The following is a 72089-nucleotide window of genomic DNA, read 5'->3' as shown; positions in this document are numbered from 1 at the left end:
GAAAAGTTTACAAATTTTCACTGTTGACTGTGGTGTTAGCTGTGAGCTTGTCATTTATGGCCTTTATTTTATTGAGATACATTTCTTTTTTTAAAAGATTTATTTAGTATTTGAAAGTCAGAGTTACAAAGAGAGAGGAGAGGCAGAGATCTTCCATTCACTAGTTCAACTCCCCAAATGAATGCCCAACTGATGGCAGGGCTGGGTCAGATCAAAGCCAGGAGCCAGGAGCTTCATCCAAGTCTCCAACATAGGTGCAAGCAGTTGGGCCATCCACTGCTGCTTTCCCTGGCACAGTAGCAGAGACCTGGATCAGAAGTGAAGCAGCTGGGACTTGAATCAGTGACCATGTGGGATGCTGGTGCTGTAGACAGTGGCCTAACCATCTGTACTGCAACCCTGGCCCTGTCTCTCTGTCTCTCTCTTTCTCTCTCTCTCTCTTTTAAAGATTTATTTATTTGATAGAGTTACACAGAGAGAAGAGAGGCAGAGAGAGAGAGAGAAAGAGGTCTTCCATCCAATGGTTCACTCCCCAGATGGTGAGAGAAAGAGAGAGAGAGCGAGCGAGAGGTCTTCCATCCAATGGTTCACTCCCCAGATGGCCGCAACAGTTGGAGCTTCACTAATCCAAAGCCAGGAGCCAGGAGCTTCTTCTGGGTCTCCCATGTGGGTGCAGGGGCCCAAGGACTTGGGCCATCTTCTACTGCTTTCCCAGGCCTGTCGCTCCCCCTCTTCGTGGAGGAACGACACTAAGCCCTGCCTAGGCTTCATATCCGAGTCACGGCACCATTATGTCGCTCCCCCTCTTCGTGGAGGAGCAACACAGGACCCTGCGCTGTTCTTTCGTCTGCTCGGCCCTCCCCGGGTTTGCTGCTGGTTCTTCCCGGGTTGGCTACTATCCCTTCCACCTCCGTGGAAGGGCAGTTCCCCCTGGCCGCATTCCCCACTTCCGCAGGGGAGCGGCACACCGCCGGCCGGCTTTCTCGGGGGCTGCACGGGTTCCCTTAGATGTTCCCCATAGATGTTCCCGGTGCATGCCGTCTCTCTCCTCCTTTATAGTCCTCCTCCGCCAATCCCAACTCGGCTGCCCACACGCCGAGTACGCTGCTCTCCAATCAGGAGCAAGTCCTACAGTTAATTGGTTGAACTGGAGGCAGCTGTGCGGAAGCTATTTACTTCTCTCCCAGCGCCATATTGTGGGAGAGCAGATGCATAGAATAAGTCTTAATTCGAGTAACTTAGTCTAGTCCGGATTGCTCCCCACACAGGCCATCAACAGAGAGCTGGATTGGAAGAGGAGCAGCTGGTTCTAGAACTGGCACCCATATGGGATGCTGGCGCTTTAGGCCAGGGCGTTAGTCTGCTGCACCACAGCATCAGCCCCTGGCCCTCTCTCTTGAATTTTTTAAATAATGAATCTGGGTTTGTTTTGCCAGATGCTTTTTGCTTTGCAGCTGTTATAGAATACAAAATTAAGAGAATTTATATAACCTAAGAACCAATTGTTTGAAAAAGAAATTCTAGCAGAAAAATATATAGGAGTGAATTTAATCTAGGAAGATAATTACCTGAATGCTGAATATTTTATAATGTTGATAAAAGAAATTGAATACAACAGAAATAATTGACACATTACTCACATTCCTAAATTAGAATAGTATTAGGATATTCTTACTATCCAAAGCAATATTCAGACTCAGTGCAATTGCAAAGTTTCAATGCTATTCTTTAACAAAACTTTTTAAAAGATTTATTTATTTGAAAGAATTGCAGAGAGACAGAGACAGAGAATCAAGTGTTCCATCCACTGGTTCACTCCACAGATGGCCACAAAGGCAGGGTGCTGATCCAAAGCCAAGAAACAGGATTTCTTCCAGGTCTCCAAGGACTTGGGCCATCTTCCACTGCTATCCATAGCAGAGAGCTGAATCATAAGTGTAGTAGTCGGTACTTGAACTGGCACGCTTATGGGATGCTGGTACTGCAGGTGGTGGTTTTACCCACTAAACCACAGTGCCAACCAGCCCCTCTTTAACAAAATATTTTAAAGTCCCCAGAATTGTACAGAACTATGAAGGATAATGAATAGTCAAGTCAATATTGAAGTAAAAGAAGAATGCTGGAGTGGTCACACTACTTAATATATTTTACAAAGCTATAGTAATCAAAATAGCATATCGCTGGCATTAAAGCACACACATTAAGCAATGGGGCAGAATAGAGAACAAGTCATTAACCTATAGTCAATTGACTTTTAAGGTGTCTAGAACAGATGAAGAAAAATGAGTAGTCTCTTCAATACAAGGTGTTTGGAAAAGTTAACCAATTCTTTTTGCATTTGAAAAGAAATTATCCAGATAACATCGAGAGCCTAGAGTGCTTCATGAAATTTATGGGGTAATGTGAGGGTATTTTAAGGATGAAAAGAGAGGAGGTTGTAGGCATTTCTTTAATTTATTTATTGGCTTACTTATTAATTAATGGGGGGGAGATCTTCCACCTGCTGTTTCACTTCCCCAGATGGCGGCTGCAGCCCGGGCTTGATCATGCCAAATCCAGGAGCCAGGAGCTTCTTCATGGTCTCCTGCCTGGGCGGCTGGGGCACAAGTACTTGGGTCATCTTCCACTGCTTTTGCAAGGCCTTTAGCAAAGTGTTGGATTGGAAGTGCAGCAGCCAAGACTAAAACCAGTACTCATATGGGATGCTGGAGTCATAGTTGGCAATTTTACCTGTTACACCACAACAGCAGCTGCTGTAGGTGTTTCTTTAAGAAACAACTCCCTAGTTCTGGGTTTAGCTGTAGTGATCTTCTGCATAAATAGAAGGTTACACAGCCAGTTTCTGCATAGCTTTATCTTGCAGGTGCATCACCATTCTACAGTAGTAATAAAAGCAACATGCTAAAAAGATCTCTGTGAGTGAGATCCCAGTGGAAAGAACAGGTCTTCAAAGAGGGAGGTGCCTTTCTCTGAAGGGAGGAGAGAACCTCCACTTTGACTATGACCGTGTCTAAACAAGATAAGAGTCGGAGAACTCAAGGGGCTTCCATAGCCTTGGAAACTCATGACTGGTGCATAGGGAGATTATTGATGCCATAAACAGGAGTGTCAATTGGTAAAGTCAACAACAGGAGTCACTGTGCACTTACTCCTCATGTAGGATCTCTGTCCTTAATGTGCTGTACACTGAGGCTCAATGCTATAACGAGTACTCAAACAGTATATTTCACTTTGTGTTTCTATGGGGGTGCAAACGATTGAAATCTTTACTTAATGTACACTAAACTGATCTTCTGTAAAAAAAAAAAAAAAAAAGAAATTATCAATTCCCAACTTGACTCTCACTGGGATTAAACATGACAATAGGTCTGATCTGATTTCATCATCATTTAAAAAAAATCATCTATTATTTTTCACTTTATGTTTCTGTGTGGGAACAAACTGTTGAAATCCTTACTTAAGGTATACTAAGCTGATCTTCTGTATATTAAGATAATCGAAAATGAATCTTGATGTGAATGGAAGGGGAGAGGGAGTGGGAAAGGGGAGGGTTGTGGGTGGGAGGGACGGTATGGGGGGGAAAGCCATTGTAACTCATGAGTCGTACTTTGGAAATTTATATTCATTAAATAAAAGATAAAAAAAAAAAGCAACATGCTAGTATTTCTGTACCTCAAATGAAACCAGAGAAATTAGTGATTTTTCTGCCTGAAAACTTTCAGTTTAAAACCAGGAAGAGGGCCATGCCACAGCTCAGCAGGCTAATCCTCCACCTTGCGGCGCCGGCACACCGGGTTCTAGTCCCGGTTGGGGCACCGGATTCTGTCCCGGTTGCCCCTCTTCCAGGCCAGCTCTCTGCAGTGGCCCAGGAGGGCAGTGGAGGATGGCCCAAGTGCTTGGGCCCTGCACCCCATGGGAGACCAGGAGAAGCACCTGGCTCCTGCCTTCGGATCAGCACGGTGCGCCAGCCACAGTGCGCCAGCTGCAGCGGCCATTGGAGGGCGAACCAACAGTAAAAGGAAGACCTTTCTCTCTGTCTCTCTCTCTCTCACTGTCCACTCTGCCTGTTAAAAAAAAAAACAGGAAGAGTCACTGATTAAGACTTTGTGTGCATGAGGCTTCCACTTTAATGTAGAGGATAAAGCCACCGCCTGCCTTGGCAGCATCATATGGGCATGGGTTTGAGTCCCAGATGCTCCACTTCTGATCCATCTTTGATAATGCACCTGGGAAATGAGCAGAGGATAGCCCAAGTCCTGGGCTCCTGCAACCATTTGGGAGACCTGGAAGAAGCTCTTGGCTCTTGACTTGGGTGGGCCCATCTCTGGCTGTTGCAGCAATTTGGGGAGTGAACCAGCAGATGGAAGATCTCTCTGTCTCTCCCTCTCTCTCTTTGTAAGGCCATCTTGCAAATAAATAAATAAATATTTAGCAAAAATAAACAAGACTTAGAATGAGGTCAGACATTGCATTTTAAGACATGTTGAGTTCGGAAGCAGTCCACACAGCAGACTCATAGAATGACAATCATTTTAAATAGCATATAGATGTAGCATTAGGTGTGAGAATATTAAGTATCATATCTAGTTCTCATCTCTTTTTCAAAATGGGAGGGCACTCTAGAGATTGTAGTTCTAGCAGAGCCTTTTTGTGCCAGTTACTATCCATCATTCATTAAAAATCTTTATTTCTAACTTCTTTGCTTTATCTAATTTGCTTTAGAGTTCACACCAGTGACTCACTACATCTTGACTTTTGTTTCTTCCATGTGATCAAGATCTATTTCTGAAATCACAGCTGATCAATCATGTTCCCTCTGTCTCTTGTTGCAAAGTTGTATTTGACCTGGTTTTTCATGCAGACCCATGTCAAGATAGAAACATTTGATGGGAAGAAGTCAGTGTAAATATGTTTTTAGTCACATTTGATTAACAAGGAAGATTTAGGAGTGGTCTTCAGGCTAACTTTATCTGTAGTCCATTGTTAAACTTAGATCTATCTGTTCTGTATACAGAAGACGTTGCCCCAAAGTACCTAGCCAGGATTCTTTTGCTGGGAATTGTACTTCTGTAGAAGTATGCCATTCAATAGGCCCAAAGTTCAAAATAAAAGTGTTTAACAAAACCAACAAGATGATAACAAATTGAGTTACATCTATGCATATAAGCTATACAGGTTATATGTTAAAACAATGAACAAGGTTACAAGCGAATAGCAGAATACCATAATTAACATCATATAAGTACACAGGAAATGCTTATTAACCTCAGTGAAAGTTTTCAGGCCCATGAACATGGGCTGGTATTGTGGCCCAGTGGTTCAGCTGCCATCTTTGATGCCTACATCCCATATGAGTGCCAATTTGAGTCACTTCGTATTTGGCTCCATGCTAATGGACCTGGGAAAGCAGTAGAAGATGACATAAGTGCTTGGACCCCTGTCACCCATGGGGAAGACTCAGATGAAGTTCCTGATTCCTGGCTTCAGCCTTGCCCCATTCCACATATTGCAACCACTTGTGGAGTATACCATGGATGGAAGACCTCTCTTTCTCTGTTTCTCCCTCTTTGTCTGTAATTCTGCCTTTCAAATAAATGAAAAACTAAATCTTTGAAATAAAACAAAAACAATGAACAGAGTTGTGATCTGAAAGAAGGAGTATTACAGCGTGCTAACACTTACATTAAATGTGTATAATGTCTGATCCAAAAATTCTGAAAGTTAAAAATCGAATCCAAGACAGGCTTATATTTTCTTTTTTAACAGTAATATCTGGTATTTTCAAGTTTTGGGGTTCACTAAGAAGTGACAACTCTATTCACTAATTGCTAGGCTAGGAGTTCATGATGCCAGATATTCTGTGCATAATTTTTGTGTCTGCTAATGTTTTCAAGGATATTGTGGTATGATGATAATAGATTCTTCTTTTTTTAAATTTATTCATTTTTACTTGAAAGCCAGAATTACAAGAGGCAGAGGTAAGAGAGAGAGAAAGATGTCTTCCATCTGCTTGTTCACTCTTCCAAATGGCCACAATGGCCAGAGCTGGGCTGATCTGAAGCCAGGAGCTTCTTCTGGTTCTCCCACACTGGTGCAGGGGCCCAAGGGCTTGAGCCATCTTCCATTGCTTTCCCAGGCCATAGCAGATGGCCAGATCAGAAGTGGAGCAGTCGGGACCTGAATCATTGCCCATATGGGATGCCAGCACTGCAGGTAGCGACTTTGCTTGCTATGCCACAGTGCCGGCCCTGATAATGGATTCTTACTGAGCTCATACAATAACGTTGCCACAAGAAATCAAAAAAGTTTTGCATTTTAGAGGTAAACATTTCCATCTATTTACAAAACTATACTAAAGTATAATAACCTATAGAAATTGTAGAAATCTTCCTGAATCTAGATGAAACACTGAAATGCAGAACCAAAAAAATTTAAATAAAAGCATAGAAATCCATAAATATGATTAATTCAATCTCATGTAACTAATTCTATGTATTTGAAAGACAGTTACAGAGAGAGACAGAGACACAGAGAGAGAGAGAAAGCACTTGCATTTGCTGGTTCACTCCCCAAGTGGCTGAAACAGTTGGAGCTGAGCTGATCTGAAGCTAGGATCCAGGAACTTCTCCTGGGTCTCCCATGTGGATGTAGAGGCCCAAGGACCTGAGCCATCCTCTGTTGCTTTCTCAGGAACATGAATAGGGAGCTGGATCAACAGTGGAACTCCCAGGACTCAAACTGGTGCCCACATGGAATGCTGGAGTGTCAAGCCAGGGCTTTAACCCACTGTGCCACAGCACTGGCCCCTCTACTAGCAGTTTAATGCGATTTTTAGTTTTTTTTCTTTCCCTCAGAATTCTGGAAATTAGTGTCTAAAGTAGCCTAAGATCTGTATTTAAGAATATTTTCTGTTAAACTGATTTCAAGTGTTTTTAGAGAATACAAAATTATGGATGGCACAAGTCTTTAAATATACATGGTTAAAATGAAATTGATTAATTGACATGAGCCATTTACATTCATCCCATACAGCATGTTACACAGCAACTAAAGAGGGGGCCAGCATTGTGGCATAGCATGTTAAGCTGCCACCTCTGATGCCGGCATCCCATATGGGATATACTGTGAGTCCTGGTTACTCTACTCTGATCCAGCTCCCTGCTAATGCACCTGGGAAAGCAGCAGAGGATGGCCAAGTGTTTGGGCTCCTGCACCCTTTTGGGAGATATGGGTGATCCTGTCAGACTGCCTGCCTTGCCCATGCAGGAGGTTGAAAGGGCATGGTGCACCATGCCTCCCGGGAGGGACCCCACGGCCTCCCTCCTGGCAGGCAATGGGATCCCTGGGTGCATTTCCCCCAACCACCACCAATCAGCTAAACTGCTCCTGGGTGTGGCCCAGGCCCACCTGGAAATCTACTCTTCAAGCTGAATGGAGAAGCATAGCAGTGCCAATGTCAGCTTCATCCTATAGAATTAGTATTGCCCTGAATTAGTTATGCTCCCGCTGCCTGCCCTCTCAAAAGTATACATGGTTGTTAATAAAGTAGACATGATCACTGAAGCCTGGCCCATCCTTGGCTATTGTGTCCCTTTGGGGTGTGAACCAACAGAAGATCTCTCTCCCTCTGTCTTTTCTTCTCTGGAATTCTGCCTCTCAAATAAATAGATAAATCTTTTTAAAAGGAAAGAAAGAAATGGAATGATTTTACAAACCTATTGTCTTCCTTAGTCCTCTGGGTCTCCTTTTTATCAAGATAACCATCATGACTGATAACAACACAACAGAACTATTAGATTTTAAAACTTATATAACTTTTAGGAAATTTATATATCAATGGTATATCTATATTAATATAATTTAAAACTGAGCATAATTTCATGACAGTACTTTACATACAATCTAAATTGCATAATCAAGTATTACTCTACAAGATAGGATATATCCTTTGAAACATCAAGGGTTCCTGTTGGAAATCTCAAAGTGAAAAAATTTAGAACCTTGATTCTGAGAAATCTGTTAAGGATGCCAAAGGGGCTTAAAATATTTGGTCAGCCAGCGCCACGGCTCACTAGGCTAATCCTCCGCCTAGCGGCGCCGGCACACCGGGTTCTAGTCCCGGTTGGGGCGCTGGATTCTGTCCCGGTTGCCCCTCTTCCAGGCCAGCTCTTTGCTGTGGCCAGGGAGTGCAGTGGAGGATGGCCCAAGTCCTTGGGTCCTACACCTCATGGGAGACCAGGAAAAGCACCTGGCTCCTGGCTCCTGCCATCGGATCAGCGCAGTGCACCGGCCGCAGTGCACTGGCCGCGGCGTCCATTGGAGGGTGAACCAACGGCAAAGGAAGACCTTTCTCTCTGTCTCTCTCTCTCACTATCCACTCTGTCTGTCCAAAAAAAAAAAAAAAAAAAAAAATTTGGTCAAAATAAACTCCCTATTAATTTTGAAATAGCATTCATCCACTTAGAGTGATCCAACCAGTTATAAATCAGATTTATTCTATCTGATGATTTTATAAATTTGTATAAATTATAAATCTGATGATTTTTATTTTATAAATTTGATAAATCTTCATTAGGTGATCAGTCAGATATTCTGAAATAAGTATACACACAACTCTTTTTTTTTTTAAGATGTATTAATTGAAAGAGTTACACAGAGAGAGAAGAAAAGGCAGAGAGAGAAGGCTTCCACCTGTTGGTTCACTCCCCAATTGGCCACAATGACCAGAGCTGTGCTGATCTGAATCCAGGAGCCAAAAGCTTCCTCCCACTTGGATGCAGAGGCCTAAAAACTTGGGCCATCTTCCATTGCTTTCCAAGGCCATTAGCAGGGAGCTGGATCAGAAGTGGAACAGTTGTGACTCAAATCAGCACTATATGGGATGCTGAGTCACAGATGGCAGTTGTACCTGGTACACCATAACACCATCCCTGTAGGCATTTCTTTAAATAAAGTTCCTAGTCTTGGGTTTAGCTGTAGAGATCCTCTGCATTTTTTTCAGCTGGTACTAAGCAATTCAGCTTTTATTAATTTATATCTTGCATCTTAAAAAGGAAACAAAAAATAGATGAGTTAGCAGAGCCAGGTGAGCTCCCTGCACAAATGCAGACAGAGGCAGACAGGATTCATGAAGCTGGATGAGTACAAGGAGGCAGCACCCTCTGGGAGTGGGCCTGGGCCCAGGGGTGCCTCAGGATCTGGGCCAGGGGCAGTCACTCTGATGGCTGGTATCTCAGAAACCTGGATATCCAGTCTCGGGCTCCCAAAGACATTGTTACAGGAAACTTCACATCCACCTTCAGGATGCGTCTGTATGTCTCAGTGTGAGAGACGCTCTCGAAGGGTGGATTTCTCACTAGTTTTCATATGAATGGAACAGATTTCTGTATATCTTTTCCATCTTTCTTGAACCCAGGGAAGGCCAAAAATATGTCTTTAATCAATATTCAGACCATCAACATCCCTCTTTCCTAACTCAAGTCAGTGTGAATTGTGACTCTTACTTTCTCTTAGACATAGGCATGGGTGAGGGCTTTGAGTTTAGCATTCTGTGCTAAGATACCTTGTAGCAATGCTGCTCCTTCCAAAGTTTCCTGGGGAGTTACTGCTGCATATTCAGCATGTGATTCTTGTCTGTGAAGCTGTTTCCACACATGATTGTTTCTGGTCTGTAGTTTCTAAGGCAAAGGACGTTTCTTCCAAGGGCCATCTGTATATCTATACCATTATTCACAGGCCATACAAATTATCAATGTAAGATTTAGCCTGGGGGCCAGCACTGTGGTGTAGTGGGTAAAGCTGCTGCCTAAAGTGCTAACATCCCATATGGTCACTGGTTCAAGTCTTGGCTGCTCCACTTCTGACTCAGCTCTCTGCTATGGCCTGGGAAAGCAGTAAATGATGATCCAAATCCCTGGGCCCCTACACCTGCTCAGGAGACCCAAAAGAAGCTCCTGGCTTCTGACATTGGATTGGCCCAGCTCCTACCATTGTGGCCATGTGGGGAGTAAAACAGTGGATGGAAGACCTCTCTCTCTCTCTCTCTCTCTCTCTCTCTTGCTTTCTCTCCCTCCCTCTGCCTTTCAAATAAATAAATAAATCTTTTAAAAAAAGATTTAGCCTGCTATAGGTTTATTGAATTTCAAATCCCATTTGCAGTAGCCTTAGCACTGTCAGACCAAGTGATTTCATGCGCTTTTTATGGCCTACACTATGGATGTTCCCTACTCCTGCTGAAGGGACATTTGTTAGACCCAGCCTGCTAGTACACACTTGTTGAATGTCATGATTATTCACATATATGTGTCCAGAGAGGTCTCATGGCAAGATGAGTGGACCATCTTCTACTGCTTTCCCAGGCAATAGCAGAGAGCTGAATCAGAAGTGGAGCAGCTGGGACTCAAACCTGTGCCCATATGGGATGCTGGCACTGCAGGCAGTGGCTTCACCTGCTATGCCACATTGCCAGCCCACTTTTATATAATTTCTATGATATTTATATCAATAACATATCCATATTAATATAGCAACATTTAGCATGATTTTGTATAACAGAACTTTATATAAAATCCAAAGAGACTAAGTAGCTATTACCTCTATAAGATGAGATGCATATCCTTTGACATATCCAAGGGTCCAGCTAGAAATCTCAAGGTCAAAATGCTTAGAACCTTGATCCTGAGAAATCCTATCAAGAATGCAAAAAGGGCTTCACATGTTTGGTCAAAACTTCTCTTGTCATGATCTGTATGGAATCCTCTCTGGATTTGGGGGACCAAAAATTGGGAATTTCTTACACCCAGCATGGCTCTAAGGCAATCACCATGTTGAAAAATGACTATGTTGACTCCTCAGGTACCCTAGTCTCTACTGTGGACCACGTATTGATTGTCAGAGTGCTTTGCTTGCACACTGGAGTTTCTCGTCTGATTTCACTCAGATTTAAAAGCTGTAGGAAATCATGGAAGTAGCCATTAGGAGTTTAGGTCTCCAGACATCACCAGTCACTGGGTTCCACATTCCCCTTCCTTCCCACAACTAAGTTCAGCTCAGTCAAAGAAAAAGGGTAGCTCTTTGTATTTCCTTTCTGAAAACATCAATGCTAAAAACATTTAAGTGAAATCTTCTTTAGAAATTTCAAGTTGGATGGGCCAGCGCCGTGGCTCACTTGGTTAATCCTCTGTCTGTGGTGCTGGCATCCCCTATGGGCACCAGGTTCTAGTCCCAGCTGCTCCCCTTCTAGTCTAGCTCTGCTGTGGCCCGGGAGGGCAGTGGAGGATGACCCAAGTGCTTGGGTCCCTGAACCCACATGGGAGACCAGGAAGAAACACCTGGTTCCTGGCTGCAGATTGGTGCAGCTCTGGCCATTGCGGCCAGTTGGGGAGTGAACCAACAGAAGGAAGACCTTTCTCTCTGTCTCTCTCTCTTTCTCACTGTCTATAACTCTACCTATCAAATAAAAAAGAAAAGAAATTTCAAGTTGGAGAGAACATTTACCCAAGGTCTATGATCTAGATAGCTGATTATTTTTAGCATCTTTGAGCAAGAATTGTTAATGAGCTTTTCATCTTAGATCACCAAAGTGTTCCAAGTTTCAGTGAAGCACCACAGAATTCAAAGGAAATCTCATCAATCTCTTCCTAGCAGTTTATTTCCTGACAGTCACCTCCCAATAAAAGCAGCCAAAAGAACTTCTAAGATCACAGACACACATTAATGGAGCCACATTTCCAAGTCCATGTTTATAAGTTAGCTTTTAAATGGTTGGGGATTGGGGTAGTAATCTTAAATCTCCATGCACAAGTCCACAAAACAAGACAAGCTGTGTGCCAAGAAAGAGGAGACAGAGCATGGAGCCACAGGCAGACCAGGTTTATTCAGAAGGTTGATTCACTCCAAGGTGAATGCGTGGCAGAGAGTTCCCAGCAAACACAGCAAAGAGAGAACCCCCTGTCTTACAGACTGGTGCTTTATATAGCACAAAGTGGTGGGAAGGAGCTTGGAGGTCTGAGCTAAAGCAGGGCTGCTGAGATAGAGAAGAGCTTGGGCTAGATTTAAAGGTCCTTTGAGGTCACAGGTGAGCTGGGAGGGGTTTGGGCTGAGGCTGGGCTCTGAGGCTGAGCACTGAGATAGAGGGAGACAGCTTGGGAGGAGTGGGGGAGATCTCAGGCTGAGAGCAGAGTTTTCACATAGTGTTGTGTCTAAAAGTTGAGGCAGAGCAAGGCTGGTCAAGGCAGGGGGGAGAGGCTGTATTAGCAAGACAGAGAAACAGGGGACTGCTTGTTGTGTAGGTGAGAGATCAACATGGACATAAGGGTTTTGTCCTTTCTCCATCACTGTGTATGACAAAGTCAGAATAAAGCAGACTTTGGGGGAAATTTTCTGATATAAATTCTATAATAAAATTTAGCCAATCACAATCTTTTGCAGTTCGGATAGATTTCTGTGGGTGATCCCATGGGACTGCCTGCCCTGCCCATGCAGGAGGTTGAGAGGGCATGGTGTGCTATGCCTCCCAGGAGGGACCCCACAGCCTGGCTGCTGGCAAGTGGCAGGAGCTCCAGGCCCATTTCCTCCATCCCCTCTTCCTGTTGGAAGCCTTGTGGCTGTGCTTTTGTGGTTCATAAACAGAGAGCTGATAAGCAACTCCCAGATGTGGACTGGTTGCCCAAAGGAGCCCAGGGGCCTATGTGTGCTACATGACCTATAACTCAATTAGTTAGAGGCCTTTTGGCATGTTGCCCCTTCTGCTCTATAGACTTGCTGTTGCCACCCAAGGTTTTTTCTTCCCCTCTTCCCCTATAAATTCTGAGCCTGATTGCTAAAAAACAGACAGGCTCATCAGGCCTGTCTCCAGTGTTTCTTGTGGAGAGACGCTGTTGCTCTTCCAGCCGGACAGCTGAGGGTCTCACGCAAAGAGACCACAGATGCCAGTCTTTAGATAATGGGATTCATGTTTGGCTGCCTTTCAGCTGGGAACCTGAGGAAATGTCTAGCAAGGGTGAATGCCATAGGAGTTGTCAGAGACCTGGTAGAGAAAATGATGTGCACCACCAAAGGCAAAATCCAGCTGTAATGACAGAACTCCCAATCCCCAATGTGGGGCCACACATTTAGCATCTTTCAAGTCAGCAAGGAGTACTTATATTTTGCAAGAACTCTCAGTCAAGTCTCAAGCTATATGCATGCCTCTATTTGTTTTAAGAAAATATCATTTGTTGGGCCATTTGTAGGAAAGACAAGCAGAATATTAGCGACATTTGTCCCTATATTCACAAGTTCCTACATCATTACTGGCCCCAATTCAGATTTAAGAGGAGGGCAATTGCTAACCTTGGGTGTGCATCTTGGGGGAGGGGCAAAAGAGATGTAGTATTTCCTATCTCTGCTCATTTTCTAGTCTGAAAACCTCGCTTCCCCTTCTCTAGTAGCCCCAGGTAAGAAATCAGCCTGCTTCACTTGCTCACAGGTCCTTCTTGAAAATCCCATGGCCCACTCTCCCTCTGTCAGACCCTCACTCATATCAGGCATGTGGGTGAACACATGGGACAGCACCCAATATTGCACATATGGTTGTCGTTATGACCCACAACCTGCATACATTAACCAGAATCTCACCTGGTGGTCTCTCAGCATCACCCACCCAGGTTGTTGTGCTCAACTCAGGCTCATCTAAGTTCAGAGGAGTGTAAGGGGAAGGACATGTAGTCAGGAGGCCACCCTGCCTTGCAGGGCTACCCCTGCCACATCACCTTCTGAAAATATTGTTGCTATGGCAAGTTTTCAACCTTGAGGCCAGTGCTTCATACTTCCTCTGACTGTAGGTCTACACACATCCCTTGGCCTCATCAGGCACTCCAGGAGCAGACTCACTCCATGCATACTGCAGTGCTCACCAGGCAGAGGCTGGATTAGCTCTTCTGAAGTGTGAATAGGATTTTCTTTGTTTTCTTTTCTTTTCTCTCTCTCTCTCTCTTTCTCTTTTTTTTTTTTTTTTTTTGGCTTTGTAAGGAGGACTCTATGGTTGAACATGACCAAAGTCCCCTGCCTCAGTTTTCTCACCTTCAAGTACACCCATAAGGTGAGAATAGATTCATGAGTCTTCCATTTATATGACACCTCAAAATTCAGTTCATTCAGCTATTTGTTATCATGTGCCCTGTGATGTGGGTCTATGGGAAGTCTGGTGGCATGAGAGGTTTATGCTAAGAAGACAAGGCCAGAGAAGCCTTCCTATGAAAGAGGGAATCTCAGGGTTAAAAAGATCTGGCTTCAAATATGGGGAGCTCCCACAGTCCCCTCAGCCAAAGCCAGAGATGATTTTCTCTTTCTTGGTTATGCCTCTCTGCCAAGACATGGGCACTAGAATAAAAAATGTTGGGAGATCCCAGCCTTGTCCAGGTTAATGATTGGTTTGACAGCCTGCCAGTCAAGATCCATGTGCTGATCACAGCTTCAGTTACCAAGCTTCTACCTACCATCTGCCAATTTTCATTTCATACAGTGGTGTCATTTCTGGGCTCTGCTACCACTGAGATCTGACCCTTTTTTTTAAAAAAAAAAGATTTATTTATTTATTTGAAAGTCGGAGTTACACAGAGATAGAAGGAGAGGCAGAGAGAGAAGAGGTCTTCCATACACTGGTTCACTTCACAGTTGGTGGCTGCAATACCTGGAGCTGCACTGCTCAGAACCCAGGAGCCAGGAGATTCCTCCAGGTCTTCCCATGAGGGTGCAGGGGCCCAAGGGCTTGTGCCATCTGCTTTCCCAGTCCACAGCAGAGAGCTGGACCAGAAGTGGAGCAGCTGGGAATTGAACCAGTGCCCATATGGGATGCTGGCACTGCTGGGGGTGGCTTTACCCTCTACACCACAATGCCAGCCTGAGATCTGACCTTAACCTGATGGTTCCTGCCTGATGGGCATGGCATCCACAAATGATGTAGGTGATTGTATAGTGCACCTACAACTTTTGTCACATTGTTTTTAATTATCTATGTCCCTGTCATCCATCCACCAGGACTGAAATTGCCTTTAGGGTAATCATGATATTCACATTATTCATGTTGCATCAGTTATACCCAGGAGAGTACCAGGCATAATGCAGACAAGTCACCCATGTCTCCATTCATCCTCGGCTCCTCATTCCCACAGTGCTAGGGGCTCTTGCTCTTCTCCTCCTCCACCCCTCCCTCTGCACAGCTACCACCACCACGAGACTCACACACCATGCTCCTCTACTCCCTCTGACCCCATACGCTCTCCAGTTCCAGTGGATCCTAACAGGATGACATATCAAGTGTGGAGGTTTAGTTGTACTCATGAAGCGAAGCTACAGGGCTCCACTATCACTAAGTGAATTGTGGATGTTGGACTTGAAAGCTCCGATTCTTGTGCTCAGTTCTATGGTCCTATGACAACTGAGGACATCGCAGGAATTAAGGAGATGCCTGCCTGCATATCCCATTCAGTTAGGAGCCACAGAGCTCTGCAGCATTGTTGTTGGAGCCCTTTCCATTTATTCACTGCTCAAACCTATTGCTTTCTTTTCTGTTTTGTGTCCATCCACTCATATCAGAGTAGCCAAGACAGAGTGAGTTTTTTGTGAGTCATGATGGTGAGCCAGTGGCTAGAAACCTTACTTGGACTTTATAATGTGCATTTTGGCTATTCCAGGAAATTGTTTTTTGTTTTTTAAGATTTATTTATTTATTTGAAATAGTTACAGAGAGAGAAGGAGAGGAAGAAAGAGAGAGAAAAGTCCTCCATCTATTGGTTCATTCCCAATTGGCTGCAATGGCCAGAGCTGTGTCAATCTGAAGCCAGGAGCCAGGAGCCTCTTCCAGGTCTCCCACAGGGGTGCAGGGACCCAAGGCCTTGGGCCACCTTCTACTGCTTTCCCAGGCCATAGCAGAGAGCCTGATCAGAAGTGGAGCAGCCAGGACTTGAACCGATGCCTATATGGGATGCTGGCACTGCAGGTGGCAGTTTTACTCACTATGCCATAGTGCTGGCCCCTCCCTAGGGAAAATTTTTTTTACTTCTTTCCTGCTTAATTGTGCTTTAGTTACCTAAGGTTGGTGAATACATAAATTGTGAATTAGTGAGGTATTCCAAATTTAGCTTGAATTATATGATTTTGTGGGTTTTTTAACTTAACCTTGTTTATAAATATTGACCATTACTACTCTTTTTAAAAATATTTATTCATTCATTCATTTATTTATTTGAAAATCAGAGTTACACAGAGAGAGGGGAGGCAGAGAGAGAGTGATAGGGAGAGGTCTTCCATCTGATTGTTCACTCCCCAATTGTCCACAATGGCCAGTGGTGTGCTGATTTGAAGCCAGCAGCCAGGAGCTTCCTCTGGGTCTCCCGTGAGGGTGCAGCGGACCAAGTATCCTCTACTGCTTTCCCAGGCCACAGCAGAGAGCTGGATTGAACGTGGAGCAGCATCCACGTTCCCCCATATGGGATGCTGCACTTCAGGCCTGGGTGTTAACCTGCTGTGCCACAGCACCAGCCCCTGAATTTTATTTTTTTATTTAGACCTCTCTTATAGACATGGATTATGTCTTCTAGTTTCTAAGTAACTGCATCATAATGAGGACCATTGTAGATTGTAGCAGTTAAAAATATTTGGCTTGATGATCAACATAAGGCTTATAGATAGTAGCTATCCATGAGATTGTGTCTTGGATTTAGGGGAAGTTTATAAGTCAGTTGGAGGTAGCCTTTTATTACTGATGAACATTAATGTACTGAGAACACCTTGTCCATTAAATAATAAAACCCAAATGAAGATTTACACATGAGTTCCCTCCTGCCTTCTTCTACCACTGAAATCCTGTTGTTTCTGCCTTTTAGATCTCCCTGTAATCTGTTGCCTCTTCTTCATTCCCACTACCACCATACCTTGGTTCAGGTCCTACTAAATTACCTTTGATATACTTTTTAATTGACCTCTCTGCTTTTTGTTTTTCTTACCATTGTGTGAAGCCTCTTAGTTCATCCCAACCGTTTTCTGATTGCTCAGGTTCTCTTATTCCAATATCTAGGAAAATCATGTGGCTGGTAGTTCTTTCAACACACCACACAAAAGAATGCTCAGTAAATGCTTACTAAATAGTGAATGGAAAGCCTTACAAAGCTAGGGTGAACATTTAACCTGCTTGGCCTTGGATGGTTTCTGTTTATACATTTCAGCCCTGTGTCATTATTAATATATCTCTTTTATTATCAAAGTTATCTCTGAACAACAAATTATATATTCATCTAATTGTGTGTGTTATCAAATAGATATCTATTTCATTATCTCTTCAACTAGGTAGTTATTGGGGACCAGAAATTGTATTTGTTTAATTTTTATATCCTCATTTATTCATTCAAATAAAAGAATGACTCTATCAAGATGCTGAGTTTCAATGTCAAAGCAAACATGTTTCTTGCCCTCCTGAATTTTCAATCTGGCAAGAAAAAGCAGTCTACACAAAGAATATTACCTGACATAATAAACATTAGTGTGAAATGAATGGATACATTAAAGCATTTCTAATCCAGTAATTCAAATCCCATGAATTATAGTTGACAGAAGTAATCACAAACAGAACTCCATGTCATCCTGCTTCCATTTACATTTCTACTTAAAATCTTAAAAATCAAACACCACACATATACCTAAGAATGCATAATATTTATATGCTATCTTGATATTAAACAGGAGAAAAATAACCATACAGCAATAGCAACTTTGAATCTCCTTTCTTTTTTAGATAAGTTATAATCCTATGTGTTTCTCTACAGTGAAGATTAGGATTGTAGATACTCTTCCTCTCCCTCACTTTTTATTTTAGAGATGAGAAATCTGGGGTTTTAGAAACTGAGCCCCAAGATAAAAGAAATATTTCTTTTTTAAAAGAAGATTTATTTTTTTATTGGAAAGGCAGAGTTACAGAGAGGCAGAGGCAGAGAGAGAGAGAAGTCTTCCATGCACTGGTTCACTCCCCAAATGGCTGCAATAGCCATAGTTAAGCAGATCCAAAGCCAGGAGCCAGGAAATTCTGGGTCTCCGATGTGGATACAGGGTCCCAGGCAATTGGGCCATCTCCTACTGCTTTCCCAGGCTAGACCAGAAAGATGGATTGGAAGTGGAGTAGCAGGGACTTGAACCAGCCCCCATATAGAATTTCGGTGCTGAAGGAAGAGGCTTAGTCCACTATGCCACAGTGCTGGTCCTGAAAGATTTCTTAAACCAATATTTCACTTTGGTTGGCCTTTAACCTAGACTTTTTTACCATACTTCCATGGGCAAATTCAATTCTAATCTCTTTCCACCTCAGATTTCTCTTTGTAAATTGAGAATACTGTCTCCAGAATTAACCCAAGGTATAATTGATACAATGTAAGGCATTTACTCTGTTAGTCTGGCCCCTAGAAGATACTTGGCAATGTTAGTCCTGTATCCAGTTCTCTTTTTTGTTTGTTTGTTTTTTGTACTTGGTGAATTAGAGGGTGGTGTAAAATACTTTGAAAAGAACCACAAATAAAAGACACAAATAAAAATTGTATTCTCAAATCTAGATGTTAAACTATGCCGTGTACACCTGTGCTAAGAGTTACATTGAAATCCTTGTCATTCGTTACTTGAGAGAAGCTGTCCAGGAATAAAGCAGCAGGGGATTTTCCTGAGGGAAACAGCGTGTGTGAGGGAACCGGGATTTGGGACTCAGCAGCAGTGGCTGTCACTTCTTAAGATTTTGTTCAAGAAAGGAAGAACAGCAGCTGACCCTTGAGATCTGGGGTGGGAAGGAAGGGAAGGAGGGATGGAAACAAAAGCAAACGCTCTCTGGTTCCCAGCCTGTCTCCACCCACCCCACACTGAAGCCCTAGGAGAGGGCCAGTAAGTCTATCCAGGAATGCTCTGGCCTGGACTCCATTTCCCAGAGTCACCCGGTGCTCTAACATTTTCCTCTCTGAACGCCAGTACGTGTGCATGTGGGAGAATGTGCGCATGCACGTTCCTTTCCCTGTGGCTCGGGGCTGGGAACAGAAGTTCTTTTACTGATCAGAGAGGTCCCTGAGAGGCCGTGCTGCTCCTTCTCCCACATTCACTGGGGAGTCTTGCTCTGCAAGTGCAATTGCAGGCATTTGGGGAGCACACACCCCGGACCTGCCGCCCGCTGCTTCTGTGCCTCTGCATCTGCCACCGTGGGCCCCAAGTTCCAGCGACTTCTCCTGTCCCACACTCTCCGCTTTGCTCCCCGTGTGTCCTGAAGGAAGGGGATGTGCTCCCGAGATTTTCCACAGCAAGTATGGAGAACAGGAGGGGCACAGATGTGTGTGTGGGAGAGGGGAGGGTGCGATGGCGGGTGGCGGCTCCCAGACCTCAATCACTTGCTTCTCAGTGATGCTGGGAGCTTCTCCGGCCGAGTCAAGTCTGGGGCCCAGGTGTTGTGTCTCCCACCACCACTTCCCAGTCTCCCGATGCACGGCCAATCCCACGGGCTGCCACGCTCAAATTCTCCTTAAAGTACACTGGACGAGGAACGGCACCAGCAGGGCAGTGCGGAAGGAAGGAGTCCCATTCCCTAGATTTAAATAAGCCCAGTTCTCACTTGGGTGGGTCAGAGAATGCCTTGTGGCTGGGCCTCCGGCTATATCCCCTGGTAGTTCCAGCTGGGCGGGGCTCAGTGGCCCTCAGCCAGAGCCTGAGGCAGTGGAGAGGTGGAGATGGCAGATCAGAGTAGGCTCTGGCTCCTGGCCCCCATGCTGGACCCCGCGGACACATTTTCAGCTGGGGCGCTGTGTGTTTGGCTGACTTTCCCAGCAGCACGTGAAGCTTGTGCAGTAGCTTTGTGGATTGATCGCTCCTCCGTGTTTAATTAACAGACTCTTTTTCAATCTGGAGCTTGAGGCCATGGAAACCTACCTGATTTATTTTCCTGCTTTTCGATTTCTGTCTTCAACCCTTCTTTCTTCTCATGTTATTAGGGATGTCAACTTTTATTACCTGCTGCTAATCCCTTTGCAAAGTGAGAAGTGAACTGAAATTAATGCAAGTCTACCGTGTGAGTTAATAATGAGCTACTTCAATCTGCATTTTCATAGTGGAGAGCTACGAAAACATAAATACAGAAAAGTATCAGTTTTTCTTGTCTAGTTCTTTACAGTCACTCAATGCTCCACCAAGCTGATTATCTTACAGTCCATATGGTTTTAATTAAGAGGGCCAGTTACTTTTTTTTTTAATTTGGCACAGTTAGATAGTGAGACAGAGAGACAGACAGAAAGGTCTTCCTTCCATTGGTTCACCCCCCAGATGGCCACTATGGCTGGAGTGCTGTGTGGATGCAAAGCCAGGAGCCAGGTGCTTCCTCCTGGTCTCCCTTGTGGGTGAAAGGGCTCAAGGCTTTGGGCCATCCTCCATTGCCTTCCTGGGCCACAGCAGAGAGCTGGACTGGAAGAGGAGCAACCAAGACAGAATCCAGTGCGCATATGGGATGCTGGTGCTGCAGGCAGAGGATTAACCAAGTGGGCCATGGCGCTGGCCCATTACTTTTAAAAAAAAAATTATTTATTTATTTACTTGAAAGGCAGAGTTACAGAGAGGCAAAGACACACACACACACACACACACACAAAGAGAGAGAGAGCTCCCATCTGCTGGTTCACTCCCCAGATGGTCACAATGCCCAGAACATTGGATTTGAAGCCAGAAGCCAGGACCTTCTTCCAGGTCTCCCACACAGATGCAGGGGACCAAGCACTTGGGCCATTTTCCACTGCTTTCCCCGGCCATAGCAGAGAGCTGGTTCTGAAGTGGAGCAGCCAGGTCTTGAACCGGCACCCATATGATTTTACCCACTCAGCCACAACACCAGCTTCAAGTTACTTTTCTTATTCTTGGTTCTGTGTTTAACCCCAGGACATTTTCAACATGGGAAGATATTAGTGGTAGATTTTCAAAATGACTGCTCTGTGGAAGCCTTTGTACAAGGTGTTGATGTGAAGAGGAGTAAGGAAGAAAAGAGAAAATATGCCCCTCTCCCCCCTACAGAGATGCCCACACAGCACGGTAAAAGATGTGGCTTTGGGCTGGCACTCTGGCTCTCAGTAGGTTAATCCTCTGCCTGTGGTGCCAGCATCCCATATGGGCACCCGTTTGAGTCCCAGCTGCTCCTCCTCTGATCCATCTCTCTGCTATGGCCTGGGAAGGCACATGGGAGGTCTCCATGTGGGAGACCCAGAAGAAGCTCCTGGCTCCTGGCTTTAGATCAGTGCAGTTCTTCTGGCCATTTTGGCCAACTGGGGAATGAACCAGCAGATGGAAGACCTTTCTGTCTGCCTCATTATCTGTATTTCTACCTCTCAAATAAATAAATAAAACATCTTTTAAAAAAAGAGAGATGTGGTCCTAAAAACTCTTGCTATAGACTAACTTTCAGTATAATGAAGTTATCACTTGATTGACTGATTATAGATTCTGTTAGAGTCCTGCTGTCACCAGATTACTAATCTGTGAAAGTCATTTAGCATAGTAAGGTTACCTAGGAAGTAAAAATAGAAAGTGACTCCTGGATAGAGGTTGCTAGGGTGACAGCATTCTTCCTCTGAAACCCAGTGTGTTTTTGACCTTTTCTCGCATGTACTCCCTATCACAGTGCTTTCGAGTGGACAAGCAGTTATGTGTTTCTGCTGAAAAGAGCTGCTTCACACCCAGGAAACAACTGTAAGACACTTTCTCAGCAACTATGTTGTGTGTACATTAATACAAACTTGAAAACAGCCAAGAACAGGATTCCTGGACTACTCAGGCTAACTCACTGTCCTTGGCACATCATTCCCTGCTCTGCAATAAGTTTCTGGCAAGTTCTTTAAAATTTTTAGGAGAGACATATTTCATACAAGAGACATAATCTGGTAATGCAGCAGTGATGTCTTTAAGGAAAGGTGCCATATGCGGAAGCAGTCTTATGGTGTCCATTCATTTTCCCATTTTTTTTTTTCTGACAGGCAGAGTTAGACAGTGAGAGAGAGAGAGACAGACAGAAAGGTCTTCCTTCCATTGGTTTACCCCCCAAATGGCCGCTACAGCCGGCACGCTGCACTGATTCAAAGCCAGGAGCCAGGTGCTTCCTCCTGGTCTCCCATGTGGGTGCAGGGCCCAAGCACTTGGGCCATCCTCCATTGCCTTCCTGGGCCACAGCAGAGAGCTGGACTGGAAGAGGGGCAACCAGGACAGAATCCAGTGCCCCAACTGGGACTAGAACCTGGAGTACCGGCACCACAGGCAGAAGATTAGCCTAGTGAGCCAAGGCACCGGCCCATTTATCTTCCCATTAATAACTTTCATTGATGTCTACCACAGGGTGGCAGAAGCAATCCTCCTTCTGAATTGCATCAAGCCAGGAGGATTCATCTACTGTTTATCTGAGCTTTCTTTGTATGAGGGAATAACCAAAATACTACATTGTATACAGTGTATTTTCTTTTAGATTCATTTTATTTACTTGAAAGGCAGATTTACAGAGAGATTGAAAGAGAGGTCTTCCATCCATTGGTTCACTCCTCAGTGGCCACAATGACTTGGGCTGGGCCAGGTAAACCCAGGAGCTAGGAGCTTCTTCTGGTTCTCACACTTGATTTCAGGGGCCCAAACACTTGGACCATCATCCTCTGCTTTCCCAGGTGAATTAGTAGGGAGCTATATTGGAAATGGAGCAGCCAGGTCTTGAACCAGTGCCCATGTGGGGTGCTGGCACTGCCAGGGTCTGTTTAACTTACCATACCAGTCCCATGTGCATTTTTTCAATGGGGGAGGGGTCAATTTTTTTCTAATATGACTCTCAAAGATTATAATGTGTAGTAGATGATGATTTTGGTTATATTTTGAGTTTCATTAAATTTCTATATTTTTGAAGTTAATGAGTACTAGTAGTTATCTTTTTTAAAGATTTTACTTGAAAGTCAGAGTTACAGAGAGGAGAGGCAGAGAGAGAAAAGTCTTCCATCTGCTGGTTCACTCCCCAGTTGGCTACAGTGGTTGGAGCTGTGCTTATCCAAAGCCAGGAGCCAGGAGCTGTTTCAGTGTAGTAGTTATGTTATGTTATCCTTGCTTTGGATCAACAAACTCTCTCCCATCCCTCATTTAAAATAGGCTTATTTTGAGGACTGGCACTGTGGCATGGCAGGTGAGGCTGCCACCTACAGTGCTGCCATCACATATGTGTGCTTGTTTGAGATCCAGCTTCCTGCCATGGCCTGGGAAAGCAGTGAAAGATGGCCCAAGTTCTTGGGTTCTGCACCCACATGGGAGTCCTGACAGAAGCTTCTGGCTCCTGGCTTCAGATAAATCCAGCTCTGGCTATTGCAGCCATTTTCAGAGTGAATCAATGCATGGAAGTCTTCTCTCTGTGCCTCTGCCTCTCTGTAACTCTGCCTTTTAAATAAATAAATAAATTTTTACATGCTACACCATGGAGCTGGCCCCAAGACCTAACAGGTTTTCTGGGTGCTTATCCTGGGGTTCACTTTGTGCACTAATCACAGTTATTCTGTGTGACTGAATATTTCATGTTCCTTCTTATGGAAAAGTTTTTCTCATGTTCTGAGTGATTGGGCTACATCTGCCCATAGTGGAAACTAAAACTTAATTTGGCATTTGAACACCCAGAATGCTGATTCCTGTAATCTTCTGAATTTAACCAGAAAATGTGTTTTGAAACATTTGGTCTATGGGTAGGCAGGGCAGTTTTCCTGGATCCCTGTGAGAATTGATGAACTGATGGTGTTTTTCTACCCCACATTATATTCTGAAATTTACTTCATTTTATTTTCTTAAAATAACTATATTTGAAATTTGCTACCCCCTTCTGAAATGTTTGTGCTTCTGTCCTCCTTATAACCATGGACATGAGTAGCCCTTTTCCTTCTCTTTATGATGTTACAGGAGCAGTGGGACATTGCAGCTCTCTCCGCTGGCAGCACATCTCCCTCAGTACATCTCTTTGAATTAGACCCTGGGTTAACTTGGCTGCACAAAAGGCATATACCTAAAACCAGTGTACCTACTGAATGAAAGTAATCATAAAGTCAATATGCCTTGTAAACCTCTCATCTTTTGTTTTGAAATATGTTGTGAATGTGTCTTTTATGTCAGTGTCTGTAAGCCAGAGACTTCCCACTTAAGGCAGAAGGCTGCTGAGGGACAGCACAACTGTAGCTTTGCTCTGTTACTTTACTGTGGCTACTCTCTCACCTTTTCTCTTTACTTTATTAAGATTTAAAATTTTTATTTTAAAGCAGAGTTACAGAGAAAGAGGCAGAGACAGAAGGATGGGGATCTTGCATCAGCTGGTTCACTCAGGAGACTGCAATGAATAATGCTGGCCCAGCCTGGAAGTTCAACCCAGTGTCCCATGTTGGTGCAAGGACCCAAGTTCTTGTGCCATCTGTTTCTGCTTCCCCAGTTGAGTTAGCAGGGAGCTGGATCAGAAGTGGAACAGCTATGACTCAAACTGGCACTCATGGGGCTGGCATTGTGGCACAATGGGGAAAGCCACCATCTGCAATGCCAGCTTCCCAGATGACCAGTAGTTCATTTCCCAGTTGCTCCACTTCTAACCTAGCTCCCTGCTGATGGCCTGAGAAAAGCATCAGAGGATGACTCAAGTGTTTGGGCCATTGTAACCCATATGGGGGACCCAGATGAAGTGCCTGGCTCCTGGTTTCTGTGTGCTTCAGCCCTGGCCATTGCAGCCATTTCAGATGGGAGATCTCTCTTTTTTAGCATTTATTTATTTATTTGCAAGGCAGAGATAGAGAAAGGGAGGGAATGAGAAAGAGATTTTCCATCTGCTGGTCTACTTCCTAGATGGATGCAATGACTAGAACTGGGCCAGGCCCAAGCCAGGCACCAAGAGCTTCATTCAGGTCTCCCACTTGGGTGTCAAGGACCCAGGTATTGGACCATCTTCTACTTTTCCAGGGCCATTAGAAGAGAGCTGGATCAGAAGTGGAGCAGCCAGGACATGAACTGGTGCCTATACCAGATGCCAGCACTGCAGGCAGCAGCTTTACCTGCTAGTCCACAATGCCATCCCATCTGACTCTCCCTCCTCTCCATAACTCTGACATTTTTTTTAAGATGTATTTTATTTATTTGACAGAGTTACTGATAGAGATAGAGACAGATAGAGAGGTCTTCAGTCTGCTGGTTCACTCCCCAAATGGCCACAGTGGCCAGATCTGAGCTGATCTGAAACCAGGAGCCATTAGCTTCTGGATCTCCCACATGGATATAGGGGACCAAGGACTTGGGCCATACTGTGCCACTTTCCCAAGCACATTAGCAGGCAGCTGGATTGGAGTGGAGCAGCCAAGACCCAAACTGGTAACCATATGGGATGCAGGCCAGGGCCTCAACCAGCTGTGCCACAGCACTGGCCCCCAAAACTCTGACTTTCAAATAAATAAATCTTTTTTAAAGGATGGACACACATATTGGATCCCAGCATTTTATTTGGTGGTGGCTTAATCCACTGTGCCACAAAGCCAGACCCACCCTTTATCCTGGTGACTTGTGTGTCAAGATCTGGGTAATATCTGCTGAACAAATGTTGGTATTATGGTAGACTCTTCTGTTTTATTTTGGTTCTCATTTGTTGAGTTTATTTTGACTGTCACTTTTGGGGAGCAAGCTGTGATGTCATCAGTGGCTAAAGCTGCTGTGTGTTAGGCTGGCACTGATTCTACCTTTCCATTTCTTCAAGCAGAAGTGGAAAATGAAATCCTCTCAAAACTAACATGCTACAAAGTAACAACTGGAAATCAAGCTTCCTTTCTTCTCACCTAACAGACCCAGCTGGTCTCTGTGTTTCTCATTTTAGCCCAAACCTACATTAGTTTCCTAGAGCAGAAGGAAGCTTATTTTTTAATGCAGAATTCATAGATGTGGTTGTCCATTCACCTCTGAGAATTAAAGCCATCACTCTGCTTTTTGACTGGTTTTCAATTTGTGGTGGTGCCCTCTCTCACAGGAGGACAGATTCCTTACAGAAAAATACACCTAGGAGGAGAAAATTTCAAGGAGTGGGCTTTCCAAAGTGAAATGGAATTCTAGCCTGGACATCCTTGAGATCATGATCAGCAGAGTGGGGAAATTCTTGGCTATGTCCATTCACATCCTTTCCTTTCTTGTCGCTCCCCCTCTTCGTGGAGGAACGACACAGGACCCTGCGCTGTTCTTTCGTCTGCTCGGCCCTCCCCGGGTTTGCTGCTGGTTCTTCCCGGGTTGGCTACTATCCCTTCCACCTCCGTGGAAGGGCAGTTCCCCCTGGCCACATTCTCCACTTCCGCAGGGGAGCGGCACACAGCCGGCCGGCTCTTCTTGGGGGCTGCACAGGTGTTCCCTCAGCTAGATGTTCCCCTTAGATGTTCCTGGTGCATGCCGTCTCTCTCCTCCTTTATAGTCCTCCTCCGCCAATCCTAACTCGGCTGCCCACATGCCGAGTACGCTGCTCTCCTCCAATCAGGAGCAGCTCCTGCAGCTTGTCAAGTTGGTGAGAGGCAGCTGGGTAGAAGCTATTTACTTCTCTCCCAGCGCCATATTGTGGGAGAGCAGATGCATAGAATAAGTCTTAATTCCAGTAACTCAGTCCAGTCCGGGCTGCTCCCCACAGATCCCCCTTTCTTTTTATTTTTTGGCGTTGATACGCGCCTGTCTTCGGTGTCCCGCGGCACACACTCTGCTCTACTTGCTAGAGTTGCCACAGGCTCTTACAAGTCCTATCAATCAGGCAAACCGAATCCGGGTCCTCTCTTCGCCATGTTGTGAGGAGGTTTTTAGGCGCTGATACGTGCCTGTGTTCGGTGCCCTGCAGCGCATGCTCTGCTCTGCCCGCAGGGGCTTACAAGCCCTAACAATCAGGCAAACCGAATCCAAGCCTTCTCATTGCCGTATTGTGGGGGAGACTTATTAGTGTTGGTTTGTGCCTATCTTCGGTGACCTGCAGCTCATGCTTTGGTCGAGCTGCTTGCTGGTGCTTACCGCCTTAAATCAGGCAGACCGAATCCAAGCCTCCTAATTGTTGTATTGTGGGGAAGCCTTACTGATGTTAATTCGTGCCTGTCTTCGGTGACCTGCGGCGCATAAGCTGCTAGCCGCCCAGGTGCTCATCGCCTCACTTAATCAGGCAGACCGAATCCAAGCTTTCTCATTGCCATGTTGAGGGGAGGCCTTATTTTTCTCTATTTCTCTATCTCCGGGCATTCCTATTTCTCCCATTTTACTTCTGTCTGCCAGCATTCCTATTTCTCTCATCTTACTTCTAAACTTCTGTTTCTCTTATCCCCGCAGCTTCCTGGCTCTGCGCCGCTTCAGCCCGCGCCTCTCTCATCTGCGCGGCTTTCCGGTGCCCGCCCCGAGGCTGCTTCCCGGCTCTGCGCGGCTTGGCTTCGCGCGCTCCGAGGTCTCCACGCCCTTCGCGTCTGCACCACGGCCTCGCGCCAGCCCCGTTCCCTATCTACTTGTGCCCCGCACGCTCTCTCTGCGCACAGCAGCCTCCGCGAGTCACCCAGCGTAGCTTACGTGTCCGCCACTAGCATTCAATCTAAGTTCCCCGGGATAGCCTGGCGAATTCAACCCAGCTTAGGTCTCCGCCCCACGATTTGGCTTCCCGTCCTTTGCTCCCCGGGCTAATCAGACGGATCCCAATCTGGCTTACGTTTCAGCTTCTGGTTTCAACTTTTCGCCCCCCATTCCCGGGCTAACTTGAGAATCCCAAAGTGGCTTCCGTTTCCGCCTTGGCCTGCCCCCCGCGGCTTCAATTTCCCTAACACTTTTCTCTACCCGGTATGTTTCCCCAAGCTTTCTTCCAACAATACTCCTCCCTCATTTCTCCTGGCCTCTCCCCACAGTCCGCATCCGAGTCTGTTTGTTCTAGCTTTCACTTTCGCTTTCGACCTTAGAGATTTCTCCCAGCTTCCCCCCGTAGTCCGTATCCGAATCTATGCCTAGGCTTTCAATAGCTTCTTCCGGCACCCTTTTCGTCTGGCTTTTCCCTAGGCTGTTTGCTAGTCTCTTTCTCCGATATTTTCCCTAGGCTGTTTGCTAGTCTCTCTCTCCAATATTTTCCCAGTTCTTCCCGTTTCTTCCCTCCTAAGTTTCATATCCGTCCTAGGTTTCCTATCCGAGCTAGGTTTCCTATCCGGCCTAGGTTTCCTATCCGAGTCACGGCACCATTATGTCGCTCCCCCTCTTCGTGGAGGAACGACACAGGACCCTGCGCTGTTCTTTCGTCTGCTCGGCCCTCCCCGGGTTTGCTGCTGGTTCTTCCCGGGTTGGCTACTATCCCTTCCACCTCCGTGGAAGGGCAGTTCCCCCTGGCCACATTCCCCACTTCCGCAGGGGAGCGGCACACAGCCGGCCGGCTCTTCTCGGGGGCTGCACAGGTGTTCCCTCAGCTAGATGTTCCCCTTAGATGTTCCTGGTGCATGCCGTCTCTCTCCTCCTTTATAGTCCTCCTCTGCCAATCCTAACTCGGCTGCCCACATGCCGAGTACGCTGCTCTCCTCCAATCAGGAGCAGCTCCTGCAGCTTGTCAAGTTGGTGAGAGGCAGCTGGGTAGAAGCTATTTACTTCTCTCCCAGCGCCATATTGTGGGAGAGCAGATGCATAGAATAAGTCTTAATTCCAGTAACTCAGTCCAGTCCGGGCTGCTCCCCACACTTTCTGTTCAATGTATTCCTCCCTTACATAGTGCTCTGTGCTCTCCTTCTGTTGTACACATACAAGGCATGTCTGTGATTGAGGCTGTTTGTGGACCACTGCAGTATCTGGACTTGCCTTTGTCTCCATCTCTAACCAGAAACTCAGATGCAGAGTGAGGAGGGGACTGTCACCCTGCCACACAGGGTTTGGGCCCCTTGCTTCTTTACTTTTCTTCAGTGCAGGAGCAGCCTTAAACAGAGTTGTACTGGGTAGTATTATTTCTTTTGGATTTGTGTGCTTGGATAGCAAAAGAAATATATATATTTTCTTATAGAATGGATTGAGAAGGCACTACATAAAGTCAGCAGCAACTTTCTTGGCTCTTGTTACATGTCAGAATATTCAGGGCCATTTGTTAATTTTTTTAAATTAAAGATATTTATTTATCTGAAAGAGTTACAAAGAGAGAGAGAGAAATGTAAATCATTTATCCACTGTTTCACACCCCTAATGGCGGCAGCACCTGGGGTTGAATCTGGATTAAAGTCAGGAGCCGGTATCATCTTCCACATTTCCCATGTGGGAGTAGGAGCTTAGGCACCAAACTTTGTAGCTTTCCTAGGCACATGAAAGAGCTGGATCAGAAGTAGAGCAGCTGGGACATGAACTCATGCACAACATGGAATACCAGGATCACAGGCAACAGCTTTCCCAGTATGTTCTACTATCTGTTTTTGTTATTATTATTTTTATTTGAAAGACAGAGTTAGAGAGAAGCAAAGGCAGAGAGAGAGAGGGAGAAAGGCCTTCCATCTTCTTGTTTACTCCCAGATGGCTGCAATGGCTGGAGCTACCCTGAACTGAAGCCAAGAGCCGGGAGCCTCTTCCAGTTATCCCACATGGGTGCAGGGGCCCAAGGACTTGGGCCATCTTCTACTGCTTCCCCAGACCTCAGAAGAGAGCTGGATCAGAAATGGAGCAGCTGAGACTCAAAGCAGTGCCCACATGGGATGCCAGCAGTGCAGGCAGCAGCTTTCCCTGCTGGGACACAGTACCAGCCCCTCTATCATCTGTTTTATGGAAATATGTATTTAAGGGATGTTAGAAGGCCATTCAGGCCCTCCCTACAAAACATTTTGAAATAATGATTGACAGTCTACAAGACTGCTTCCAAAGGGAGAGAGCTGCAAGGAGTGAGGAAGGCCGGAAGAAATCTTGAAAAGTATTCCAAAGGATAAAGTAATAGGACACAGGTCATTTGTGCAGGTTTCTATTATAGGGTTTTCCTTTTTTTTTTTTTTTAGAGATAATTTCTAACATAATTTGTGATATACTTGACTCACTTTTCAGTTTTCTTCTTACAGATAAGATGTGCTTGTAAGATGTAGAGGGGTGGTACTGTGGCTTTGTAGTTTAATCCTCTGCCTGTAGCACTGGCATCCTATATGGGCACTGTTCTAGTCCCAGATGCTCCTCTTCTGATCCAGCTCTCTGCTATCACATGGGAAAGTAGTAGAAGATGGCTCAAGTGCTTAGGCCCCTGTACCCAAGGAGGGACAGAGAAGAAACTCCAAGCTCCTGGCTTCAGATCAGTGCAGCTTCATCTGTTATAGCCATTTGGGGAGTGAACCAGCAGACAGAAGACCTTTATCTCTGTCTCTTCCTCTCACTGTCTATAATTTGACCCCTCAAATAAATAAAATCTTAAAAAAATAAGATGTAGAGAGGTACTGGAATTAAATGCAATAGTACACTCTTAAATATGCAGTTATAATTAAATTTTTGTTGAGAAAAGGATGAGCTTGACTTTATGTGTGTCTTGCTTAGAGCAGAATTTTTATGACTGAATTTGAGATAATTAAAAATCAGTTTTATATTTGAAACATTGACCATTTTTACTGCTGCAGCCTCCCCCTCACTCTGTATCCCTATGCAGATAGTCCACATGAGAGTACAACAGAAAGAGAGGCCTGCATATCTGGAGTAATGCAAATATGCCCTTTGCTTAAACCAGGGGATTGATCGACTGGAGTTCTTTGTGGTTCTGTTTGCATTTTTCTGTAGGGTGAATTATAGTGATTTGGGTAAAGTATCTTGTCTTCTAGTAGATGATTCCAATGGCTTTGTTATCCACCTACCTGGCATCACAGGTGATTCCCAAGAGAGGTATTGGGCTCTATGGAAAAAAAAAGTAGCCTCTTCAGAGTTGATGTATTTCTCCTGGAAAATTGGAGAAATATTTTGTAAGAAGCAGTTCATGGAGGAAGTGTACTTCCCTAGAAATGAGACTGAAGTGATTCCCTTTAATTGCCCCTCCCTGAGCTAGTTTTTGAGGCTGATTGATCAGGGCAAGAATGCTAATATTTATAGGCCAATTATGAATGATGCATGTTTGTCTTACACATGAGATGTCTACAGATCTGTTTCTCAAGGCCTTTAGATAAAATAAGAAAACTTTGCAACAAAAGAGAAGGTTGGCATTGCCTATTGCCTTGGTCTAGGATCTGTGCATTACCCACTTAGTACTCTGACTCCTATTGTGCACATCTCCTTATGATTCTTTTTTGGCCATTCCTGTGTCCAGATTCCTTAATGGGTGACAATCTTTGGCCAGACTGCCAGTCTGATAACTCAGCCCAAATTGGAGTTGACTAGATTGTGTACCCTCTTCCGGATTAAGGTGGTCCAAAACTGCCAGTGCCCAATGACTGGGCTGCCTTTATGCTCACTCAAGAGATGAGACTCTGGACACAGGTCCCAAGTGGCTTTGCTTGGTCCTCTTCCCTTGATCTCCCTGGTGACTAGGCTGATTCTCAGATAGGCAGGGAACTTGTTGGCTCACAGAAGTCTCCAGATTTCTGCTTTGCACTCATTTGCAAAATATTTGAGTTTTCTCTTGGATCTCAAAAGTCCTGAGTAGGGAGTTTTATTTTGTATTGAGATGTGTCTTTATAAAGACAGGTGTCACTGAAGACTGTGTGTCCTCAGAATCAACTGAACTCACCCAGGCCTGCATGTAGTCCTGGGATCCTGGCTTCAGGCTGAACATTGCCTGCTGTTGTGACCATTTGAGTGTGTACCAAAAATGGAAGAAATCTCTCTCCCTCTCCATCTTCCCCTGCCTTTCAAATAAAATGAAAAACAGATAAAAATTGGAAAAAGTGTGTTTTGCCTTGTGTCCTAAGGAAAAAGTAATTACTGTTGTTAGAGGTAGAACTCATTTGTACACTTCACAAATACTCACAAATCTCAGGTTAAAGGCTTGGTGGTCACTACTGGCTGGGCTGCCTACTCAGCTCCCATTCTGTAATGCATCCCCTTCTTCATCTGAAGTTCACTTTGGGTGCTCATAAAACACCAAACTGCCTCCTGATTTTGCAGCCCTGTGTTCTTTATACATAGCTTGGCAACAATCTCATTTTCTTTAGCAGCATGCTAATTTTTATGAGTACTTCATAGGCAAAGAATAATGGGGACATTGATTTTTTCTGAGCTTTAGCCCTAAGTGGTTTATTTTATGAAGCTGATTCTGGGTACTGTATAGAACTTTGCTGGATCAGAAGTTGGGGTGCAGAGGTTGACATTAGAGAAATAGAGCTAGCACTGTCACTTCCACCCTGCAACCCATGCCTGCCTTTGGTTTCTGCTTTTATAGAGTGTTGGAATGAGGCAGTAATGATGCAATAAAGGAATGAACTTTCAGTTGTTAAACATTTTTATTTGTATTAATACAAAGAGAAAAGATTGCATAAGATTGTAATTCCAGAATAACATAACCATACTTCTCTATTTCCCACTCCTTTCTTCCTTTCTCTTTTTAAGGATTTAATAAGCTGGCTTTTTTCCCTAACCTAGTCTTTACCCCTTCACCTCCAGCCTTCCTGTCCATTTGTTCCTACTTTACAATCTAGTACTTTAAGCTTTTTCCCCCTTCTTTCATGCATGTTTTTGCCTACTCCTACCCCAATTCCAAAAAAGGAAAAATGAATAAAAATCATGAGATATTGATTCAAAGACAGGAATCCTATCCAGAAATACGGAAAAAAAGTTACCTCCTTTTTCTTTTTATTAACAATTTATTTATTGATTTACCTTTCTGGAAGAGGCAGCTGGAAGTTCTCCGAGGTCTGTCCTTAGAATGTGAGGAGAGCCAGAGATATTGGATAGACTCTTTACAGTCTGTTTTACTGTGAGAGATGTTGTTCCACTTGCCTGTGGCAGAAAAAAATGAGATTTCAATGAATTTTTTCTGCATTTCTAATTTTTATGATGAGTCTCTTCTTTATCAATGGATAGAGACCTGTCAAATTTGCCAAGAGCAAAAAATTTCACAGACACAACTGCTTCCAGAGGAGATGCATGCCTCTCCATTCCCACATGGCCTTCTCTGTATCTCCAGGTGGCTTCCCTTAGTCTCCTGGAAGCAAAGAGAAGATTCCAACCACAGAAAAAAGCTCACTATGACTGTGGTGTTGTTTCTTGGAAGTTCCTGTCCAAAAAGTAATCATTTAAGAATACCAGGGGCATTTTATTAATTTCACATGACTCTCTTCTTCCTGGCTTCAGTGGAGAGGAAAAATAACCACAGTTGAAGCATGATTCTAGGCAAAGCACAATTATTTATCTGCATAACAAAAATCCTCATGTTTTTCTGCACATTGTTAGTCTTACATGGGTTAGAAAAAAATGCCATTTAATGTCTTAGAACTCTCTAATGTTAAAAAGTGCAAGAATTAAAAATTGCTATTATTTTATGCTCTTATAAAGCTGCAAAAGCATAAACATTGTGCATTTCTGGGTGATTTGAAAATTATAAATTTGAAATCAATTGCATTGACTGGCTCTGCAGAGTAGGAAGAAAATAACTGGCTTATTAATTATTTATAAAGAGAGACTATGAAAGAAGCTATTCATTGGTACCAATTGTCTAAGCTTTAGTATTTATGAAACTATGATTATTTATTTGTTTATTTATATTTGACTGGTAGAGTTATAGACAGTGAGAGAGAGACAGAGAGAAAGGTCTTCCTTCCATTGGTTCACTCCCCTAATGGCCACTACAGCCAGTGCTCTGCCAATCTGAAGCCCGGAGCCGAGTACTTCTTCCAGGTATCCCATGCAGGTGCAGAGACCCAAGCACTTGGGCCATCCTCCAGTGCCCTCCTGGGCCCAGCAGAGAGCTGGATTGGAAGAGGAGCAAACAAGACTAGTACCCAGCGCCCCAACTGGGACTAGAATCCAGGGTGCTGGTGCCACAGGCAGAGGATTAGCCAAGTGAGCCATGGCATCAGCCTATGATTTATTTTATTTTGTGAGCTATGTCCACTTGAAGTTGTGAAAGAAAACATACAATGGTGGTTGTAATTCACTTTAACAGACTTTTTGAAAGATTTTATTTATTTCTTTGAGAGGCAGAGTTACAGACAGTGAGAGGTAGAGACAGAGAGAAAGGTCTTCCATCCACTGGTTCACTCCCCAAATGGCCACAACAGCTGGAGCTGCTTGATCCAAAGCCAGGAGCCAGTGCCTCTTCCTAGTTGCCCATGGGTACAGGGGCCCAAGCACTTGGGCCATATTTTACTGCTTTCCCAGGCCATAGCAGAGAGCTGTAGTGAAAGAGGAGTAGTTGGGACTAGAACCAGTGCCCATAGGCGATGCCAGTGCCACAGGTGGAAGATTAACCTACTGCGCCATGGTGCCAGCCCCACAATTCTCTTGAAAACAGAAACATTTATTCCTGAGGCTTTTGATGAGTTAGGCCAATGAAGTCCTGACAGGGAACATATGTCTCTAGAATTAGAGGAGTGCTCATCATTCTCATACTGTGTTCTGTTGCTGTTCAGCCTGTGACAGTGAGACATGTAAATAAAAAAACAGATATTCAGCATGTGGTTACCCCACAAGGAGTCTTATCTTGTCTGCATCTGAATAATTTTGATAGCCAGGTGTTTTAAAGTTGCTAAATATTCTCCTAATTTGCATTTATTTAAATACTATTAACTCAGTACTACAATTTTTGTTATAATAATGTGATTGCCGATAAGGAATTTACAAATTCATACCTTGACTAGAAGTTTTACTTTGTAACAATCACAGACTAGCAGAAGTCATAAACCATTAACCCTCATTTTTTCTAAAATAAGAGGTTGTAATTAATATGAATATATAATGAATATATTTTTTAAGATTTTATTTATTTATTTGAGAGGTAGAATTACAGAGAGAGAGGGAGAGACAGAAAGGTCTTCCTTCCATTGGTTCACTCCCCAGATGGCTGCAATGGCCAGAGCTGCACGGATCTAAAGTCAGGAGCCAGCTGCTTTCTCCTGGTCTCCCATGCCAGTGCAGGGGCCCAAGCACCTGGGCCATCTTCCACTGCTTTTCCAGGCCATAGCAGAGAACTGGACTGGAAGAGGGGCAACGGGGACTAGAACTGGCACTCATAAAGGATGTCAGCACCACAGGCAGAGGATTAATCTCTGCATCACATCACCAGCCCCAAGTACATGAAGAATTTAGAACAGAAAATCTACCAACCCCATGGAGTTTATCTCCCTTTCAAAACTTTTAATAACCTTTGGGATGGAGAATGCTAATTTAAGGTACTATAATTAAATTCACACAAACAAAAGATGTTTTAGGATGTTTTACTTCATTATTTAAGTTAGATACTGTAGGAAATTCTAGATTATTTTGTGGGTAAATTGTAATTTATTTTCACAAGTGTATTTGAGTAGAAACACAAGCTTTTATAATCAATTATTTATGTTTAAAACATATGCTTATGTATGTTTTGTATTAAAATAACAGCATTTTATGAAGTTTAGAAACATCTTGTTCAATACAAACCTTAAACTTAAAAAACTTAAAAAAAACTTAAAAAAGTTTTTTTTACAAAGAATCTTTGTATTTATTTTTTTAACACAACAAATTCGGTGACACATAAGTCCATAATTTCCAACAAAATTCATAAACTTAACAACTGAGAACCTTAAGGCTTGTAAGTCTTCTGAATCATTCATAGTTATGCACTCGATGGAACGTACTCCTCAGCAGCTGAGAAGAATCTTAACTTAAAAGCACCAACTCTTCAGGCATCTCTACAGGTGTCTATTTTTCATTCTCTAAGACATGCAGTCAGACTGCTGATGCAGCAAATACCAATTCGCCTTAAGCTTCAATGTATAAGAAAAAGCATTTGGGAAACCAACATTATTAATATTAAGTCTGAAAGCATTTCTACCTCTTTACTGAATGACTTTCCCTTCTGTCAATGTTAAACTCTAATGAATAAAAATTGTGTTTTGAACATAAGTTTTTCAGGTTAATCTAGCACTTTAGGACATTTGTATTTGTTTTATAAGCCTTAAGGAAAACAAAAAGATAATCTCTAATCTAGACAATTCTGGAATCTTTTATTAGATTTAGAATTTTACAGCAAAGTAATATGATCTATTTGTCCAAATAGTATGGCTTTTAAAAAATTCTCTTCATGTATGTAAATTAATAAAGCTTATTTCCAATATATATTTTCTGTGTTTTCATTTGCTGAAGCAGGGTTCAAAGGTGTTTTTAGAATCTTACCAACATCAGCCCTATGTACCCATAAATTATCAAAGCCATTAAATGGACAATAAAAACTGGTTGAGGCTACTGATGAATGCTTCAAAAGGAATCTGATACACACAGATTTTATCATCATATTCAACTCAACTGAAGTCTTTCTTGAAACTGTACTCTTGATAGGCTGAAGATAGGGTAATGGAGTTAGTTCTTTATGCCAAAGATACATGGATCTGTTGTATAAAGGCTTCATTCTCTGTCAGTCATCAGTAACTTGAGGTCTTTCTGTAGATTCTGAATGGCAGTGCTTACATCTTCATATTGCAAAGCACTGGCAGCATATTTGCAGTATTTCTGAGCTCTCACAAACTCCTCAGGGGTGAGGTGGATGTGGCCTTGGGAAACCATACTGAAAAGTGCAGGATCAATGGCTGGAATAGTCTATAGAGTAGGTTGGATGGTATTCCTTGTTACACCCATGCTATGAGGCACTTTCGCTGGTGTGTTGGCTGGGGCATGTGCACCCAGAGGAATCTGTATTCAACTATAGCTGTCTGATGGCATGCTGCCTGGGTCAACTGCTGAAGATGATGATGGCTGAGGTGTGTTGAATGGGCAGAGATGCTACTACAGCATCTTCATTTTCTTCACCATCAGTATCTTCCTCAATTGCAATAGGGCCTGCTTGAGGAGTCTCCTCATTCTTTAGGCAATTATGGATATATGTTACCTTCCACCTTGCATACTTTGTGTGTTTCACATTTTCATCAGTGTTATGTTGAACACGGTTATGACATCTATTAAAAAATTTACAGCGTAGAAGAACTTGACCATGTTTTTTTGTGAAATAGCCCAGCACAATGTTCACTGTCTGCATATATAAACATTATCCAAGAATAATTCCCCAAATGGGCAGAACCAACTGCTCCTTAGGTAATAGCTTCATTATCACCCAACTGTTTCTTTTTGTTGTTGTTGTGAAGAACCTGAGCCTGGATCAAGGCACAGCTATTTTAGACTAGGCCTCCATCTTGTAACTCAGGCCTGACCAGGCCCTGAACCCTAAGGCAAAAGCTCCTGAAAGAAGAAAAATAAACTCCCCTTGTGATAAACTCCCCTAGCAACAGCCAATCAGCAGATAGCAGGGAAATACCTGCTATCCAGGTGTCTTTTTAGACCATTAAGGTGATTGATAACATCCCAAAACCCTGCAGTTTGGAACATACACCCTTGCAGCTTGGACCCTACACTTTAGCCAATCATTTTAAAAAGCATCAACCCCAAAGCCATCTAACCACCTTTACTAGGTCTATTCCCACCACTGGATTTACTAATCAATTTTATGAGATCTTCTTTAAATTCTCACAGAATGAGATGATTTGCTGAATGGTGCTATAATGTATAGCATGTCTCTGAAAACCCTATATAAACCCCACAAAGGAAATGACCTCTGTCATGATTGGAGGAGTTGACCCTAGATTGAGCTAGAACAATAAACCTCTTTGCTTTTGCATCATTGAAGTCTCTCATTGGGATAACTGAGTCCCATCCAAGTCTGGTCTAACAGTTGTTGTTGTTATGATTTATTTATTTTTTATAATGGCAGAATTACAGAAAGAGAGACAGAAAGAGGATCGGCCTCTGTGAACTGCTAGTTCACTCCCCAAATGGCTGCAATGGCCAGAGCTGTGCTGATCTGAAGCCAGGAGCCAGGAGATTCTTCCAGGTCTTCCACATGTGTGCAGGGGCCTAAGGACTTGGGCAATCTTTCTGCTTCTTTCCCAGGACAGAGCAGAGAGCTGAGTCAGAAATGGAAAAGCTGGGACTTGAACTGGAGCACATATGGGATGCCAGCACTGTAGGCCAGGGCTTTAACCTGCTGCACCACAGTGCCAACCCCCCAACTATTTATTAAGAGCTCCTAACTGACCTGTTAATTTTGATAAAAATTTATGACACTCAGGAGTTTTATTATCAATCTTCATTCTAGTTTGCATGGCATATAAATGACCCCCTTGGTGAAATACATAATGATCAAACAATGGCTGACAACAAACATCCCTCAGATCAATTCTTGAGCAACTATTCAGTAATAGGCCACCACAGGGTCCTACTTGTCATGCTTCTGAACCATCAGGTGATGCTGTATGGTCCTTTATTTTTTAAATTTTTTAATTTTATTTTCTTATTTTGACAGGTAGAGTTAGACAGTGAGAGAGAGACAGAGAGAAAGATCTTCCTTCAGAATGCTGTTGGTATTTTGATTGAGAGCACATTGAATCTGTAAATTGCTTTTGAGGGGCTGGCACTGTGGGATAGTAGTTTGAGCCTCTGTCTGTGGCATTGGCATCTCATATGGATGCCAGTTTGGGTCCCAGCTGGTCCTCTGATCCAGCTCTCTGCTCATGGCCTAGAAAGGCAGTGGAAGATGGCCCAAGTGCTTGGGCTCCTGTATCCACATAGGAGATGAGGAGGGAGCTCCTAGCTCCTGGGTTCAGATCAGCCCAGCACCAGCCATTACAGCTATTTGGAGAATTAACCAATAGTTAGAAGGCATCACTTTTTGTCCCTCTGTCTCTCTGTCTATAACTTCCTCTCAAATAAATAAATGATTGTAAAAGTAAAGTTAAAAATAATTTCTTTTGGTAGAATGGAAATTTTGATGATATTTGTTCTTGCAATTTATGAACATTGAAGATTTTTCCTTTTTCTGTGTTTTTTTTTTCTTTAATGTTTTGTAATTTTTCTTATAGAGATCTTTCACACCCTTGACTAAATTTATTCCAAGGTAATAAAAAATTTCATGGTTATCGAGAATGACACTGATCTGATAAGTTATTTTTCAGCCATGGCATTTTTGTGTATATAATGGTTATTGATTTTTGTGTGTTGATTTCATATTTTACAACTTTACCAAACTTTCTTGTGAGTTTCAATAATATCTTGGTGGAGTCTTTTGGTTTCCCAATATTTAGGATCATGTCATCTGCAAACAGATTATTGGACTTTCTCCTTTCTAATTTGTTTTCCTTTGATTTCTTTTTCTTGCATTATTGCCATGGCTAAAACTGTCAGTAGTGTATTGAACAACAGTAGTGTGGGAGAGCAATTTTGGTTTCAGATCTTAGTGGAAATGCTTCCACGATTTCCCATTCAATATGATGTTGGTTGAAGATGTCATATATTGCCTTGATTGTGATAAGGAATGTTCCTTCTATTCCAACTTGCTTAAGGTTTTTATAATGAAAGGTTGTTTTTTATCAAATACTTTCTCTTCATCTATTGATCATCATGTGGTTTTTATTCTTTAGTTTGCTAGTGTCACATATCACATTTATTGACTTGCATATGTTGAACTATCCCTGCATACCATGGGTACATTACACTTGGTCCAAGTAAATTATCTTTATGATCTGTTGTTGGATTTTATTAGCTAGTATTTTGTTGAGAATTTTGGAATCTGTAGTTATCAAGAGATATTGTTTTTTAATTCTCTTTATCTATTGTATCATTTTCTGGTTTAGAAAATAAGGTGACACTGGCCAAATAGAAGGAGTTTGGGAATACTCTTCTCTTTCAATTGCTTTGAATAGCTTAAGAAGAATTGGAATTAGTTCTATTTTTAAAAGTCTGGTAGAATTTAGCAGTGAAGTTTTCTGGTCTTGGGCTTTTCTTTGGAGGGTTTTTGTTACTGATTCAATATCTGTCTTGGTTTTTGGTTTGTTCAGGTTTTCTATATGTCTTCATGGCTCAATTTTTTTACCTAGCATGTGTCTTGATTTCTTCTAGGTTTTCTAATTTGTTGGTCATTGCATGTGATGCCCACATTCTATATTGCAGTGCTAATGCAAGTTTTCAGTGTTTCACTTCCAAACTAGTTTCCTGCTCAATATCTCTGGGAAGCATGGGGTAGTGGCTCAAATTCTTCAGTTCCTTTCACCTAAGTGCAAGAGCTACTACTTATTAGGGGACCTGAGAGCCTGGTCCAGCCACAGCTGTTGCAGACATTTAGAGAGTGAACCAACATATGCAAGACCTCTCTTCCTCTCTCTCTTCACCCACTTTCTCTGCCCTTTCTAAAATCATTTTAAAAGTTATTTACTTCTTTATTTGAAAGTCATAGTTACAGAGAGAGAGAGAGAGATCTTCATCATCTGATTCACACCCCTGGTGTCTCCAATGGCCAGTGAAGGGCCAGGTTGAAACCAGGAGCTTCTTTTGAGTCACCCATGGGGGTGGCAGGAGCCCAAGTACTTGGGCCATCTTCCACTCTATCAGGCCATTAGCATGAAGCTAAATCAGAAGTGGAACAAGTGTGACTTGAACCAGTACCTATATAGAATGCCAGTATAATGGATGGCAGCTTTGCATACTGCAGCACACTGTCCCCCTCTCTGCCTTTCAAATAAACAAATCTTTAAAAAAGAAATGAAAATGTCCTTAATATAGTAAAAGTAATCAAGACTGAGCACTGAAGAATCTATTGAAATGATTACATTTAAAAGATCTATTTATGTATTTGAAAGGCAGTGTTAGAGTGAGAAAGGGAGAGACTGATCTTCCTTCTGGTTTGTTCTCCAAAATGGCTGCAATGACTGGGGCTAGACCAGGCTGATCTCATGAGATAGGAGCTTCTTCCAGATATCACATGGGTTCAGGGGCCCAAGCATTTGGGCAAGCCTTTGCTGCTTTCCCAGACACTTTAGCAGGGAGCTGGATAAGTTTGGAGCATCAATATCTGTGACATCCTCCTTGGAGTATAAGGACATAGTAGACATTGGAAGCCATCCCCTTTGCCAAATGGAGTATGCCAAGTTTGGGTCCATCATTTATTAAGGAGGCCTTAGTGCCATCCTCACATTTTACTGTTATATATCCATGGCCAAAGTCCTACTAGACAAGAAGGTTTGGAGAATCACAGGCTCAAGGTGTGTAGGTGACTGTTTTTCCAATATAGCACAGTTAATAGCCATCTAATTTAATTTTACTGGCACATAGCAAGGTTCCAAGAGAGGTTATTTCTTGTATCACAGCCCTTGAGAAGTAATGATCCAAAGAATTTAGAAGGCATATGAGCTCCACAGTGAAGAAGTCACTGAGAGCACTAATGATAGTGCCTACAGAATTTAATTTGACTGATTTTAGCACTTTTCATTGGAAAGCTGGGCTGATTTGTAGCATCCATGACAGTTTCTTAAATGAGGCATGCACTGCACCAAAACCCAGGAAGGACTAAAAGGTATTAACATTGTATGTTCTTCACAAGTGTGTCAAACAGTCTCATTCAGGGAGGAAGTAATCAATGTGATATATTCTGTGCTCCTGATAAAAGGTGGGTAGTTAAACTCTTTGCAAAAATTGTGTTTGATGGCAAAGTCAATGTGATGCTCATGTATACCCTAGAAGAAGTGTCTTTTCAAAGTGAAGGCAAACTAGACTAAGAGGCTGTTGGAAAAGCTTTGAAAAAACACATTTGCCAATTTTGTAATAGTTAAGACAGGTCATTTATCTACTAAGAGGCATCAGATATGTTAATATTAGATATAAAGTATGGTGGACAGAATCTATGGCATATAGCATTAAGATTTTAGTAATCTACCATGAGATGCCATTTACTTTTTCCCAGATCCAACAGGAACAATTGGGCTGCCAAGTGGGAAAGAGCTGTAATAATCACCTTTTTGTTAATTAAGTCTAATGTAATAAATTTTAATGCATGAAGACATTGAGTTTCATTTTATTATGTCATCTTAATGATTTTAGTTTGAGACCTGTGGAGTATTATTTTCCCTAGTTAAGTTGTAGCTTAAAATTTTTATTTTAATAATTGCTGTGTTAGGCCATCTATCCCACCTGTGGGATTTTTTGAGTACATCTGACTATTGGAAATTTAGGTAATACTATAGTTAAAATGAGATTTACCAAATAAATTATTTTTTTCTTCTGATACATATCTTGGAACTTTTCTAAAATGGTATTGAGTAACTTGTTTAAATTTAATGGGATCCCCTGGGTAAGACTGTTGTTTGAGCCACATTACTGATTATATCTATGAAACTCTGTGAATAAGTGCATCTAGAACCTGGAAAAGTTGATGTCTTATGCTGAAGAGACATAAGAATCAATGTCTCTTTATCTTTTTCAGTTATATAATTTACAAATAAATTTTAGATGTCTAAAAGGATGAAATTATGTACTTTTCAGAAATTTATACCTATATACAACTATAATTTATACATTTTACATTTTCCTTCTTTAGGTTTTTAAGAAGATTTATTAGGGCTGGCACTGTGGTGTGGGTAGAGGTCCACACATTTGGGCCATCTTTTGCTGCTATTTTCCCAGGTTTAATAACGGAGCTGGATCAGGAGTGAAGAGATTGGGACACAAAGTGGCACAAATATGGGTTACCATTCTCATCTAGTAAAACTTGGTCAGATAACACTGGTTGTTTCTATTAGTGACATTTCTATTAGTGATAAGTAGCTCAAGCTTGACCTCAATTTTAGTCCTTATAGAATCCTGAATTAGTTTCACTCTGTGATCCTCACTCTTTTTATTTCTTAGGGGCAATATTTTTCATTATTGATTCAGTAAAATCAAGTGTTAGAGCTCCTGTTTCTAAGTGCTTGAAATTATAAATACTGGTCATTACTCAGAAGGTGTATGTAGGGGTTGTTGCCGTGGCTTATTTGGTTAATCCTCCACCTGTGGTGGTGGCATCCCATATGGACACTGGGTTCTTGTCCTGGTTGCCCCTCTTCCAGTCCAGTTCTCTGCTGTGGCCCAAGAGGGCAGTGGAGGATGGCCCAAGTGCTTGGGCCCCTGCACCCACATGAGAGACGAGAAAGAAGCACCTGGCTCCTGGCTTCAGATCAGCACATTGCTGGCCATAGCAGCCATTTGGGGAGTGAGCCAACAGAAGAAAAACCTTTCTCTCTGTCTCTCTCACTGTCTATAACTCTATTTGTCAAAAAAAAAAAAAAGATGTATTTAAAACCAGTGAGAGAAAATGAATTGTAAAAGATCAATCAACAACAATTGAGTGTTGTGTGCTGCCTGCCCACTTTCTTCTCAGGAATCCCCACAGAATTTACAACCGTAATTCTAAAATCAGCAACTCCTGCTGTCAGAAGTGTGTGGCTACCACTATAGGGAGCAATAATTTTTAGAAAGAACAAGGGAATCCACTATTTCATGATACTATTCTTGTTTGATGCATAAAACTTCATTTTCTGTTTACATCGTATGAAGCTGGGAACTAAGTAATAATTTCCTTCTGGGTCTGAGATGAAGTTATTTAAGATAAAAGTTCAAAACTGACGTCCCTCAATTTGTAGAATGAAGTCACTGAAAGGCAATTACCAGATCAGTGCTGATATAGGCATTTGAATAGCACAATTCATACACTATACATAGAAAAAATGACTAATAGCTGTGGGCCAACAGTCAATGGCCCATGAGACCATCACTCAAATCCTCAAGAGTTTGACTATAATTTCACACCAATTCTCATGTAGACAAGAAGAGGAGTAAAAGCAGGAGATCCATGATACCCTAATATTTGTCTCTTTGCCTAATATTTGGCAGAAACTGCAACTTAAATGCAGTTTTTTTTATATAGCTTTGTTAAAAATATGCAGATAACTGGATTGATGGACAGATGAATTTCAGGAAGTTTTGGGTAAAGAATTATTAGATAGTGCAGTTTTAAATATTCACAAAGATTTTACAAGGCATTCACCCTGTTTTCCAGCCATATTAATCCACCAAATTATTACTCTTTTACTGTGAAATGTGATCCACAAATTATTTTAGTAGGTAAGATCAAGCATCATTTTAAAGGATTAAAAATGATTTATTCGGAGGCCGGCGCCATGGCTCACTAGGCTAATCCTCCACCTTGCAGTGCCGGCACACGGGGTTCTAGTCCCGGTCGGGGCGCCGGATTCTGTCCCGGTTGCCCCTCTTCCAGGCCAGCACTCTGCTGTGGCCAGGGAGTGCAGTGGAGGATGGCCCAAGTCCTTGGGCCCTGCACCCCATGGGAGACCAGGAGAAGCACCTGGCTCCTGCTATCGGATCAGCACGGTGCGCCGGCCACAGTGCACTGGCCGCGGCAGCCATTGGAGGGTGAACCAACGGCAAAGGAAGACCTTTCTCTCTGTCTCTCTCTCTCTCTGTCCACTCTGCCTGTCAAAAAAAAAAAAAAAAGTAAAAAGAAAAAAAATGATTTATTCGGGGATATTATTTTCTTCTTTAGATACTAAAGTTAAAAAGAGTCCTTGGAGGTTTTTTCTAAGTATCTGTAGAAGTATTTGATGTTTTAGAACCACAATTTAATTATGAGAATTGAAAAAATAATAGTATATTTAATGACAATTTCCAAAAATTCTATCCACATTTTAATTTCTCCACTTAGAGTATGTTTCTTTTCTTCTTCTTCTTTTTTCTTTCTTTCTTCTTTCTTCTTTCTTCTTTCTTCTTTCTTCTTTCTTCTTTCTTCTCCTTACAGGCAGAGTTAGTGAGAGAGTGAGAGAGAGACAGAGAGAAAGGTCTGCCTTTTTCCGTTGGTTCACACCCCAAGTGGCCGTCATGGCCAGTGTGCTGTGCTGATCCAAAGCCAGGAGCCATGTGCTTCCTCCTGGCCTCCAATGTGGGTGCAGGGCCCAAGGGCCTGGGCCATCCTCCACTGCACTCCCGGGCCACAGCAGAGAGCTGGACTGGAAGAAGAGCAACTGGGACAGAATCCAGCACCCCAACCAGGACTAGAACCCGGGGTGCCGGTGCCACAGGTGGAGGATTATCCAAGTGAGCCATGGTGCCGGCCAACTTATATTATGTTTCTTTCAAATGTATTTACCAAGGCAGGAATTAATGAGGAATTGGAATATTATGTGAGCACTTCATGTGGTTAGACAAGTTTTTATGTATCCCTGCTGTATCCTAAGAGGTTGATTTTCCAGCAAATTTATTCCTAATGGAGCTGTGCACTGTTTTACAGGGAAAGTAGTTTCATCAGCCCGTGATGTCAACAGGGAAAGATCATGGAAAGTCTCCTTTGTTTTCCTTCTCAGCATATGCAATTGCAACCACTGCCACCATCTTTAGAGAATTTCTGGTCCTGAAGCTGTCCTCATATTGCTCAAGGACTGTGTGATTGGTTTCTATGTCTGTGAATGTTAGTGTGGGGGTAAAGGGAACTTTGGAGAGCAGGGCAGGTTCCTGTCTCTTGATGGCATAGGTGCAGTTGTAGATTGGAGGCATTATAATCTCTCTTTCAGGTACACCCTATAGACCTTGGCTGGTTCAGGAAGGGATACCAGTGGTAGATCCTCAGTTCCAAAGCCATAGAAGAAATGAATAATGTTGGATTTTCAAGGATTTTTTTTTTTTGTCAGAAGATGAGGGGCTAGTGCTGTGGCTCAGTGGGTTAACGCCCTGGGCTGAAGTGCCAGCATCCCATATGGGCACTGGTTTTAATCCTGGAAGCTCCTCTTCTGATCCAGCTCTCTGCTGTGGCCTGAGAAAGCAGTAGAAGGCAGCCCAAGTCCTTGGGCCCCTGAACCTGTGTGGGAGACCCAGAAAAAACTCCTGGCTCCTGGCTTCAGATTGGCACAGCTCTGTTGTGGCCATCTGGGGAGTGAACCAGTGGATGGAAGACCTCTCTCTCTGTCTCTACCTCTCTCTGTAACTCTGACTGTCAAATAAATAAAAATAAATCTTAAAAAAAAAAAAAAGTAGATGATGTGTCTGACAGAAGACCAGTGGGTCTCTAGGTATACAGAAAGGGGTTCTAAAATTTCTGTAGACAACTCATCTCATACAAGATGGCCATGGGATGGAGATGGATATTCAGACCATTTGAGCTGAATTGTATATGAGCTGAATGTAGGTTGCACCTCTGTCACTGTTTACTCATCTTTAAGATGAGTATAGCAACAATACTAGTGAAATGTCCTTACTGTGAGATGTGTGCAGACTGACTTACACTGTGTTGCAGTTGCATTTATGGGGTTTCTGGTGTATCTTCTGTAAATGAAGTTTCTCATTTCCTGCACTGTATAGCCTGCCCAATACTCCTCATTTGAGGATACAGAATTTATACAATACCTAGTTTCTGGGAACATGGAAGTTTGGGTACTGGGGGACAGTCCCATTTCCTTTGCAAGTGAGAAGTTGTTATGGTATTTGAAGAAGAGAGCTCAACAAATAGGAATCTTTTCTAACAGAATACAACTTAATGCTCTCTGAGATAACACCTTAAGGCTAAGAGCAGAGAAAAGAGTCATTAAAAAGTAAAGATCCTAGTTGCATGGTCCAAGCAGTATGGATCATACTGACCAGAGTGAATAAGATATACTTGATATTACCTTACCTCATCCATTAGTTTTCAAGACTTGGTGGTAATAGAAGTTCTGGACCAGCATTCAAAAGAGAGTTGTGAATGGATTAGAAAGATAGTGGTCTTAAGGGCGCAGCCAGGGGTGGAGGAATAACCTCTCATATCTGAAAGTCACTATCTGCATTGCTTCCTTAAGTAAAGCTTTCAAAAGTTTGCACCCATACAGAAACACAAAGTGTAAAATACTGTTTCAGTACTAGTTATAGCATTAATTCACATTGAACAACACATTAAGAACAGAAATCCTACATGGGGAGTAAGTGCACAGTGACTCCTGTTGTTGATTTAACAATTGACACCCTTGTTTACGGCCTCAGTAATCACCCTAGGCTCTTGTCATGTGTTGCCAAGGCTATGGAAGCCTTTTGAGTTCAACAACTCCAATCTTATTTAGACAAGGTCATAGTCAAAGTGGAAGTTCTCTCTTCCCTTCAGAGAAAGGTACCTCCTTCCTTGATGGCCCATTCTTTCCATTGAGTTCTCACTCACAGGGATCTTTCATTTTCATTTAGGTGTGTGTGTGTGTGTGTGTGTGTGTTTGTGTGTTTTGCCAGAGTGTCTTGGCTTGCCATCCCTAAAATACTCTCATGGGCTGCCACAATGCTGTTTAGGACATCTGCCATTCTATGAGTCTGCTGTGCATCTTGCTTCCCATGTTGGATCATTCTCTCCTTTTTAGTTCTATCAGTTAGTAATAGCAGACACTAGTTTTGCTTATATGATCCCTTTGACTCTTAATCCTATCATTATGATCAATTCTGAACTGAAGCTGATCACTTGGACTAGTGAGATGTCATTGGTACATGCCACCTTGATGAGATTGAATTGGAATCCCCTGGCATGTTTCTAACTCTACCATTTGATGCAAGTCAGATTGAGCATGTCCCAAATGGTACCTCTCCTCCCTCTCTTATTCCCACTCTTATATTTAACAGAGATCACTTTTCAGTTAAATTTAAACACCTAAGAATAATGGTGTGTTAATTACAGGGGTCAACCAATAGGATTAAGTAGAAAAAAAATACTAAAAGGGATAAACTATTAAGTTGTTCATCAACAGTCAGTACAAGGAGTGAGCAAGTCACTGTTTCTCATAGTGTCCATTTCACTTCAACAGGCTTCAATTTAGATGCTCGGTTAGTTGTCACTGATCAGGGAGAACATATGATATTTGTCCCTTTGGGACTGGCTTATTTCACTCAGCATGATGTTTTCCAGATTCCTCTATTTTGTTGCAAATGACCAGATTTCTTTTTTTTTTTTTTTTTTTTTTTTTTTTTTTTTTTTTTACTGCTGTGTAGTATCCTATAGAGTACATGTCCCATAATTCCTTTATCCAGTCTACTGTGGATGGGCAATCAATTTAGGTTGATTCCATGTCATAGCTATTGTGAATTGAGCTGCAATAAACATTAAGGTGCAGACCACTTTTTTGTTTGCCAATTTAATTTCCTTTCAGTAAATTCCAAGGAGTGGGATGGCTGGGTTCAATGGTAGGTTTTATTCAGGTTTCTGAGGTATCTCCAGACTGACTTCCATAGTGGCTTTACCAGATCGCATTCCCACCAACAGTGGGTTAGTGTCCCTTTTTCCCCACATCCTCTCCAGTATCTGTTGTTGGTAGATTTCTGTATGTGGGCCATTCTAACCGGGGTGAGGTGAAACCTCATTGTGGTTTTGATTTGCATTTCCCTGATGGCTAGTGATCCTGAACATTTTTTCATGTGTCTTGGCCATTTGGATTTCCTCTTCTGTCTATTTTGATCCTTGGCCCATCTCTTGAGTGGGTTGTTTGTTTTGATGTTGTGGAGTTTCTTGATCTCTTTGTAGATTCTGGTTATTAGCCCTTTATCTGTTGCATAGCTTGCAAATATTTTTCCCATTCTGTCAGTTGCCTCTTCACTTTGCTGTTTCTTTTGCAGTACAGAAACATCTCAATTTGTTGCAATCCTAATTGTTAATTTTGGCTTTGATTGCCTGTGCCTCTGGGGTCTTTTCCAAGAAGTCCTTGTCTGTGCTTATATCTTGCAGGGTTTCTCCAATGTTCTCTAATAATTTGATGGTGTCAGGTCATAGATTTAAGTCTTTAATCCATGTTGAGTGGATTTTTGTGTAAGGTGTAAAGTAGGGGCCTTGGTTCATGCTTCTACATGTGGAAGTCCAGTTTTCCTAGCACCATTTATTGAATAGACTCTCCTTACTCCAGGAATTGGTTTTAGATCCTTGCTCAAATATAATTTGGCTGTAGATGTTTGGATTGATTTCTGGTATTCTATTCTGTTCCATTGGTATATCCATTTGTTTCTGTACCAGTACCATGCTGTTTTGATTATAACTGCCCTGTAGTATGTCCTGAAATCTGGTATTGTGATGCCTCCAGCTTTGTTTTTGTTGTACAAGATTGCTTTAGCTATTTGAGGTCTCCTGTGTCTCCATATGAATTTCAGCATCATTTTTTCCAGATTGAGAAGAATGTCTTTGGTATCTTGATTGGTATTGTATTGAATCTATAAATTGCTTTTGGGAGAATGGACATTTTGATGATGTTGATTCTTCCAATCCATGAGCATGGAAGATTTTTCCATTTTTCAGTATCCTCTTCTATTTCTTTAAGATTTTGTAATTTTCATCGTAGAGATCTTTAACGTCCTTGGTTAAGTTTATTCCAAGGTATTTGATTGTTTTTGTAGCTATTGTGAATGGGATTGATCTTAGAAGTTCTTTCTCAGCCATGGCATTGCCTGTGTATACAAAGGCTGTTGATTTTTCTGCACTGATTTTATATCCTGCTACTTTGCCAAACTCCTCTATGTGTTCCAATAGTCTCTTAGTAGAGTTCTTTGGGTCCCCTAAAGAATCATATTATCTGCAAAGAGGGATAATTTGACTTCTTCCTTTCCAACTTGTATCCTTTACTTTCTTTTTCTTGCCTAATATCTCTGGCTAAAACTTCCAGAACTATATTCAATAGCAGTGGTGAGAGTGGGCATCCCTGTCTGGTACCAGATCTCAGTGGAAATGCTTCCAACTTTTCCCCATTCAATAGGATGTTGGCCATGGGTTTTTCATAAATTGCTTTGATTATATTGAGGAATGTTGCTTCTATACCCAGTTTGTTTAGAGGTTTCATCATGAAAGGGTTATATTTTATCAAATGCTTTGTCTGTATCTATTGAGATAATCAAATGGTTTTTCTTCTGCAGTTTGTTAATGTGGTGTATCACATTGATTGATTTGCAAACATTGAACCATCCCTGCATACCAGGGATAAATCCCACTTGGTTTGGGTGGATGATCTTTCTGATGTGTTGTTGCATTCTATTAGCCAGAATTTTATTGAGGATTTTTGTGTCTGTGTTCATCAGGGATATTGGTCTGTAATTCTCTTTCAATGCTGCATCTTTTTCCAGCTTAGGTATTAAGTTGACACTGGCTTCATAGAAAGAATTTGGGAGTATTCCCTTTTTCAATTGTTCTGAATAGCTTGAGAAGAATTGGAGTTAGTTCTTCTTTCAATGTCTGGTATATTCAGCAGTGAATCCATCTGGTCCTGGGCTTTTCTTTGTTGGGAGGGCCTTTATTACCGTTTCAATTTCTGTCTCAGTTATGGGTCTGTTTAGGTTTTCTATGTCTTCATGGTTCAATTTAGGTAGGTTGCATGTGTCCAGGAATCTATCCATTTCTGATAGATTTCCCTGTTTGCTGGCATACAAGTCCTTGTAGTAATTTCTGATGATTCTTTTTATTTCTGTGGTGTCTGTTGTTACATTTCCTTTTTCATCTCTGATTTTATTGATTTGGGTCTTTTCTCTTCTTTTTGTAGTTAGTTGGGCCAGTGGTGTGTCAATTTTGTTTATTTTTTCAAAAAACCAGCTCCTCGTTTGGCTGATTTTTCGCAGTTTTTTTTTTTTTTAATTTAATCCTGTTGATTTCCTCTCCGATTTTAAATATTTCTTTTTTCCTGCTAGTTTTGGGTCTGGTTTGCTGCAGTTTTTCTAGGTCCTTGACATGAATGGAAAGCCCATTTATTTGGTGCCTTTCTAATTTCTTGATGTAGTCACTTATTGCTATAAACTTTCCTCTTAACACTGCCTTCGCTGTATCCCATATGTTTTGATATGATGTGTTGTTATCCTCATTTACTTCCAGAAAGTTTTTGATTTCTCTTTTGATTTCTTGAATGACCCAATGTTCATTCAGGAGCATGTTTTTCAGTCTCCATGTGTTTACATATGATCTAGGGATTCCTGAGTTGCTAATTTGCACCTTCATTCTGTTGCAGTCTAAGAAGCTGCATCATATGATTCTAATTCTTTTGAATTTGCTGAGACTTGCTTTATGGCCTAGTATGTGGTCAATCCTGGAGTAGGTTCCATGCACTGCTGAGAAGAATGTAAATTCTTTAAGTGTAGGATTGAAAGTGCTGTAGATTTCTGTTAGATCCATTTGGGGTTTAGTGTCAATTAAATCTGCTATTACCTTGTCGATCTTCTGTCTGGTTGATCTTTCTATTTCTGAGAGTGGAGTATTGAAGTCCTCCAGTACTATTGTATTGGAGTCTATGTCTCCCTTTTAAGTCCCTTAACATATCTTTTAAATAAACCAGTGCCCTGTAATTAGGTGCAGATACATTTATAATAGTTACATCTTCCTGTTGAATTGATCCCTTAATCATTATATAGTGCCCCTCTTTGTCTCTCTTAACAGTTTTTGTGTTAAAGTTTATTTTGTCTGATATTAATATGGCTACACCAGCTCTTTTTTCATTTCTGTTGGCATGGAATATCTTTTTCCAGCCTTTCACTTTCAGTCTGCATGCATATTTGGAAAGATGCGTTTCTTGTAAGCAACAAATACATGGGTTGTGTTCCTTAATCCACTCAGCCAGTCTGTGTTTTTTAACTGCAGAGTTGAGGCCATTAACATTCAATGTGACTCTTGATAAATAGTAACTTTTTCCTGCCATTTTCCCAAAGATATTTCTAATATATACTTTGAGCTTCCTGTGATCTTTTACTGGGAGGTTTTCTTTCTTTACCTTCTTTCATATTGATGGCTGTGTTTCTGTGTGTAACACATCTTTAAGCACCTTTTGCAGGGCTGGATGAGTGGCCACAAAGTCTTTCAATTTCTGTTTGCTATGAAAGGTCTCTATTTCACCTTCATTCACAAATGAGAGCTTTGCAGGATACAATATTCTGATCTGGCAGTTTTTTTCTCTTAGTACCTGAGCTATGTCTCGCCATTCCCTCCTAGCTTGTAGGGTTTCTGATGAGAAGTCAGCTGTGCGTCTAATTGGAGATCCTCTGATAGTAATCTGACATTTCTCTCTTGCACATTTTAGAATCTTTTCTTTGTGTTTTACTTTGTTGAGTTTGATTACAATGTGTTGTGGTGAGGATTTCTTTTGGTCATGTTTATTAGGGGTTCTATGAGCTTCCTGTACTTGGATGTCTCTGTCTTTCTCCAAACCTGGGAAGTTTTCTGCTAGTATCTCACTAAAAAGGCCTTCTAATCCTTTCTCTCTCTCTATGCTTTCAGGAACTCCTAGAACCTGAATGTTGTGTTTTTAATCATATCTTGTAGAGTCCCAAAAATATTTTTTGGATTTTCTCTTCTTTGGTTTTTTTTGTTTTGTTTTGTTTTTTTTTGTTTTTTTTTTTGTTTGTTTTTTTGACAGGCAGAGTGGACAGTGAGAGAGAGAGACAGAGAGAAAGGTCTTCCTTTGCCGTTGGTTCACCCTCCAATGGCTGCCACGGCCGGCACGCTGCAGCCGGCGCACCGCGCTGATCCGATGGCAGGAGCCAGGAGCCAGGTGCTTTTCCTGGTCTCCTCTTCTTTGGTTTGACTGTATACTTTCCTGTCCTCTGTCTTCGAAGTCCAATATTCTCTCTTCTGCTTCACTGATTCTGTTTTTAAGGCTCTCAAATGCATTTGTCATTTGATCTATTGAGTTCTTCATTTCATTTTGATTTCTCTTCACTATCACAATTTCATGTTCTACTAGTTGCTTCATTTCATTTTGATTTCTCTTTAAGATTTCATTTTCATGAGAGAGATTTTCTACCCTGTCCAGTAAGGATTTCTGTAGTTCAATAATTTGTTTTTGAGAACTTCTAAGTGTTCTTATCATAAATTTTTTGAAATCCATTTCTTGCATTTCTTCTATCTCATCACCTTTGTAATCTTGAATTGGGGTGTCTTATTCATTTGGGGGCATCATCATTTCTTTCTTGTTCTTGTCTCCTCAGATCCTGCATTTGTTGCTTGGCATTGTGGAGATATTCTTTGTTTTTTTTTTTTCTTTTTTTTTTTCTTTGTTTTTTTGATGTGGTAGTTTTTCTTGTTATACTATGACTCAATTAAAGGGACTGTCTGCTTTTGGCGGATCCTTAGAGGCTTATGATGGGTGTGGCCAGAGAGCTGTTTGGTTCTTCAGGGTTAAGGGTGACACACCCAGATTAGGCATAGTAAATTTTCTCTCTCCCTCTCTCTTTTTTTTTTTTTTTATTCAGAAGTGATGTAATTCCACACAGCTGAGCAGAATTGAAGGCAGTCAGCATCTGAGCTCTGGCCCCTGTGGGTCTGCTCTGTCCCAAGGACCACACAAAGGATCTGTGCAGTCCTCTGTGTCAACTCAGTTTCCCTTGCAATCTCCCACCAGGTTGCTAAGGTTACCAAGTTTGCAGCGTCTCCTGAGAGTACTCACTCTCAGACACTCCATTAATTTTCTCACACACCCTCATTTTTTTTTCACAGTCACAGTTCATAAGCTCCACTCATTCACTAGGTCCTAACCACTTGTTATTTCTCCCCACCAGAGTCAGGTTTTTCTGGTTAGTTGAGGGCAGGTGCAGCACTGAGGTGGTGCAGCTTTTACATATGTCTAAAATGGTGCCTGCTCTTTTTCTCACTCACCTTTGTAAGGTGAGTGGAGAGAGAGAATCGTGTCCATATGGGTCCCTTTTATTTCATTTTATTTTATTTGTTTATTTTTCTCTCTTCTAGTTAGCCTGGCAGACTTTCCCCCACAAGGCTTCAAACCTCATTTCCTCTAGGCTCTTCCTGCCACTTCCCTGCATGTATCTTGAGCTACTGAGGTTTCACCTCACCTTCCTTTCCAGCACTGGTGTGTAGACTCAGCAGCTGGGGTCCCAAGCTGTGGGCACCCATGCCCTCCATGCAGGTCCACCATGTCCCACTAGTTCCAGAAGAGTTTCCTATGCAGTTTTTTTTTCCTAACTCTTCCCTGAAACTACAGTATCTCCACTTTTATTAAACTATCTTTTCCCGGATTATCAGTGTGCTTCCTCCCTAATCCGCCATCTTGGAGGACTCCTGCCCCCTGTATTCTAATAGTCCTTCCTGGTAGCTCAAGGAAGTTTTACCAGGATCTCTGTAAAAAAGATGAAACAAATTGTTTTTCAGGAGAAAAGTGCTTTGTGTCATGTCACATGATTTGTAAATACCTGGCACCCTAACTTCTGTGTAATGTTCTCTATCTTGCCACACTTAATTAAAAAACAATTATTTTTCAGATCCATTTCAGAAATTGTCACCAGTTCAATTAGTACTGCTTTAGAAAACTTTCATGAGCATGTCTTCCCTTTTGCTACTAATGCTATGTTTGGAGTGTGTGACTTCAAAAAGCATATCATGAGGCCAGTGCTGTGGCACAGCGGGTTAATGCCCTGGCCTAATGTGCCCACATCCCATATTGGCACGGGTTCAAGAGTCAGCTGCTTCACTTCTGATCCAGCTCTCTGCTATGGCCTGGGAAAGCAGAAGATGGTCCATGTCCTTGGGTCCCTGCACCCACGTGGGACATCTGGAAGAAGCTCCTGGGTCCTGGCTTCAGTTGGTGCAGCTCTGGCCATTGCAGCCATTTGCAGAGTGAGCCATTGGATGGAAGACCTCTCTCTCTCTCTCTGCCTCTCCTCTCTGTGTAACTTTGACTTTCAAATAAATAAATAAATATTTAAGAAAAACAAAAAGCATATCATAAAAATTTCAGTAATTCTTCTTTTACAATATGCAGTATACATGCAGCTACAGAAAATTACTGTGAACCTTTATCCTGCCTTATGAGATAGTAAAATTATATTAAATTAGATTTCATATGATAATAAGCTTCTTAAAATATAAACCAAAAGAACACAGTGACCATATATAAGCTGAAATGTGAAGAACAAACTTATGGTCTCCAGATAATTTATCTTTATGAATCCCAGGACTTTTTTTTTTAATATCAGCAGCTTTTCTAAGGTCTAATTGATAGGCAAAGATTGTGTTTATAGGAGCTTTTTTCTAAGTTTTTAAAAAAATTATTTGAAAATATTGTATATAGAGAGACCCAGAGAGATCTTCCTTCTGCTTGTTCACATCACAGGTGGCTGCACTGAGCAGGGCCAGGAAAGAATGAGGCCAGGAACCAAGATCTTCATCTGGATCTCCCACATTGGTAGCATTTGCCCAAGTATTTGGATCATCTTCCATTGCTTTTCTCACACCATCAGCAGGAAGCTGGATCAAAAGCAGAACAGCCAGAACATGAACCAGTGCTCATATGGGGTGCTTGTATTGCAGACAGCAGGTTTACATGCTATGTGACAATGCTGGCCCTGTTTTATGGGAACTTCTAAATGAAATTTTGAAGTTGTATGCATTGTAGTTTGCATGTAATTCAACTTTCTGCCATACTTACTGATATATATCAGCATTCGATGTAGGACAAATCAGAAAACACAATGGCTTAACAAATAGCCATTTGATTTGCAGTTCTGACTCTGAGTTATGGGCTGTACTCAGCTGGGCAGTTCCTATGATCAGTCCAGGAGCAGAAATGAGAGTTTAGTCATTTGGGGAACTGATTGAGGCTTTACTTAAGTGTCTGGGGTTTGTGGTGAATCTTGGCTACATATTATCTCTCTTTTTTTTTTTTTTTTTGGACAGGCAGAGTTAGAGACAGAGAGAAATGTCTTCCTTCCATTGGTTCACCCCCCAAATGGCCGCTATGGCCAGCATGCTGTGCTGATCCAAAGCTAGGAGCCAGGTGCTTCCTCCTGGTCTCCATGTGGGTGCAGGGCCCAAGCACTTGGGCCATCCTCCACTGCATTCCCAGGCCACAGCTGAGAGCTGGACTGGAAGAGGAGCAACTGGAACAGAACCAGCACCCCAACCTGGACTAGAACCCGGAGTACCAGTGCTGCAGGAGGAGGATTAGCCTAGTGAGCCACAGTGCCAACCTACCTACTATCTCTTCAACAGGCAGGCCCCAGAGTTTTTCAGAAGATAACTGTCATAAAAAGAAAATCTGAGAAGGCAAATACTTTACCAATTCTCTATTTCTGGGGCTGGTTCTGTTGCATAGGAGGTAAAAGCCACTGCCTGCAGTGCCAGCATCCCATATGGGTGTCAGTTCAAGACTCGGCTGCTCCACTTCTGATCCAGCTCTTTGCTACAGCCTGGGAAAACAGTAGAAGATGGCCCAAGTCCTTTGGCCCCTGCTCCCTTCTGGGAGACCTGGAAGAAGCTCCTGGCTTATATCTTTGGATCTACACAGCTCCAGCCATTGCAGCCATCTGGGGAGTGAACCTGCAGTTCAAAGACCTCTCTTTCTCCCTCCCTCCATCCCTCCCTGTCTCTCTCTTTCTTTTTCTCTGCCTCTTCTTCTCTTTTCGTGTAACTTTTTCAAATAAATAAATCTTTTAACAAATTGTCTATTTCTATCACATTTACTGGTATCTAATGGGGTAAGTCAAGTGAAATGGTGAAATTAAGGGTCTTTTTTAAAAAGATTTATTTATTTATTTGAAAGAGTTACACACACACACATACAGAGAGAGAGAGAGAAAAAAAGAGAGAGATCTTCCATCTGCTGGTTCACTCGCCAGTTGGCTGCAGTGGCCAGAGTTGTGCCTATTCAAAGCCAGGATCTAGGAGATTCTTCTGGGTCTCCCACATGGGTATAGGGGCCCAAGGACTTGGGCCATCTTCTACTGCTTTCCCAGGCCATAGCAGAAAGCTGGATCAGAAGTGGAGCAGCTGGGAATCGAACCAGTGCCTATATGGGCTGCCCGTCTGCAGGTGGCAGCTTTACCCACTAGGCCACAGTGTCAGCCCCAATCCAGGGATTTGTGAAGGGAAAAGATCTATTTAGAATCATTACTGGTAAAGTGCACTGCATTAAATATACATTATGTGTATTTGTTAATTTTCTTTAGTATAAACTTGAATAACAATGTAATGTTTATCTCTGATAACCTCATTTATTTGAACACTCAACATTTCTTTTTATTTTTCCACTATGATTTTAAAAAATATGTAGATAACGCTTTCATTAAACCAATGATAACTTCTATTTAATCTCTGTCCCAGTATACGAGTTAATTAAAATGGAAAATATGGGGCTGGCTCTGTGGCTCAGTGGGTGAATGCCCTGCTCTAAAGCATCCGCATCCCATATGGACACCAGTTTGAGACCCTGCTGTTCCACTTTTGCTCCAGCTCTCTAGTATGGCCTGGGAAAGCAGTGGAAGATGGCCCAGGTCCTTGGGCCCCTTTACCCATGTGGGAGACCCAGAAGAAGCTACTGGTTCCTGGCTTCAGATTGGTGCAATTCCAGCCATTGCAGCCAACTGGGGACTGAACCAGCAGATGGAAGACCTCTCTCTCTCTCAGCCTCTCCTCTTTCTGTGTAACTGTGACTTTCAAATAAATAAATAAATATTTTAAAAAATTTTAAATAGAAAAACATAAAATTTGCTCTCATGGAATATACAGAAATGAATTATGAATTTGGCATGATTATGAAACATTACTGTCATCTATATTAATGCAGTTTGGTCTCTTGTCTTTCTGTTGCTATAGCAAAATATATATTGGTTACATGAATTGAGTTGAAACTAAGCACAATATGCTACCTTTTTGGGGTCATGTTGTCTGAAACAGTCTAAACGTAGATGATGTACTGAGCAGTGTTTTAGTGCTACCTATGAAGTAAACACTTAGCATTCTGCAAGAGGAAGAGTTACCTAGTGCTAAAACACAGATAAGTTAAGTTTGTTTTCAAATTGTTAGAGTAATGGAGTTCTTAATACCTTTGAGAAGCTGAATTGGATTCTGGAATAGGATAAGGAATGTGTGGAGAAAAGAATCTACTGGAGGCTCATTTATTTTTGAAGATTATTTATTTGAAAGGTGGACTTACAGAGATTGGGAGAGACAGGGAGACAAAAGGAGATATATTCTATCTACTGTTTCATTCACCAAATGCCCACAATGGCTGGGACTGGGCCAGGCCAAAGCCAGGAGCCTGGGACTCATCTAGGTCTCCCACACTGGTTGAAGGGTCCAAATACTCAGGCCATTTTCACTGCTCTTTCAATCAGATTAGCAGGGAACTAGATTGGAATTGGAGCAGCAAGGACTCAAGTCCTCTGTTTACATGGGATGCCAGCATTGATAGTGGAGGCTTAGCATGCTGAATCACAATTCTGGTGACTATTGCAGGTTCTTAAACAAATCTCTAAGCATTTTTCTCAGTGAGTCACAAATGCAGATTGTACTGCAGACATTCCCAGGTTCTCTTTTTGGGCAAATAATTCCATTGCTTTCACTTTAATTATGTATAATGTTATTTCAAATGTTTATCATTTGAATGTTTTGGGCAAGTATTTCCATTGCTTTCACTTTAATTAGGTATAATGTTATTTCAATTGTTTATCAGTAGAATAATCATAGACAAGGGCAAAAGCTAATTTGTATTCTTTGTCTTACCTGTATTTTCTCTCTTACTTAAAATATTTATTAGCTTGATAGAGAAAGAAGTTGATGGACTGAGAGATAGAGAGCTTTGACACATTAATTCACTTCCTAGATAACCATACCAAACAGGTGGGGCAGGACTGAAGCCAGGATTGAGGAATGGAATCTAGGCCTCCTTCATTGGTGACATCACCATTGCTTCCCCAGGTTTGCATTATCTGGGAGCTAGAAACTAGAGCTGGCATTAGAAATCAAACATAGACACTCTGAGGTGGCATCATAAGCACTAAGCTAAATGTCTGCCCTGTTTTTTAATATATTTTTTCTCTGACATATTGGAAATGATATGCATGGTGTTTTCCTGGAAATTGTTTTCTGTTCGTTCCCATCATAGTTTCACTGATGGTTTCTTGCCTTTTTTCCTCAATGCTTCTACATACTTCTCCTTAACACTGCCTATTTAAGAGTCAATATTGCCCCTCTTTTAGCCTGCTGTGCAATTCCCCTTGACAGATGTGGCCTTTGTGATTTGAACCTTCTGTTTCCCTCCAGCTTGGGCATTTCTCATAGCCTGTAGATCATGGGTTTGGCTCTGTTGAATGCTCTGTGTGGCTTTCTAAACACTCCACAAGTCTAATGTGAAACCATATCCTTCCTTTTTCCCTTCATATCCCTACACAACTGTCAGTGTTTGTTTTGTGACAGAGTTAATATGTTGACTGGAAGTGTAATGTTACAGGTGATGATAGCATTTGAAGACCTGGCTGTGTACTTTACATGGGAGGAATGGCAGAAAATGAACAATGCTCAGAAAACCCTGTACAGAGATGTGATGCTGGAGACCTACAGCAACCTGTTCTCCTTGGGTGAGTGACACCCATCACATGCCCAGTGATAACATTTTCTTGCTTTTTGACAAATAATGGAACACTTTATAATGTTTAATATTGGGCAGGATTAGAATTTGAGTCCATGAATAATCTGAATATCTACCATCTAAGAAAAGATTCAGATTGGAACATTTGTTGCATAGCTCCTGGACCAAGCTGTAGTCCTTTAAATAACCCAAGATAGTGATTTTACAAAGTCTTACTTTGTTTCCATTAATAGGGCACTGCATTACCAAACCTGAGTTAATCTTCAAGTTGGAGCGAGGAGCTGAGCCATGCATGGTGGACGAATGCTTGAATCAGAGCCTTTCAGGTCGGTCTGCACATAACAGACAGGGAGGCCAAGGCAGAAAGTGTGCAGATGTTGACTGGTGTTCTTTCCATGAATTTTTCTCAAGCCTTACTCCTGATGACAGCTGGTTTTGTGCATCAGACACAGGCATTTAGAGATACTAGTATCTTCCTAACTTTTGTTCTTAGTAAAGATGTTCTCTTTTTTTGAGTGTTTTTTTTTTTTTTTTTTTTTTTTTTGGCAGGCAGAGTGGACAGTGAGAGGGAGAGACAGAGAGAAAGGTCTTCCTTTGTGTTCTTTGATAAAAAAAAAATCCAGTCATTTTCTGATGTTACTAAGGCTTTTATTTAGGTTTGATACATTCCCCAAATTCTAACTTGTCCTTCTCCACACTTTCATATCTTTTCCTTCATGCACTTACTAATTCATTCAGTGCTTGTTATTTAGGCAACATACAGAAACTTATTTTTTTTAATCTTAATGCTTCTGGTTTTTCTGTTTGTTTTTTGACAGGCAGAGTGGACAGTGAGAGAGACAGACAGAGAGATAGGTCTTCCTTTACTGTTGGTTCACCCTCCAATGGCCACCATGGCCAGAGTGCTGTGGCTGGCACACTGCGCTGTTCTGAAGCCAGGAGCCAGGTATTTCTCCTGGTCTCCCATGCAGGTGCAGGGCCCAAGGACCTGGGCCATCCTCCATTGCACTCCTGGGCCACAGCAGAGAGCTGGCCTGGAAGAGGGGCAACCAGGACAGAATCCAGCACCCCAACTGGAACTAGAAGCAGGTGTTCCGGTGCCGCAGCAGACAATTAGACTATTGAGACATGGCAGCAGCCTGTTTCTGTCCTTTTTTTTTTTTTAATGATTTATTTATTTATTTGAAAGTCAGAGAGAGAGAAGAAGAAGAGGCAGAGAGAGGTCTTCCATCCACTGGTTCACTTCCCAATTGACTGTCATGGCTGGAGCTATACTGATTTGAAGCTAGGAGCCAGGAGCTTCTTCCAGGTCTCCCACATGGATAAAGGGGTCCAAGGACTTGGGCCATCTTCTGCTTTCCCAGGCTATAGCAGAGAGCTGGATCAGAAGTGGAGCATCTAGGACTTAAACTGGTGCCCATAAGTGACGTTGGCACTGCAAGTGGTGGCTTTACCTGATATGCCACAACACCAGCCCCCAGAAACTTATTTCTAACTCATTGCTCAGATTGAGTTCCCACTCATGATTTTGCCCAGGCATAGAACTTGCTCAGAATCAAGAAATCAAGAAATGTGAACTCTCTCTTTTTTAGTCTCTTTCTTTTTTTTCCTCTGTGCCTCTCAAATAAATAAGAAGATTATAGTCTGTTGGAAACATTTGAGGAGTGAGCCTACAGTTGGCAAACCTCTGTTTCAGTCTGTCTTTATCTCTCATTCTGTCTCTCTGACTCTCAAGTAAGTAAATAAGTAAATGCTAAAAGATGGTCATGTGGCTGGCACTGTGCTGCAGTGAATTAACACCCTAGCCTGAAGCACCAGCATCCCATATGGGTACCAGTTTGAGATGCAGTTGCTCCACTTCTGATCTAGCTCTTAGCTATGGCCTGGGAAAGCAGTAGAAGATGGTCCAAGTCCTTGGACCCCTGCACCTGAGGGAGACCCAGAAGAAGCTCCTGGCTCCTGGCTTCAGATCAGCACAGTTCTGGCCATTCTGGCCAATTGGGGAGTGAACGATTGGATCAAGACCTTACTCTCTCTTTGCCTCTCCTCTCTCTGTATAACTCTGACTTTCAAATAAATAAATAAATCTTTAAAAAAAAAGATGGTCATGAGTAAGCCTCTGTGCTGTGACATCAGAAATTATGAAGCTGGGAATGATACTGTGGTGCAGTGTGTTAAAGTTCCAGCCTGCAGCACTAGCATTGCATATGGGTGCCAGTTCAAGTCCCAGCTGATCCTCTTCTAGTCCAGCTCTCTGCTAATGCACCTGAGACAGGAGCAGAGGTTGGCCCAAGTCCTTGGCCCCCTGTACCCATGTGGGAGACAAGAAAGACACTTCTGGCTCCTAACTTCATCTTGGCCCAGCATTGGTTGTTGTGCCCATATGGGGAGTGAACCAGCAGATGGAAGACTTCTCTCTGTCTCTATCTCTCTCTATAATTCTAGCTTTCAAATAAAGTAAATCTTTGAAAAAAAAGAAATCATAAACTAAGCATGAACTTGTATAAAACATGAAAATAAGTGATCCTAGACTAACCAAGAAAGTAATGATATTTTGTGGCCCAAGTTCAAGTAGCCTCATGGGTTTATGTTGAGTGGCTCAGATTTTTTGAAGGGTGGAGTTTGAAGAATGATTTCTCTCTTATTTTTCAGTATCATTGAAAAATAAGCAAATAAAAAGATAAAAAAGCATAGGAAAAGAAGCTTTCAGTGAAAATAGGAGGCAACTGATCAAAAGCCTCCAGAAATTCAAATTATCACACAGGAATGTTTCTAGAAAGAATTTAGAGGAGGTAACCAGCACTGATGATTTCAGAGTGAGCTAGAAAACACTTTTCAAAGAAGATGAGCACATCCCGGTTTGCAGAAACGAATTCTTCAAACTGATTGGGAGTGTTTAACTAAAGTGGTATATTGGGAATTTTCTGTACCTGTTGTACTTCTGAGAAGCTGAAGGTGTTGGGTGTCCTTAGAAATTTGGGGAAGCTGTCATAGAGTAGAGACAAAGTAGTTTTTCATTTGAAAAATCCCACAACTGATGTTTACCTAGGAAGACTGAACATGAGACATTCATAGATTCAAATCCTACTCCTTAAATGTTGTCCTGCTTAAAGTACAGGCACATTTCACTCTTCTCCACCTGCAAGTAAATGATCAGTACAACCTTTTCATGTTTATGGTTGAGATATCAGAGAAGCAAAAAGCACACAATTTTTATAAAAATAAACTGGAGAAAAAGGACAGAGAAAAAATTGTTGCTAGGTAGTGGGTGAATATTTTTATTAAACATTTGTCCTTCTTTAAAATATTTTATAGTTATTTCATCTTTGTGAAGGCAGAGTGATAATGAGAGGAGAAAGAGAGAGAAAGAGGTCCTCTATTAGCTCACTTCCCAGATGCCTGCAACACTTAGGTCTAAGTAGTCTGAAGCCAAAACTCTAGAATTCCTCTAGTCATCCCTGGTGTCTCACAGGTTCCCAGGCACATGAACCATTATCTGGTTCCTTCCAGTTTACATAGGCAGAGAGCTGTACTGAAAGCAGAGTAGCCAGGGCTCAAACTGACACTGTTTTGAGATGCAGGCATCCCACACTTCATAGCACAAATGTCATTCTACCATCCTTGACAAATTCCCATAGCAAAAAGGATCATGTTTGAACATTGGGAAACCTCATGGTATATTAATGTATTAAGGAGAAAAACCATATAATGGTCACAAATAAGAACCTCGTACTGATTTTGTGAAAATCTTATGCCACTTGGATAACAAGTAACTTCATTCCCTTTACATGAGTATGCCAGGAGAAACAGTTACATGTGATTCAGTGACATGATTGCTTTTTTCTCATTTCAGTGGGCATGAAAAGGGATGACCTGATTAGGGTCAACCAGGAAAGTCAGGACACAAATCTGAATCAGGATTTTATGAAAAATAACAAGACATCAGCTCTCAAGAGAGTTGAATTAAGAAAAACCCTTAGTTTAAATTCAAGCCATATTCCAACACTGATTATTAAAAAGGGAATCTATTCAGGATTGAAGCCTGAGGAATGCAATAAATGTCACACTGTGTATCCCCCCAGTGGGCCTGAACAACTACAAGCTGGAGAGAAATTTGATAACACTAAGATACCTGGAAAATTTCTCCAGTTCTGTGAGCCTCTTAGTCAGCATGACAATATTCACATCATGAAGCGACCATTTGGACCCACTAGACAAGCAAAAGTCTTCACAAGAAAGATGCTCTTTAAATCTGAGAGGGTTCATATGGCAGAAAACTGTAATAAGTCAACTGTCACTTTTGGAAAAGTAACTCAAATAGAAAAAGCTATCCATGAAAATTCTAGCCTCAATATGCATCAACAAACTCACACAAGAAAGAAATTTTATAAGTACATTATGTATGTTGAACCTGTCATTCACCAGTCACATCTTGCAATAAATCAGAGACTAAATACAAGGGAAAAACTTTACACATGTAAACCTTATGGAAAATCACTCAGTTTTGATTCACCTTATGTATGTAATGACTGTGGAAAAGCCTTTGGACAAAAGTCAGTCCTCAGGAAACATCAGCAAATTCACACAGGGAAGAAACCTCATGAATGTAGTGACTGTGGAAAAGTCTTTACACAAAACTCATACCTCATAAACCATCAGCGAATTCACACAGGAGAGAAACTTTATAAATGCCTTCATTGTGGAAGAGGCTTTCTGTGGAAGTCAGTCCTCATCGTACACCAGAGAATTCACACATGGAAGAGACCCTATGAATGTAATGACTGTGGAAAAGCCTTTGGACGAAAGTCAAACCTCGAAATGCACCAACAAATTCACACAGGGGAGAAACCTCATAAATATAATGACTGTGGAAAAGCCTTTAGACAAAATTTAAACCTCGTACTGCACCAGAGAATTCACACAGGGGAGAAACCTCATGAATGTAATGACTGTGGAAAAGCCTTTGGAAGAAAGTCATACCTCATAAGACACCAGCAAATTCACACAGGGGAGAAACCTCATAAATGTAATGACTGTGGAAAAGCCTTTGGAAGAAAGTCACACCTCATCATACACCAGAGAATTCACACAGGGGAGAAACCTCATAAATGTAATGACTGTGGAAAAGCCTTTACAAAAAAGTCGGACCTCATGAAACACCAGCGAATTCACACAGGGGAGAAACCTCATAAATGTAATGACTGTGGAAAAGCCTTTGGAGAAAAGTCAGACCTCATAAGACACCAGCGAATTCACACAGGTGAGAAACCTCATGAATGTAATGACTGTGGAAAAGCCTTTACAAAAAAGTCAAACCTCGTCATACACCAGCGAATTCACACAGTGGAGAAACCTCATAAATGTAATGACTGTGGAAAAGCCTTTACAAAAAAGTCAAACCTCATCATACACCAGCGAATTCACACAGGGGAGAAACCTCATAAATGTAATGACTGTGGAAAAGCCTTTACAAAAAAGTCGGACCTCATCATACACCAGCGAATTCACACAGGGGAGAAACCTCATAAATGTAATGACTGTGGAAAAGCCTTTGGAGAAAAGTCAGACCTCATCATACACCAGAGAATTCACACAGGGGAGAAACCTCATAAATGTAATGACTGTGGAAAAGCCTTTGGACAAAAGACAGACCTCATGAAACATCAGCGAATTCACAAAGGGGAGAAACCTCATAAATGTAATGACTGTGGAAAAGCCTTTGGACGAAAGCCAGACCTCATAAGACACCAGCGAATTCACACAGGGGAGAAACCTCATAAATGTAATGACTGTGGAAAAGCCTTTGGACAAAAGTCACACCTCATCATACACCAGAGAATTCACACAGGGGAGAAACCTCATAAATGTAATGACTGTGGAAAAGCCTTTACAAAAAAGTCGGACCTCATGAAACACCAGCGAATTCACACAGGGGAGAAACCTCATAAATGTAATGACTGTGGAAAAGCCTTTGGAGAAAAGTCAGACCTCATAAGACACCAGCGAATTCACACAGGTGAGAAACCTCATGAATGTAATGACTGTGGAAAAGCCTTTACAAAAAAGTCAAACCTCGTCATACACCAGCGAATTCACACAGGGGAGAAACCTCATAAATGTAATGACTGTGGAAAAGCCTTTACAAAAAAGTCAAACCTCATCATACACCAGCGAATTCACACAGGGGAGAAACCTCATAAATGTAATGACTGTGGAAAAGCCTTTACAAAAAAGTCGGACCTCATCATACACCAGCGAATTCACACAGGGGAGAAACCTCATAAATGTAATGACTGTGGAAAAGCCTTTGGAGAAAAGTCAGACCTCATCATACACCAGAGAATTCACACAGGGGAGAAACCTCATAAATGTAATGACTGTGGAAAAGCCTTTAGACAAAAGACAGACCTCATGAAACACCAGCGAATTCACACAGGGGAGAAACCTTATAAATGTAATGACTGTGGAAAAGCCTTTGGACAAAAGTCACACCTCATCATACACCAGAGAATTCACACAGGGGAGAAACCTCATAAATGTAATGACTGTGGAAAAGCCTTTGGACAAAAGTCACACCTCATGAAACACCAGCGAATTCACACAGGGGAGAAACCTTATAAATGTAATGACTGTGGAACAGCCTTTGGACAAAAGTCACACCTCATCATACACCAGAGAATTCACACAGGGGAGAAACCTCATAAATGTAATGACTGTGGAAAAGCCTTTACAAAAAAGTCAGACCTCATCATACACCAGCGAATTCACACAGGGGAGAAACCTCATAAATGTAATGACTGTGGAAAAGCCTTTGGACACAAGTCACACCTCATGAAACACCAGCGAATTCACACAGGGGAGAAACCTCATAAATGTAATGACTGTGGAAAAGCCTTTGGACAAAAGACAGACCTCATGAAACATCAGCGAATTCACACAGGGGAGAAACCTCATGAATGTAATGACTGTGGAAAAGCCTTTGTATGAAAGTCACACCTCTTCAGACACCAACGAATTCACACAGGGGAGAAACCCCATGAATGTAATGACTGAGGGAAAGCCTCTGGATAAAAGTGAATCCTTTGGAAACATCAGAATTCACACAGGGAAGAAACCTCATGAATGTAATGACTTTGTAAAAGCCTTTGGACAAAAGACAAACCTCATATCACAGCATAGAATTCACACAGGGTAGAAAACTCATGATTGTAATAACTGTGGAAAGCATTTAGTCATAAGTCAACCTTCATCATGCATCAGAGAATTCACACAGGGCACAAACCTTATGAATGTAATGACTGGAAAAGCCTTTGGACACAAGACAAACCTCATAATGCACCAGAGAATGCACACAGTGTTGAAACTTCATGAGTGTAATGACTGTGGAAAAACTTGATTTTAAGTTCCACTCCAAATGCATCAGAGGATTCACACAGGGAAATAACCTTATAAATGCGATGACTGCAGAAAAGCCTTTTTCTATAAGTTATAGTCATATAAAAACAGAATTCAGACAGGGCAGAAACCTTATAAATCTAATGAGTGTGGAAAAGCCTTTATAAATCATATGTTATTAATCATAGCTCGTATCACACCAGAGAATTCACACCGGGGAGAAACTTCATGAATGCGATGACTGTGGAAGAGCCCTTGGCAATAAGTCACATCTCAGAATGCATCAGAAAATTCACACGAAGAGAAACCTTTTGGACATAATGACTTGGAAAGCTTTTCCCATAATTCAGCCCTCATTGCACATCATCTAATTCATATGGGGGAAAACACTTTGGGTATAATGCATGTGGAAAAGCCTTTATCCATAAGTAACACCTCATAAAACATCAGAATTCACATGGGGGAGAAACCTTATGAATGGAATGAGTGTTGGAAAACTCTGCCAAAATCACACAATATAACATCAGAGAATTTATTACATGGTGGAAATCTTGTAATAAATGTGGGAAAGCCTTTTGTCAGAAGGAATACCTCATAACACATGTAGTTCAAACAAGGGAGAGAACTTAAGAATATAGTAAATATGAAAGACTTTTTCAAAAATCAGCATAAACATGTGACAGAGCCTTTTGCAGGAAATTACATCCCTTACAATAGGCACTCCCATAAGGAAGAAAGGTTGGGACCAGCGCTGTGGCACAGTAGTTTAAAGCCCTGGCCTGAAATGCTGGCATACCATTTGGGCACCGGTTCTAGTCCTGGTTTCTCCTCTTCTGATCCAGCTCTCTGCTATGGCCTGGAAAAGCAGTAGAAGATGGCCCTGCACCCACGTGGGAGACCCAGAAGAAGCTCCTGACTCCTGGCTTTGTATCGCTGCAGCTCCAGCTATTGCATCCATCATGGGAGTGGACCAGTGGATGGAAGACCTCTTTCTGCTTCTCTATCTCTCTGTAACTCTGTCTTTCAAATGCATAAAGTAAATTGTTAAAAAAAAATGAAGAAGTTCAGAACTATTATTAGTGTGACAAGAAGCCATTTGCCAGAAATTGATCATTATGCATCAGAAAATTCACACAAGGGGTTTCTTAGGAGTGTAATGAATGTGGAAGTATATTTTCATGGAATTCAGGCTTGCATAAATATGCAAATCAAAAAAGGTGATATCTTTCAAGTGCAATAGACCTCAAAAAACCATAGCCAGAAATTAAACATCAGGCCGGCGCCATGGAGCAATAGGTTAATCCTCCACCTGCTATGCTGGCATCCCGTATGGGTGCCAGTTCTAGTCCCAGCTGCCCCTCTTCAATCCACTCTCTACTGTGGCCTGGGAAAGCAGTAGAAGACAGCCCAAGTGCTTGGGCCTCTGCACCCACATGGAAGACCAGGAAGAAGCACCTGGCTCCTGGCTTCAGATCAATGCAGCTTTGGCCACTGTGGCCATTTGAGGAGTGAACCAACAGAAGGAAGACCTTTCTCTCTGTCTCTCTCACTGTCTGTAACTCTACCTGTCAAATAAATAAAAATCTTAAAAAACAAGAAATTAAACATCAACTAATACCAGAGAATTCATACAGTAAAATGTCAATTTAATGAATGTGAAAAAACTCTTCTGCCATTAATCAATTCACATGAAGAAACTGAGAAATGAAAAAACACATGCATAGAAAAGTCATGTACCATATGTCACCTCTCAATGGTTACCTGACAACTTACAGAAAGAAAAAATTCTGTGACTGTATTGTAATGGGAAATACCTTTATTATTAGGCAGACTTCCACAAAACATAGCAAGATTACAGAGAGAAGTCCCTGAAGTATAATTTGTTTGGAAGAATTCTTTGGTTGAATCACCCCTTAGTGAGTATTGGGCAGTTTTCATGATGAATTGTGACAGAGAGTGGTTAACCGTTCTTCAGAAAATTTTCTCTTATACAACCTGAACTTTTGGTTTCTCATTATTGTGAATGCGATCAAGTATATGAACTGAACTGTGCTCTCTTGTGTAAATTTTGTTAATAAATATTTAAAAGTTGAGTAACAGTTATTTCAACAGTTATTTGGAATACCATCTTCATCAATTACAAAGTTATTTGTTTTATAGCTGCTTTGTTGGCCACCCAGGATTCTTTCCCTTCATTATTGCAGTGTAAACCTGTGATGTGACCATAGGCATATCAAGTGACAGCCATATAGTTCCAGCCATAATAGTGTACCCCAGCCCTGGATAATAAGTGTTGTGTGCAACACAAGGGAATGAGTTTGTGGTGACCTATATACCCATGAGAAATTTCAACTTATCTGTGTGAACTCTGGATTAGACTCCACTACCCAAGGTCTATTTGAACATGCAAGTAGATGTTGCCACACACATTACCCTCATTCTTTAAAGGGACAACCTCAAACCCTATAAGTTGCAACACTCTTCTGAATTTTCCTGTATTACTGAATGCATAATGCCTTTTTCATTCATGATGTCCCTTTTCTACATTTTTTCATTCTGTTCCTAATTGCCTTGAGACAAGAACATGGAATTAAGTAGTACCCATTGCAACAGAGAAGCAGGTGCATAAATGTAGTATACTTTTTTAAAAAAGATTTATTTCAAAGTCAGAGTTACACAGAAAAAGCAGAGGCAGAGAAAGAGAATCTTCCATCCAATGGTTCACTCCCCAGTTGGCCACAATGGCCAGAACTGTGCTGATCCAAAGCCAGGAGTTTCCTTCAGATCTCCCAAGTAGGTGCAGGGGCCCAAGCACTTGGGCCTTCTACTATTTCCCAGGCCATAGCAGAGAACTAGATTGGAAGTGGAGCAGCTGGGTCTCGAACTGGCACCCATATGGAATGCCGGCACTTCAGGTCAGCTATTAACCTGTGACACAGTGTTGTCACTGTAATACACTTTTGTATTAATTTAACATAATTTTTATAACCTTTGTTTTGTTGTATTCCCTGCTCTTGCAGGTGGCCCTCATTTTTATTGAAAATGTATGTTTTTATTCCTTCTGATTTACAAAGTCCTTTCTGGATTTATATAAATCTGATTTAGATTCAGTTAATTCCACAGGATACCCTCAGGAGGAACAATTTTCCTAGGTTGCATGGCTATCCCATGATAACAGGGCTACAAATGCTATGATGCATCTAGCTGCAGTAGCTCTTTTATTTCCGATCTAGATAATAGCTGTGCAAGTAATGCATTCCACCTCCCTTACTACCTGTGGGGAGCAGCCCGGACTGGACTGAGTTACTGGAATTAAGACTTATTCTATGCATCTGCTCTCCCACAATATGGCGCTGGGAGAGAAGTAAACAGCTTCCGCACAGCTGCCTCCAGTTCAACCAATAAACTGTAGGACTTGCTCCTGATTGGAGAGCAGCGTACTCGGCGTGTGGGCAGCCGAGTTAGGATTGGCGGAGGAGGACTATAAAGGAGGAGAGAGACGGCATGCACGAGGAACATCTAAGGGGAACATCTAAGGGGAACACCTGTGCAGCCCCCGAGAGAGCCGGCCGGCGGTGTGCCGCTCCCCTGCGGAAGTGGGGAATGTGGCCAGGGGGAACTGCCCTTCCACGGAGGTGGAAGGGATAGTAGCCAACCCGGGAAGAACCAGCAGCAAACCCGGGGAGGGCCGAGCAGACGAAAGAACAGCTCAGGGTCCTGTGTCGTTCCTCCATGAAGAGGGGGAGCGACATAATGGTTCCGTGACTCGGATATGAAGCCTAGCCAGGGTTTAGTGTCGTTCCTCCGTGAAGAGGGGGAGCGACACTACCCATGAGAAATAGCTCTTTATCCCTGTTTAAGTCCCCACAGCTTCTTACAAGTGTTCATCAAATTAAATCTTATAAACATATTTAATAGAAAATGAATGATGTAGCTGCTGGTAGTTTCAGTGAGGTTGAATGATTTGCTGGACTGCTGTTTTGTCTGGGTTATCTTTCATATTGCTTAGAACTATTTTTTCACAATATTGCTTGCCTGAGCACTTTTTCCTAGGCTCCCAGCTAAACAGGTATTTGAAGACTAGATTTACTGTTAATTCTCACTAAGGACAGAGGTCCCACATGGAGAGCACAGATCCTTATGTGGTCCTTGGGACATAGTGAATATTATACCCACCTGATTTAGTACTCAGGCACTTGTCTCCATTGAAGAGAAGAACTCAGCTGAACAGAATATAACTCCCTTCTGATTAAAAAAAGAGATTTACCATGCCAAACCTGGGTGTGTCACCTTAGGCATACCCTTTCCCATTGAAAACTGAACAGAGCTTGTGGGGAGCAATCCGGACTAGACTGAGTTACTGGAATTAAGACTTATTCTATGCATCTGCTCTCCCACAATATGGCGCTGGGAGAGAAGTAAACAGCTTCTGCACAGCTGCCTCCAGTTCAACCAATAAACTGTAGGACTTGCTACTGATTGGAGGAGAGCAGCGTACTCGGTGTGTGGGCAGCCGAGTTGGGATTGGCAGAGGAGGACTATAAAGGAGGAGAGAGACGGCATGCACCAGGAACATCTAAGGGGAACATCTGAGGGAACACCTGTGCAGCCCCCAGAGAGCCGGCCGGTGGTGTGCCACTCCCCTGCGGAAGTGGGGAATGTGGCCAGGGGGAACTGCCCTTCCACGGAGGTGGAAGGGATAGTAGCCAACCCGGGAAGAACCAGCAGCAAACCCGGGGAGGGCCGAGCAGACGAAAGAACAGCGCAGGGTCCTGTGTCGTTCCTCCACGAAGAGGGGGAGCGACATAATGGTGCCGTGACTCGGATAGGAAACCTAGGATGGATAGGAAACCTAGGACGGATAGGAAACCTAGGAGGGAAGAAACGGGAAGAAGCAGGAAAATATCGGAGAGAGAGACTAGCAAACAGCCTAGGGAAAAGCCGGACGAAAAAGGTGCCGGAAGAAGCTATTGAAAGCCTAGGCATAGACTCGGATACGGACTACGGGGGGAAGCTGGGAGAAATCTCTAAGGTCGAAAGTGAAAGTGAAAGCTAGAACAAACAAGACTCAGATGCGGACTGTGGGGAGAGGTCAGGAGAAATGAGGGAGGAGTATTGTTGGAGGAAAGCTTGGGGAAACATACCGGGTAGAGAAAAATGTTAGGGAAATTGAAGCCGCGGGGGGCAGGCCGAGGCGGAAACGAAAGCCACTTTGGGATTCTCAAGTTAGCCCGGGAATAGGGGGCGAAAAGTTGAAACCAGAAGCTGAAACGTAAGCCAGATTGGGATCCGTCTGATTAGCCCGGGGAGCAAAGGACGGGAAGCCAAACCGTGGGGCGGAGATGTAAGCTGGGTTGAATTCGCCAGGCTAGCCCAGGG

At 42.3% G+C, this 72089-nt stretch overlaps 1 protein-coding gene and 1 pseudogene across 1 annotated transcript; one reads left to right on the top strand and one right to left on the bottom strand.

The window, feature by feature from the left end:
• The first annotated feature begins 13737 nt into the window (after positions 1–13737).
• On the top strand, positions 13738–68809 carry LOC138848192 (zinc finger protein 585A-like). The gene is made up of 4 exons (XM_070067764.1): positions 13738–19307; positions 59178–59304; positions 59549–59641; positions 63169–68809. Exons 1-4 carry the CDS (start codon positions 19281–19283, stop codon positions 66300–66302), a joined length of 3381 nt encoding a protein of 1126 aa, XP_069923865.1. The 5' UTR covers positions 13738–19280; the 3' UTR covers positions 66303–68809.
• On the bottom strand, positions 36520–38159 carry LOC138848189 (vacuolar protein sorting-associated protein VTA1 homolog pseudogene; annotated as a pseudogene).
• Positions 68810–72089: the final 3280 nt, after the last annotated feature.

The sequence above is a fragment of the Oryctolagus cuniculus genome, unplaced genomic scaffold (genome assembly GCF_964237555.1).
Source record: "Oryctolagus cuniculus unplaced genomic scaffold, mOryCun1.1 SCAFFOLD_35, whole genome shotgun sequence".
Taxonomy (NCBI): Eukaryota; Metazoa; Chordata; class Mammalia; order Lagomorpha; family Leporidae; genus Oryctolagus; species Oryctolagus cuniculus.
Note: the sequence above shows the minus strand (reverse complement) of the source record. Positions and strands in the feature narration are given on the sequence as shown.

What these genes read in the sequence shown, in the direction of transcription:
- LOC138848192 (XM_070067764.1), top strand. Translation starts at nt 19,281, where the DNA reads ATGTGCTCCCGAGATTTTCCACAGCAA. An exon ending in CCCGAGATTTTCCACAGCAA is followed by an intron (nt 19,308 to 59,177) that starts GTATGGAGAACA and finishes GTAATGTTACAG; the next exon opens with GTGATGATAGCATTTGAAGA. An exon ending in CAGCAACCTGTTCTCCTTGG is followed by an intron (nt 59,305 to 59,548) that starts GTGAGTGACACC and finishes TTCCATTAATAG; the next exon opens with GGCACTGCATTACCAAACCT.